The 72,089-nt window shown below is 34.4% G+C and overlaps 4 protein-coding genes across 7 annotated transcripts; 2 read left to right on the top strand and 2 right to left on the bottom strand.

The window, feature by feature from the left end:
• Window positions 1-3,986: 3,986 nt before the first annotated feature.
• LOC131634586 (rhamnogalacturonan I rhamnosyltransferase 1-like) lies at window positions 3,987-8,043 on the top strand. The gene is made up of 8 exons (XM_058905252.1): window positions 3,987-4,925; window positions 5,143-5,210; window positions 5,665-5,753; window positions 5,875-6,040; window positions 6,217-6,506; window positions 6,636-6,840; window positions 6,939-7,096; window positions 7,434-8,043. Exons 1-8 carry the CDS (start codon window positions 4,577-4,579, stop codon window positions 7,678-7,680), a joined length of 1,572 nt encoding a protein of 523 aa, XP_058761235.1. The 5' UTR covers window positions 3,987-4,576; the 3' UTR covers window positions 7,681-8,043.
• A 7,883-nt stretch (window positions 8,044-15,926) lies between these two features.
• LOC131604500 (uncharacterized) lies at window positions 15,927-23,891 on the bottom strand. Its single transcript, XM_058876938.1, has 12 exons — window positions 23,546-23,891; window positions 18,505-19,257; window positions 18,311-18,427; window positions 17,890-18,210; window positions 17,556-17,813; window positions 17,395-17,469; window positions 17,029-17,315; window positions 16,739-16,930; window positions 16,542-16,652; window positions 16,369-16,450; window positions 16,184-16,279; window positions 15,927-16,102 (listed from the first exon to the last, which is right to left on the bottom strand). Exons 2-11 carry the CDS (start codon window positions 18,655-18,657, stop codon window positions 16,250-16,252), a joined length of 1,626 nt encoding a protein of 541 aa, XP_058732921.1. The 5' UTR covers window positions 18,658-19,257; window positions 23,546-23,891; the 3' UTR covers window positions 15,927-16,102; window positions 16,184-16,249.
• An 11,013-nt stretch (window positions 23,892-34,904) lies between these two features.
• On the bottom strand, window positions 34,905-42,393 carry LOC131634560 (transcription factor BIM1). Of its 4 annotated transcripts, none has more exons than XM_058905242.1 (12): window positions 42,129-42,393; window positions 41,395-41,879; window positions 41,221-41,304; window positions 38,296-38,685; window positions 37,874-37,970; window positions 37,668-37,795; window positions 37,159-37,267; window positions 36,576-36,645; window positions 36,397-36,492; window positions 35,814-36,259; window positions 35,553-35,688; window positions 34,905-35,454 (listed from the first exon to the last, which is right to left on the bottom strand). In XM_058905242.1, exons 2-12 carry the CDS (start codon window positions 41,429-41,431, stop codon window positions 35,350-35,352), a joined length of 1,698 nt encoding a protein of 565 aa, XP_058761225.1. In that variant the 5' UTR covers window positions 41,432-41,879; window positions 42,129-42,393; the 3' UTR covers window positions 34,905-35,349. The 4 variants fall into 4 exon arrangements, with proteins under 4 accessions (XP_058761225.1, XP_058761216.1, XP_058761229.1 ...); XM_058905233.1 differs by having other exon boundaries at window positions 37,874-37,976; window positions 42,129-42,392; XM_058905246.1 differs by having other exon boundaries at window positions 35,814-36,256; window positions 42,129-42,392.
• An 18,116-nt stretch (window positions 42,394-60,509) lies between these two features.
• LOC131616720 (uncharacterized) lies at window positions 60,510-63,005 on the top strand. The gene is made up of 5 exons (XM_058888182.1): window positions 60,510-61,420; window positions 61,524-61,743; window positions 61,914-62,095; window positions 62,138-62,506; window positions 62,600-63,005. The coding sequence occupies exons 1-5, from the start codon at window positions 60,510-60,512 to the stop codon at window positions 63,003-63,005; spliced, it is 2,088 nt and encodes a 695-aa protein (XP_058744165.1).
• The last annotated feature ends 9,084 nt before the right edge of the window (window positions 63,006-72,089 follow it).

The following is a 72,089-nucleotide window of genomic DNA, read 5'->3' as shown; positions in this document are numbered from 1 at the left end:
ACGACAAAAGCTTTCCGTCTACTATTTCCATTGTCGGACCTTAAAATAACAATGCCAAATCCAAGTTTACTAGCTTCGCTACGAACCCAATCAAGCAATTGTTCACGACTAGCGAAGCTCCGATTATTTGTAAATTGTTGTCGTACATCTACCGCATCGATGTAGATTTAACGTCGATAACCAGATCGTTATTAACGTTGACAACTTCCGGAACTACTACGTTATCATCGACAATGTTGTCCGGATGCACCATACCTAACATATGCAAAAATTAGCAAAATTGGCCAAAATTGTTTTTTTACTGCCAGAGATGATTTCGGAAGTACATTTCCGAAATTTGTTAGGTAACTTATTTCGGAAATGAACTTCCGAACCATCGCAGTTTCCATCACAGATTTCATCAATCAATGTAGTGAAATAGAGAATGAAATGAGAGATGTTTACCTCAAATTGTAGCTTTCTATGCTCCCTTTAACGTGATCAACGGTTTGAAACTTGATTTTGAGACGAAAAATGGTTTGATTTTGATGGAAGTTTTGGAAAAGGTTTGAGTTTGTTTTGGAAAAAAATGATGAAATAGTGAAGGAGGGAAAATGGTATATGAACACTTTTTTTCGGAAATGAACTTCCGAAATATTACCTGATTGTAAAAAACAACGTTATTTAAAAAATCTAAAAAAAAAATTACTTCGAAGATGCATCTCCGAAGCAGGGGTAAGTTGGGGATTTCGCTGGGGTGACCCCCATAGGGAGGTGGATAAAGATATTTTCATTTTTTATCATTCTCTTTACCAGTTATTTAAATTATTTGATGTGGAATTTTATTATTATTATTTATTCAGTTAAATAATTACAATTTTAAACGTCTCGAGTCATATATAAAATTGAAACTCATTTATTTAAGTTTTGTTTGATAAAATTAATGGTTGAGTGACAAATTATCTTATAGTTTATAATATATTGATGATGTTGATAACTTATAGCTTATCGTTTATAGTTGATGATTGATGACTGATAGCTGATAATTTAATTAAAGTGTTTGATAGAATTAGCGGTTTAACTAGATAATAAATATAAAATAACATAAAAAGATAGTGATGAATTATAAACTAGTAAAATAAATTATAAATTAGTGAGGAAAAGACTGTTATCAAACATGTTTTTAATTATCTTAGGAGGTAATAAACCATAAACTATAAATTGTAAACTAAACATATGGAATGTCAAACAGAACCTTAATATTTTATAAATAACAAATATTGATCATTACTATGAATTTATTATTGTTTTAAAAATTTTATTTATTAATTTTTTGTCTTTTGATTTGTTTCTACTTTTAACAATTTTAAAAATTTATATGTTTATGATTTGGTAAGATAATTTTACAATTTAATGAGTTTAAGGTTATGACACTTAATATTACATATAAACATAATTTAATTTCAATATGAAATAAATTCGTATCATTGTCAAGTTTACAAATCAAATTTTTACATTTAAAAAAAAATTATTTTAAACGCTAGAATTTAAATTTTTTATTAAAAATGTTAAAATAAAAAATTATTACTTATATAGGATTTGTGAGGTAGCTCAATTGCTGCATATTACTTGAATTAAATAAATATAAATTGTTATTCAATCTTTAATTGAAAATATTTATCTATATTTTTATATTAATATAAATTATTAATATTTATAAATTAATATTTTTAAAAAAATATTATTTAATAAATACCTTTTTTACGTAACAACATAAAAGATAATTTTTGTCATTGCAAATTTGCAATAACTTAATTATTTATGTTTAATAAAAGAATTTGGTGGTCTCTTTTGTATAGCATCAATTATAATGAATTTGACTTTTTAAAAAGATTTTTAGTTTTAGAGTTAATAATCATTTTGGTTTTTCACAAATATTACACAATTTACATTAATCCTTATAAAAAAATTCAATTTAATTTCTTACAAAATTTAATCGAACTATATTAGTTCTTATGTTAATATTTGTGTAAACTGGTTTTTATTAAATATTTTTATACCTTGACTGAATTATCACGTTAGCTTTTATTTTTTATTTTTCATTTTTTAAATTCTACATTAATTTTTAATTATAATTTCATTTTTAAATAATTATGATGTAATAATATCCAAAAAGCCAAAATTATTTCTTATAAGGAATCGAATCCAACACTTTTAAAAAATATCTTAAGTCTTTACCACTAAGCCAATATGCATTCATGACAAATAATTTCCAAAATTTTTAATAGTATTAAATAATTCTGAATTTAAAACAAAAATTACAAAATTTATACAAATAGGGTCTCGAACCTAGACAAATCAATTTCTATTGTTAATATTCTTAATGATAAATACTTAACTTAATAATTTACAACAAACATTTACTTATTTTAAATAAGACACAAATAAATATTTACTAATTTTAAATAATACACCAATTTACAAATAAAATTTATAAAATGTAAAACCTCAATATTTTTAATCGATTAGAAATAAATTAAATTATATGTAATTAAAATTAAATAACACACAAATAAATATTTACTTATTTCAAACTAATTCAAATTAAATAATAATTAATTAATTTAATTGTAATTCAACTAATTATTAAAATATTTCATCAATTTAAATTAAATAATCAAATAATTTTTAAAATTATATAGTAAATTCAAACTAAATAGTGATCAATTAGTTTAATAATAATTCAATTAATATTATTTTATTTATTTAAATTTGATTAATTATATTTAAGATTTATATTTTATTAATTTTATTTTTAAATTTTTGTGTTATTTAAAATCAGTAAATATTTATTTGTTTGTTATTTGAAATAAGTAAATGTTTGTTCTGAATTATTAACTCAAGTATTTATTATTAAGAATATTAACAATAGAAATTCGTTTGTCTAGTTGTAAAGTGACTATCATTTAATTTGAACAGACTTGTGTTTGAGATCCCATTGGTACAAATTTTAACTCTTTTATTTTAAATTCAGAATTATTTTAATATTACTAAAATTCATAGAATTTATTTGTTATGAATGTCAATTGTACTAGTGGTAAAGACTTAAGATATTAGTTATAGGTTTTTGGGTTCAATTCTATATAAAAAACAATTTTTGCTTTTTTATATTATTAATCTAGAATTATTTAAAAATGAAATTATAATTAAAAATAAATTTAGTATTTAAAAAGTGAAAAATAAAAAATATAGGCCAACGTGATAGGTCAGTCATGGTTTAAAAATATGAAAAAACCAGTTTGAAAAAATATTAATAAGAAAATTAATATGGTCCGGTTAAATTTTTGTAAGGGATTAAAACGAGTTTTTTTAAGAGACTAATTTAGATTGTGTAATTTTTGTGAGTGACTAAAATGAGTCTCACTCAAAGTTTTAAATTTTTATGTATAATTATTGTTAGTTCTTATTTCATTATCGAAATTTAATTCAGTTTTATATAGCCAATTTTTTAATTAGTTAAATTTAATATATTAAATCGAAATATATATTATTATCTTATCTTCTTTATATTTGACAAGCTCATAAAAAGAAGGTAACAATAACAAGGAAAATGGTTGTTAGAAAATCAAAGTTATTATTTTTCAAATAAAACCTTCATTTTTATTCCTTATACATGCATTTAGGACCACTTGTTGATAACTTGATATTAATAATACTTAATTAGACTTCTTATCCAACTATTCATTACATTTACAAAAATAGTCTCCATTTCTTAAAATTAAATATCTTAGTTGAAAGTAAAAGGGGATAAAATGTACTTCCATAACCACCATTATAAGATGGATACTCTAATTAAAATACATACTCAATATTTCAACATTCTTTAATTATCATATCATATCAATTAATTTATCTCTATCTATCATAAAGTGTATTGTACTATACAGCTGGTTTATCCATCCTATATAGGACATTAGGACCATCATCCAAAAAATATACTTTAGGACAAGTTAAGGGGAAGTGATCCCAAAGTCCATTCTAAAGTTAACCATGGTTAAGTTAACTTAACCCTGGTTGAGTTAACACCGGTGTAGGTGTAGTAGCACTAGCATGTGTCAACTCCGAATGTCTTTCTCTTTGTTCGCATTTTATTCTCACAACTTATAATTACAATTCTTCTTCCACCGTCATATTTACTCGCCGGCCACCGTCCTCCGCCGATCATCCTCGCCGGAGTAATCTCAATTCTCCATTCTCGTTTTCCCCTCAATTTCCATTACATTTTTGTCACGAATTCAAAAAAAAAAATATTGCAGTTATTTTCGTTGTTGTTGCGGTTTCAGTTCTGGAAATCGTTGTGCTGAGAAAACCAAGGGTGTTGTTTCTTCTTGAATTCAATTTTACTGTGTGTTTTGTGGCTGCATTGGTGGTGAATAGTGTGAGTAGTTAATAGGTTTGATCCGGTGTCGTTTTGAGAATTCGGATCTTGAAGTTTTCTGTTGGAGGAGAATTAGGGTTTATTGATTTCATTGATTGAATCTGGAATTAGGGTTTATTGTTTATTTTTTCTGTATGAAGAAATTGGAGTAAGAACAAGATGTGTAAGCCAGAGAGTAATAGCAACAAGTGGCAAGATTTGAGTTGGTTGGGTTTGAATTTGAAGGTTCAAAAGGAGAGAGTTGGTTCTGGTTCAGGTTCTGGTTCGGGTTCTGGTTCGGGTTTAGGTTCTGGTTCGGGAAGGAGTAGAATGAAACTATGGATGATCCGTGCAACTTCATCGGTGATATTATGGACTTGCATCGTTCAATTAACAGCTATAGGTGATTTGTGGGGTCCTAGAGTTCTTAAAGGATGGCCTTCGTGTTTCACTCATGAATCTGCTTCGAATTCCAGAGCTATGGATATTCAGTTTCCTTCTTCACGTCCACCACTTTTACCTCCCAAGAGTTAGTTTTTTGACATTCCTAATTACGTCATTAACTGGCTGCTAATTTGTTTTGTTGTTTATTTATGATAATGATTTCAAAGTGTTTAATGTACTTATTGAGATTTATTGATAATTTCATCTTCATTTATTTTGTTTATTTTTTGTTTTTGTTGCGTGTTTGCTGTTATCTATTACTTTGTTTAATTATTAATTTTTGAAATGTTAATTGTGATCAGGAGTTTATAAAAACAATGGATACTTGATGGTTTCATGCAATGGAGGACTGAACCAAATGAGAGCAGCGGTGAGTTGTTTATACAATGTTCTTTTTATTATGACTGAATTATGAATTTAGTCTTTAAATTTTAGGGACTTAAATGATGCTGACAAATGTGGAATTGCGGGTTTGAACCTGCAGCCCTGCATGTTAAATGTCTCTACAGCCTGTCACCAACCGAGCTGTGCTTAGGCTACTTAGGCCAGTCAATTTAGTTCCTTGAAAAATTATCTCAAAGTGGCCAATGTGATCAAGCATTTTCAATTGAGTGACCATGTTAGAATTTTGTTAGTCCCATATGTTAAAATATCTGGCCATCCCACATACTAAAATATCTGGCCCTACAACTACAAATTGAGGGAGTAAATAGCTGAATCATATACTTTTTAGTTTGTGCTTTTGTTCTTGTTCTAGCAATGGTGCAACGAAGTTATCCTGTAATGTTTCGGTTTGCTTTTCTGATTATTTAATTTAACTGCAGATTTGTGATATGGTTGCCATTGCTAGACATTTAAATGTCACACTTATAGTCCCTGAGCTTGATAAAACATCCTTTTGGGCTGATCCTAGGTGAGTCTTTGATTCTATTGCCATATGTTTTGGTGATGACAACCATATTAATGCTGCTTTGGTTAGAGGATTTCTGCCCCTCATCACAGCTCACTGATTATTTATTGTTTTTATGTTGCAGTGAGTTCCAAGACATATTTGACGTGGATCACTTTATTACATCCTTGAGAGATGAGGTTCGGATATTGAAGGAGTTGCCAACTAGACTCAAACTGAAAGTGGAACACGGTTTTCTTTATAGTATGCCACCCATTAGTTGGTCTGACATATCTTACTATAAGAACCAGGTCAGTTTTTTAGTATCCACGGGTCAATTATTTCAGGAGCTTATGCTTTATCTTAAAGGACAATCGACTAGCTTGCCATTATATCTTTCACACTACGTGCCTTGATTATGTTGTTGTCATTCTCTCCTTTGCTAATTTAAAGCAAATGGCATTTTTCATTTTTTTTGTGTGTGTAGATTCTACCCTTGATACAAAAGTACAAAGTTGTCCATTTAAATAGAACGGATGCTCGGCTAGCCAATAATGGTCAACCTCTAGAGATTCAGAAGCTGCGTTGCAGAGTTAATTTTAGTGCTCTGAAATTTACTCCTCAGATAGAGGAGTTGGGGAGAAAGGTGATCAGTCTTCTAAGAAAAAATGGTCCATTTCTGGTACTTCATCTGAGGTATGAGATGGACATGTTAGCATTTTCTGGCTGTACTCAAGGTTGTAACAGTGAGGAGGTGGAAGAGTTAACAAGAATGAGGTGATAATTAACCTGCATTATTTACCTGTTCAAAAAGTTTAATATATTTTTTTTCAATAACTGTGGACATCAAAAAGAGACAACTGGATATAAATCTCTCTCAAATTTCAATTTTCTGTGCATTGACAGATATGCTTATCCTTGGTGGAAAGAGAAAATAATCAATTCTGATTTGAAAAGAAGAGATGGTTTATGTCCTCTAACACCTGAGGAGACTGCCCTTACACTAAGGGCTCTTGACATTGATCGGAACATTCAAATCTACATTGCAGCCGGTGAAATATATGGTGGAGAAAGGAGAACGACAAGCCTTTCAAAGGAGTACCCAAAATTGGTAATCTTTATTGCTAAACTATAGGCAGCATGGTAATTGTTGTATGTTATTGATTTATGTCCTTACTGTTTGCCTTTCGCGTTTTGTTGTTAATACAGGTCAGGAAGGAAACACTGTTGGAGCCATCCGACCTTCGTTTCTTTCAAAATCATTCATCTCAGATGGCAGCATTGGATTATCTTGTCTCACTAGAGAGTGATATTTTTGTTCCCACATATGATGGAAATATGGCCAAAGTAGTTGCGGGCCATCGCAGGTATATTTCAGCTAGTAACATATGTGATTCACGTGCTTAAGCTGCTTTCCATTTAACCCTTTCAGATAGACAAAATTAAAATTTACGTTCGACCGGAGAACCAGTATCTTAGCAAACTTGTTTCTTATATATTTTTTTTGGAACATTCATGCCTTTAGTGTTCTGTTGAAAAGCTAAAAAAACCTTTTCTTCTTACTGAAACTATAATTGTATCCACATGATCACATCTTCTGAGAAACCAAAATGCAGTTTTTGTATAGAGAATAACGACCCTACTGTTAGTTATCATTTGTTCTTTCTCAAGTGAACTGACATTTTCTCTTCATTGCTTATACAGATATCTTGGGTTCAAGAAGACAATTTTATTGAACCGAAAGCTCTTAGTTGATTTAATTGATCAGTACAACAATGGATTACTGAACTGGGACCAATTTTCTTCAGCCGTGAAGGAATCTCACGCTAATCGCATGGGCAACCCTAGTAAAAGGTTGGTAATCCATGATAAGCCCAAAGAAGAGGATTATTTCTATTCCAACCCGGAGGAATGTTTAGAACCATCAAATGATCTGTTGAGTCGCACGTGACATTGTGTCTGAAAAAATAATTGAATTTTACATGTACCATCTCCTGGTACACTTGGTTTTCTACCACAGATATGTTGTGGTAGTTCTCTACCCAGATTTAGCAAACACAACAACTTTTTTGTATGAAAAAAAGAGGCAGACAAAAGAAAAGAAGGTGGGGTGGGAGGGATAGCCTTCACAGAAGTTCAAGTCAAGCAAATCAGCCAGGGGATACTTTATATTTTATATGTATAATATAATAAATATAAGCAATAATCCATTAAATTCATGTATAGTAGCAACCCTGACATTGCAGGGTGAGTGAGTTTAAACAGCAGTGTACATGGAGGAATTCATATTCATATACAAATTTGGATTACTGGATCTTGCTCTTTGTGGAAGCTTAAGTCATTGGTATTTATATTCTTTTTTTATACATAAAGATATGTACATTTCTCTCTATTTTTACAAGTCCAGTTTTTTCATTTTTGAATAAAGTTTTCACAAAAATCATTTTTGAAAATACAAAGAAAAAATATAGATGATTTGTTTAATATTAACAAATCATTGTATTGGTTCTGGGTCATTTTATACCAACCAGTCTATTCTTTGGAAGTGAATAGGTTAAACACCTCTTTGATTTTGAAACGTCTAATCGAATCATTAAGCCAAGGTTGATATTCACGGGTTATTGTCACATGTTAATGTCTAGGTTGTAAGCTTGTGTAGCAGTAGCTAGGTTGTTGGTAAAGTAGGCTTCTGATCTTTGATGCCTATGTTTCCAAACAGAGACAGGTAGCAGTAAGTAAAAAGGATCCAAAAAAAGCAACCAGACAAATGTGGTCCGTCTGATTATTTGGTCTGTTCAATTAATGATGAATTATTTGAGTTATATAGTTGTTGAGTGAATACGATTTTCGGTCTCCTTTGACGTCTTGCCTTGCCATGATTGTGATTGTTTTGGACATCAATGTATGAATTAGGTTCAGGGGTTTTGTATGATACTATACAACATGTTACTGCATTCTATGAGATGGTTTTGTATGATACTATACAACATGTTACTGCATTCTATGAGATTTGGTATTATTTGTAGTGGATAAGATTTTCTCAAGTTTTTGTTCCTTTGCCTATTCTCCAATGTACTAAAAAATTGGACCATGTACTTTCAAATTACACCGATCAATTTAATTTTATTTCTTACTCCCGTTTTGACTTTACGCTTATCATCTGTTAAGTTTTAGCTCCTCTTAATAATATTTTTTTATTCAGATTGAAGTTGCATAATCAAATTTATATTTGACAGTCACCAATTTATTTCTCTTTGAAAATTTGGTATCCGATTTTGCGCTCAATTAATTTAAAGGGTCCAATTTCACTGTTCCATTTAAAATTAGAGATTGTTAACATTTAACAAGATTCAAATATTAGACTTCAAAGAGAAACACATTCTTAAGTTCTTAAATAATAGCTTCTTCTATTTAGAAATTATTTTTCGATGTAGGACTTAAAAAAAGACTTAATTTGTAAAAACTTTATTTTTGTTTTTAAATGAAAAAGTTTATAAACCCATACAATACATTTCAAAACTTTATTTAATGGATTATATGAAATGATATTGGGCTTTAAGGCCCAACTTAATATTTTAATAATAAATTTATAAATATAATTTCATAAAAAATATTAATAAAAATAATTTTAAAAAACGTAAAAAAAATAAAAAAGGTAAAATAAATAAAAAAAATAAAAAAGATTAAAAAATGACATGAATTTAAAAAAAATTAAAAATATCATGCCAAGTGTGAAGATTTCATGGTCTGGTCAGCATGAGGGGGTGCAATTTGAATATGGGTTTCTCATAGGGGAATTACAATTTTTTTTAAAGAAGAGAAAATCAAATCTCACTTGTTTGACAGGGGTATCATATATTAAACCTATAATATATTACGTCAATTTATTACTTATTGATAATTATTTCTTAATGTTACTATTTAGATTATTAGCTTAATTTATTGTTTTATTTATTTTCGTTGTTGCAAATAAAATTATGTTTAAATTAGTTGAATTTTTGTTTTAAAACTCACATTGTCAACAACGCTCCACATAGGGGCATTATCACACATAACTGGTGTATTGTATTGTTATTATATTTAAATTTTTTGGCAATTGTTTATCCCATCATAAGTGGAAAAACATTCTATAAAAATATGAAAATGTCTCTCAGATTTCGAATGAGCATTTTCGAATGCATTTTGGGTCTCACCGAAACACGCCCCCACTAGCGTCTTACCCATATTTTTTTCAACATTTATTTTAGAGATGTATCTCCAGAACCACTCCTAATACACCTCATGCATTCTTCATTGAAACGCCCTTTTTTGACACAACTTGATCTGAAGATGCATCTCCGTATAGAATCCCGAGATGCATTTTTATATTCACATAATAATTTTTGACTTTGTTTTATCGATGCACTAATTAAATTGACGATGTATTATAACTATACTATCATTTTCAATTTTGTATGAATTAAATCATACACTTTCATAATAATATGAAAATGACATACATAAATTAATAAATTTAAAGTACATAATGAAGTCAAAATAAAATAGAACAAAATAGTGCTCCTAATACGAATACTATATACTACTGCTTATGCAAACTTGGGCCCCTAGTTCCTACGCTATCTCATGTAGTGTAGTGGCTCCCACATCATGGCATCTAAAATGTCCCTTACCTCAGAGCCATCCGAAAAGAATCATAAATCTATACTTGCCTATCCAATCTTCTTGATACTCCGACATCTAGGCAACACATTAACATGGTCTGCTCTAACCTGACTCTCCTATAGTATTTCCTCATGAGCTGTCATCGGTGAATCTCTTGGAGCATCTATTGTCTTATAAAGATGTGACACTCTAAAATACCACCGAATATAGCCGTGTACAACATTCCCGTCGCTAGGAGCTATGGTACTTCGTGCCTCATCCGATACCAGATGATTAAGGTAATCATCATACATCGTACCCATATCTCTATGTTTCATATAGGGAGGAGTGAACTTGGAAGGGTCCTTGGAGACAAACTGCATGTAGCCGAACTGCCGCATGATGCGCTGAGGCAGATAAGGTTACATCAGACGTGACCTGCAAGCTAAACATTTAGGGTATAAGGCAATATCATTTAGGTTACATCAGATAAGATCACACCCACATAAAAAACACTCTTAACCACAAAAATGGATGTCCCAGCTAAGTAAAATATGTATGCTCTCAATGTGTATGCTCTATATTCTGCAACCCGCTCTCATCACCAGTAGCCTGCTCTACATAATGTAGTTGTTGTGTATACAACCTCTTCAAGAATCAGAATCTAGCATAAGCCCCTTAGGTGACTTCCATCTCATGCAGCACAACCCCTGGATCAACTCCCATATAGTCTACCCTCATCTCCAATGCATCATCTCTGTTAATTCTGCCGAGGTCTAATAGTCTCCCCCTGATCGAAAGATGCAGCATACATGAAAACTTGTCCAATGTGATAGACATATCACCATGTAAAAGATGAAAAGATAAAGTCTCATAGTGCCATACAAACACAGACAACATACCATGGTTAACCATAACATAACCAATCTTACACAAGTCTCTCAGTCGAGATAGTTGTAACATATTATGAAAGCATTACTCACCAGGCTGCGACAAATCAGTAATCTTTCGACCATGATTGATGCATTTTAAAGCATCACAATCCTGCAAAATATTTCATTGTCAGAAACTTTAAATATTATAACAAACATATTTTTTAAAGAATGAATACAATTGAATTCTACCTCTATGTCCCAGACATGTATGGAAGCATGGTCTGGGTATAGAGGCAACAACGATAAGTCAGACATACCTCCTCCAAACCCCTAGGGTGCCTAAGTGATATTTGTCTCATACGAAAAGATCAAGGCAGAGATGCATGAGCCTCAGAAGTTGACGCATTCGCATCAACCGACCTAGAAGCAATAGGTGTTTGTGAGGCTTGAGATCTTTCCCTCAGAACCGATGCATGATGCGCAACTCTGTAGTGCCTCAATTTATTTTGCTTATAAGCCACAATGCTTATAAGTAAACCACACAAACATTAAATAGATGAAACACAATGAGGTTAAGTAAAAACAATGCAGACTGGTAAATTTCGTATATGCATCTCCGGGTTCTGAAAATCAAAATGTTGTAAAATTTCGGAGATGCATCTCCGAGAGATTCTGCAACTCAAATGAATAACAATGGCGGAAATGCAGTCCATTCCAACATCCAAAATAATAAGTTGATCATTTGAGTCTCGTATCTTGTACTCAATGTTCATTTTTGGTGACAAATTTTTTCATCGCTAAATTAGTTTATGCCATGTGGCATTGCCACCTAAATTTAATGATTGACTTTGACTAACAGAATGGCCGAAAAGGACTAACGTGATACGTTTTGAAAAGTTGAGGGACTCAAATGATCTTTTTTAAAGTTAAGGGACCAAAATGAACCCCAAGTACAATATACGCGATGAAAAAAATATTTTGTCATTATTTAAACTACCTATCAAACATATTTCTTATTTAAATAACATATCTAAACTAGGTATTATATAACCTAATGCTCAATTTCTATAAATGTATAGAATTAAAAAAAGTGTAGAAAAATAATTTTTTTTACCAAATGTGAGTTTACTTTGATGTTGAATTAGGTCTTTGATTGGTTGAATGTTAATGGCAGAAGCTTTGAAGTGTGTTGATTGAGTTTGAGAGAATGTGAGTAGAGAGAGTTTGAGACTCGAGAGATTTTGAAACTTTTGAGAGTTTTGTTTTGAGAGAGTATTTTGAGAAGTGAAGAAGGACACACGTCTAACACATTTTTTGTTAAAACAACGTTCAGAGATGCATCTCTGTAAGTTACACAGAGATGTATTTTCGTAATTTTGTGGGCATTATCTTAGAGTTTGATTCGGGAACAAAAGTATTTGCGGTGCGTCCGAATATGTATTTTTAAAATTTATGAATAATTTTGGTTTTTTACAAGAATGAAAAATGTGTTTAGGAAGTATTAAGCAACTCCCATTTATTTTTAGAAGCCGAGGATAGAGGATAAACATATTGAGCTCTTGTTCTAACATTAAAATTAAAATGTGGCGGATATAAATTTCATCCAAAATCATTCTTTTTTTAAAATTATAAAATTTAATTGATTTACATGGTGTAAAACAGTTCATACGGTCAGTTAATTATAATCCTCAAATTTTTATATTCTTAATGACATTTACAATATTAACTTGTGATGCACATTATGTAAAAAAAATTATACCAACAATACATATCAATATGTCATATCAGTTAATCTCTAAATTATATATCGGTCATTAGCAAATAAAGATTTGTATTAAATATAGAACACAAAGTTAAAAGCAACAATTGTTGGAAGCTTTCAATTATTTATTTTTTGTTGCTAAAAGCTATAAATGAAACACATTTCGGGAAGAGATCAACTTCTAGCAAAAGTAACCTACTATACACTCGAGCAAGATTATTATTGGGAAATTGAATGTGAAGTACATCCCAAGAAAATTCTCACGAACTTTTCTGGTTCTAGGTTTTTTATGTATGATTTGAATGATCCCAGAACTCCATCAAACATAGAGTGTCCACTTGTATATATTACTCTCTTTAATCTTATTTATAATTTTTTTAAATATATTAAAATAATTAATATATTTAAACAATTTAAAAAATAATCTTTTTTATTTATAAATAGGACAACAGAGATGGAGTATTACTATTACATACTAGTACTATTTAAACACCTAAATATTAAGTAGTGTCACTACTCACTAGTTATCCAAATATATTCCTAGTTGAAAATCACTCGAGAAGAAAAAATTTAGAAGTTGTGTTGATCATTGTCTTTTTTTATCCTAAGCATTGTTCCTCCACCTTAATAAAAAAAAAAAAAATCAAAACTACTTAGAATATGATGTAAAATCAAAACTACTTAGAATATGATGTAGAGAGGTTGACTACACCTATCGAAAAAGAAACCCCTATATATATTTTGTTCGACACACACTTTGTTCGACAGTTTTTATACACTTTGTTCGACACACACTTTGTTCGACAATTTTTATACACTTGATATATATTTTGCATTAAAAGAGAAACTCCTATATAGATATTATTCATAATTATTGTTGTTATTATAATCTCATTGTAAACTACGTGAGGCTTATTCTACTGAACTTGTAAGATATAAAGGTTGCAAGTTGAATTTGTGTTAAAATCTTTGTGTAAAAGTTGCAAGATGAACTAGTGTTAAAAGCTTGGTTGTTAGTGAAAATATCACGGTGCTCTCCCCGGGACTGGACGTAGACCACATGGTTTGGGCCAAAACAAAATAAACTCTTGTGTATGTTTTCCTTTATCTCTTATCTCTTTTATTTTTATTTAATTATCTTCATTCTTGATCCCCAACTTCCTTCAAGTAAAACAATTTTGAAAAACGTTTATTTCTTAACGTTTTTGAAAAAAAAATCATATCTATAATTCGCCCATTATAGTGTTTGAAATCACTTGTTCAACTGAAAACTCGTAAGCAGTCCAATAAAAGATAGACTTCCTAGTTGAAATGAGATGTTTACCGCCCTCACTCATAACATAGTCAAACATACCATAACAACCAAGTACAATTAATAAAAGATTAAAGCCTAGAGAGTTTCCCTCTGGCGGCCTAGTCCTCTGAAGAGTCGACATTGGAGGAAAGAATGTCGAGGAAGGCATGTTGGCACCAAACTGAAAAGGGACTTATAGGATTTGAACCAACACCAATATGGGAGAATACTAAACATATACCTTTCAAAATGAAATCATCCCGAGAATGTGGAACGAAGCCAAGCTCAAACGATACTACAACTAAATTCCCTTCCTACTTTATTTCATTTGTATAAACATCTACAATGTAACATTCTTCATGATATAATTAATAAACTATATTTTTACTACTACAACTACTTGTTATTGGTTTAAATGATTAGGTAAATTTTACATCATCCATGTTGACATTAAACCTCAGACATGAAGGAAGTGGCAGAATAAAGGGAAAAGCGAAAGACGGTAAATCTCAAACGCATAGGTAATTTAAAAAACACTGACAACTAATGAAACCTTGAACATGTAGGTTGTGCATTAGTAAAGACACAAAATCAAACATTGAAATTGCAGGAGATGAATATACAAGGATGCTAAATCAAACATCATATGAGTATATGGTGCACTATTTAAACAAGTTAACCCCCTTATTTGTCAATTACCCAATACATAGGGGATAGAAAGACATTATCTCCATCGTTGGTCTCAACTAAGTTTTCACTTGGAGAATGGATGGAAAAGCATACCCTTGGTAGAGCTTACTCTCGAGACACACCTAATATTATCCCAACACAAATCCCTCAAACAGATCCAAAGAGGCTAGGACATCAACCCTTAACAAGGGACTGAATTGAGAAGATATAAGTGAAACTGTCATACATACTTCAAATATTCAAATCCACCTAACACATTTTGAAGAAAATAAACAATACTCTACGCAGATAAAAAGTCAAGGAGAATCATATAACACTACAACACGGAAGGCCTACGAAAGCGCTTATTTTGGGCTTTAAAAGCGCTTAAAAGCGCTGTGAAAGCCAGCGCTGGCGTAGGTAACAAAAGCGCTTCTGAAAGAGCTCTGGTAGACCCCCCTATAAGAGCGCTTTTCTAGAAAAAGCGCTCTGGTAGCCCTCCCTATAAGAGCGCTTTTCTGGAAAAAGCGCTCTGGTAGCTCAGCCTATAAGAGCGCTTTTTCCAGAAAAGCGCTCTGGTATCCCCCCTATGAGAGCGCTTTTTCTGGAAAAAGCGCTCTGATAGCCCCCCCTATAAGAGCGCTTTTGGAAAAGCGCTTTCGTAGGTTGCGTTTTTTTTATATTTTTTATGTTTTTTTTTATCTTTGGCAGCGCTTTTACTAAAAAGCGCTTTCGTAGGTGGACCTTTAAGAGCGCTTTTTAAAAGGGCTGTCGTTGCTAAATGAGGTATTTTAATGTGCTGCCTGTAATTTAAGCCTCCCAGTCGACCTGTAATATTTTCGACCTGTAATATGTTTTCAACCTGTAATATTTTCGACCTGTAATATATTTTCGACGATATATTTTCAACCATAGGTAGGACAATATATATATACTAATATAATACCATTATAATATCCAAAATTATATATATACATCATTACAAACTAAATCAGTAACATCAACAATATTATACTTCAAATCGATACAAATCCTACATGAAAAGTTGCTGAATATAAAATTGACACAAATCCTCTTTGATTTCTTCCAACTTAAGTCTCGGGTACGAAGCAGCACGGAATTCGTCCAAGTACTACAAAACAAAAACATAATATGAATGATTTAGTTAAATGTAATAAATTATATGAAATTATCTTAAGTTATAAATTCATACCGTGAGCGGAATCTCTAATTGATTCGCCTGAAGGATTTCTTTCATAAACCTCAAAACATAGTATCTTCAATCTGAACTGTTTCGCTGTTGCGGACACTACATAGAAAAACAAATAAGATTTTATAGTTGTCTTGTTTTATCAAGTAGCATAAATATTATAAGCAAAATTGTGAAAAATAATGTACCTGCACTTTGATCCAAGTAATGTTGTTTGATTTAGTCCGGGATACCTGTGCGTCTCGTTGACTTCGGAACACTTGTATTGATCTAACAAATATATAAAAGCATATGTTTAGATCAATCTCACAAATAATTAAATATATAAATATACACGAATATTTAGAACGATCCCACTTACAAATCAATCATTTCCTTCATAGCCGGATAATTGGTCCAGTCACCATTTACCGAATTCAGATAATACACCACTTCTCTTATAGGGTTGATAGCAAGCAACAACCAATGTGCTCTATAAATTAAAACAATAGGTTATATGAAAATTTTGCTATACACAAAAGAAACAGAGATTAGATGAACCAAGAATGAGAAACTAACCCTACTGGTCGGGTATTATACGCCCAAAGATGCAGACTTTCTGTATTGCCGGTGGACATGAATCTATCGACTAAGCGCTGTCTAACTGATTCCGGTTCCGAAGCAATTGCCATTCCGCTGCAATGGGCGGAAGACACGAAACGGAATCTGTTTGACAATGGAGTCCCGCGCAACACTCTGTCATACAACAACCTTAAATAAAAACATAATAAACATTAGATTATTTTCATTGAAATGTGTAAATAAATTGTGGGACTAATTAAATAATATATCGGATGAGTGAATATTACCGGATATATGAGTGCATATTACCGACGCCTAGTTGTTCATGCGTAAAAATCTCTTCCAAGTCATCAATTCCAATATTTGACATGAATTCAATACCGAAGACACCTTCATCCATATTGATTTCACGTAAAGCACCATCCTTCAAATCAGACATATCAACAATTGTTCCGAGCGTCGTCCGGTATCGAGGCACAAAAGCACCGCCTTTTTTTGCCGCTGGCTTCGGAGGACCAGTGGGTGGTACGCTACGAACTGGCTGCGTCACTTGTTGTGACCCCCGAGCAGATGCCTAAAAATCATATAAGTTAGGTAAAATATAAAATCATGCAGTTTTAGATTCAGATTATATATTAACACTTTAAATGTACCTCTTTTAGTGATGCAACAGACTCCTCCTCCTGTAAAATCCCTTTACCCTTAATTGCGGGTTTTGTAGGAGCAGTCTAAAATTAAAATGTAAAAAATAATTAATAAACGATGCAGAATTGACATTCGAAAACTAAATGATTCATAATCGTTTTCAATATACCTCATCACTAATGGTAATGAGCTCCGAGGGCCATGCAACAAATGATCCTATTGCATCTCGCAGCAATGTTGTCTCTGAGACCATGTCAGGTACCGGTAGCATCGCATCATGATCTAATACAACATCCACCGATACTTTCAGGTGTCCATCCGGGAGCGGTCTATGGTGAAGTAAATCTCCCAAAGTGTTGTGCACTTTTCCCTTGCCAACTAGGCGATAATTCGGTGACGATAAGTATAGTTGGCAAGATGAAATGCCCTAAACCAATAGTAAATATAAAGTCATTATCATTAATAAAATAGAACAATTTGTAAGGAAAAAAATTTATAATTACCTCGGGAAATTTCCTTTGACAGTTGATACTAGCCTTATCACTAGTTTCTTTCACCGATGAAGTGTTGCACTTTTCTCTCATATACATATCTTTATCTCTTTGCAATTCAGAGACTTGTGCTTGCAATTCCTGCAATTTTTGCAACACTTCTTCATTGGTAGGATTTGATCTTCTCCTAGGATGCTTGTAAAAAGAGGTTGGAGTCACACCATGACCTTTACCCCTCACCCGACCGGGATACTCAGGAGCATCTAGTGCTCTACTAAGTACGCTCCTATCATCCTGGTCCTCACCGGTGGATACCGATTGCGACAAGGTCTCCTGTAATTCATTTACATTTCAATAATTATTAGTGGAGATAAAAAATCATTTATATATTAAAAAACATTTGAGTTAATTAAAGACACAGTGTTATACTTACACATTCAGCATAAACTCTTTGAACATCGGGATCGACAGCTTGATTCTTGCCCACACGAGCTTCCTTCCACAACACATGTACTGGAAGTGAGGTTTCCTCACTTTTCGTCTCCTCTAACTATGCATTGACACAAATAAAATCGTCAAATAAAACACATTTAGACAATTAATTAAAACGCATTTCTATTTACTTACAATTTTTTCCTTTAAGCGTGCATATCCCAAACGCCCTTTTTTGTATGGATACGCGGCTTTTGATGCTCTCGCACTATTTGTGGCACTCCTTTTCCGAAAAGATTCATCTCTTTGCTCTACAAACTTAGCCCAATCATTATCATTAATGAACATCTCATACTTTTTTGGACGTCCCGGGGCCTCTTCAAGAAAGTTTCCTTCTTTATCCTTAAGATAGCTGTTTGTTAGATAAGCTTTCCACCCTCTATATCTTTTTCCGGCCAAACTAAGAATGAAGCGTTTACGCTCGTCTGGTATGGTAAAAGACCTCTGCAAACAAACATACGCATAGAGTGTGTTAGTATAAGTAATTTAATCAAATTATCGTCAAGATAATAACAACAACCATATATGATACTTTAAGCTCGTCCCAAATCATGTCTTTTTTCTCGTCCAACTCTTTGCTTTTCAGATTCCATTTAGCTACGGAGACTGGAATATGCAAACGAACAAGTGTACCAATATAGCTTGTCAACTTTGCAGAATTAGGACCAATTGGTTGGTTATCAGAATTCCATTCCAAATTATATATCAATCCTTGGTCTCTATGTCGAATGATTCCCTTCATAAGGGACACACCTCGTGCAACTTCTTTTGATGATGTATCCGGAGCATCTATATCTTGTGAGTTTTCTCGTGGCTTATCTTGTGGGTTTTCTTGTGGGTTCTCTTGTGGGTTCTCTTGTGGGTTTTCTTGATTACTAGCCATTGAACCTGTATCAAACAAACTAAAGCACATTAGTACACTATTAATAAGCTAACAATCTATACATGTCAAATGGAAGTCAAACCATGCATGTACAAGTAAATCGGAATCAAAATCGGTGAAATCAGAATAAGCGTCAAAAAAAGAAAGTTGTCGGAATTGAACGAAATTTACATGGCTATGGTAAAACGTCCTCACAGACTCAAAAATGAAGTCGGTTTTCCGAAATTCAGACCCTAAGCCTGACTTTTGATCACGGGCAGAACCAAAACCGATAAAAAAACAGTCCCGAAATGTAAAGATAAGTGAATGAGCAGCTCCGGAATTGTCAAAATAGTATAGTTACATGTAAAGAAGTCGATAAACGGATACATGGTTCAAAAGTTATGTACAAAACGAAAATATGCACCAAAATTGAATAAGTATTGTAACAATCGGAATACAAATTGAAAAAACTATACAAATTGAATATATAACAATCGGTACAAATTGAATAACGCACATTAGTCGGAATATGTATACTATTACCTTTTTCACTAACGTCTCTTTCTTTTCTTGGTAGGATTGTGTGCTACGCGTCTCTTAACAACGCGGACGGTTGGATTGATCCAAATAGCCTCATTATGATCATTTCTAGTACAAGATTCGTTCTCATCTTGATCGTTTCTTGTACAAGATTCAATGCCAACACCAATATCACCTTGATCTCCAATGTTTTCATCAACTATTTTGTTTGATAGAAGCACTATAGACCATTTCGTACTTGTCGGATCATTGACATAGAACACTTGTTTAGCTTGAGAGGCTAGAATGAAAGGCTCATCTTTGTACCCCACCCTGTTGAGATCCACTTGCAAAAATCCTAACTTATCCATTCGTATGCCACTATTATTTTGAACCCACTTGCAACCAAATACAGGAATTTGAAACTTTGCGTAATCAAACACCAAAATGCGCTCGATAACCCCAAAATATGACAAATTTGCAAATTTCGGATTTAAGTCATTCGCACTTAATATGTGCATTGCTTCAGCTACCAAGGTAACACCACTATTTTGCATAGTACTTTTATCATCCTGTTCTTTGGTATAAAATGTGTATCCATTAATTGCGTATGCGCTATAAGAAAACACAATTATACTTGGACCATAGGCTAAACATCTCAACCTTTCTGTTACTGAAGCAGGATCTGAACGATACTTTGAATAAATATGTTCCCTAAGTCACGGTATGAAACTTCGATTGTGCTCTCGTACTATCCAGTTCTCATTTCTATTCGGATTTAAATCTCGGAGAACAACCTTGTGCATTTCAACATACGGCTCAACCTCAATCTCATTGTGCAGAACATACAAGTGCGCTTGATCCCGTTCGACCATTGATATTGTCACAAGTTTATTTCCAATTAGCCTTTTTCCTTCTTTTTTTCCGACAATATGAGATTTAGGGAGTCCAATTGATTGAACATTTGACAGATATTCAGTACAAAACTCAACCGCTTCTTCAACAACGTATCGTTCGGCAATACAACCCTCCGGTCGACTTCTGTTTTTCACGTACCCTTTTAATATTTTCATATAACGTTCAGCAGGGTACATCCATCTCATATAAGCTGGTCCGCACAATTGTGTCTCTTTCACAAGATGAACGACTAGATGAACCATTATGTCAAAAAACGAGGGAGGAAAATACATTTCAAGATCACATAAAGTAACAACTATCTCTTTTTGCAATGTTGGTAAGATCGCGGGATCGACCACCTTACTGCAAATTGACCTGAAGAAGAAACACAACTTAATTATTGCGCTTCTTACTTTTTCTGGAAGAATAGAACGTATACCTATTGGTAAAAAATGTTCCATTATAACATGACAATCATGCGTCTTCAAACTCTTTAACTTGATGTCTTTCATGGACACAAGGCTTCTAATATCTGAAGAGTATCCTTCTGAAACTTTAACTTCACTGAGGAACTTACACAATGTTTTCTTCTCCTTTCTAGATAGAGTGTAAACAGCAGGTGGCAGATATGTTCGTCTTTCTTTCGTCACGGGTCCTAATTCAGTTCTCATTCCCATGTTTACCATGTCCTTCCTTATGTTAAGGTCATCCTTAGACTTTCCTTGTATACTGAGTAACGTACCTATGACGCTGTCAAATACATTTTTTTCAATATGCATAACATCCAGGAAATGTCTTACGTACAACGACTTCCAATATAGAAGTTCAAAGAAAATTGACTTCTTCTTCCACCCACCCTTGACAAGTGAATGTGCAAAAGGCTTGCCAAACTGAGTGCTCACATCTTTCACCTTTTCAAAAATTTGATCACCTGACAAAAAAGGCGGGGTTGTACGATGTTCGGCCTTTCCATTGAATGCTTTTCTCCACCCACGGTAGTGATGATTATAATTTAAGAATCTACGATGGCCGAGAAAGACATTCTTCTGACAAAGCTCCAATCGTGTCGTATCGGTTTCATCTTCACAAACAGGACACGCTTTTTGACCTTTATTGCTGTACCCGGATAGATTTCCGTATGCTGGAAAATCATTAATTGTTCCAAACAACACCGCCCTCAAGTTGAAACTTTCTTTCCTATACCCATCGTAAACCTCCACACCGTTCTCCCACAAAAACTTTAAATCTTCGATTAAGGGTGCCAAGTATACGTCTATGTCATTCCCTGGTTGTTTAGGCCCAGAAATTAGCATAGATAACATCATGTACTTACGCTTCATACATAGCCACGGAGGTAGGTTATAAATCATAAGAATCACAGGCCATGTGCTATGTGAGATACTTTGAATACCATGCGGGTTCATTCCATCAGTAGACAATGACAAGCGAAGGTTTCTTGCTTCTTTTCCAAATTCAGGATATTCACTATTAACTTTCATCCACTGTGGTGAGTCTGCCGGATGTCGCAACTTTCCATCAATAATTCTTTCATCTGCATGCCAAGTCAAGTGTCTTGAATCGGTCTCACTACGATACATGCGTCTAAATCTCGGAATTATAGGAAAATACCATAAGACTTTTGCCGGAGACAACTTTTTCTTATATCGAGGGGCACCGCATTTAGGACACTCATTCAACGCTGCATACTCGTTTCGAAACAAAACGCAATCGTTTGGACATGCATGTATCTTATCATAGCTCATGCCAATAGAGGACAACATCTTTTTGGCTTCATACGTTCGATTGGGAAGAACATTATCCTCTGGTAGCATATCTTTCATAAGGGCTAATAACTCTGTGAAACTTTTATCCGACCATCCGTTGTCCGCCTTTAAGTTGTACAACTTTAACACCGCAGACAATCTTGTAAATTTTGAACAACCATCATACAACGGTTTCTCTGCATCGCTTACCAACCTCTCGAACATTTTGGGACAATCCTCAAGATCTTCTTCAAGCGCCTCTGCAATTTCTTCGACTCGATCGTAATCGTATGTGTCTGTGCAATCGTCGTTTGAATAATACTTCGTATTACACCTCGGCTCAACATTCCTGTTACTTTTTTCACCATGCAAACTCCAAACTGTATAACTTCTATCAATTTCAAACCGTAGTAAATGCGATGCCATCTGTTTCCCGTCAACCTTATCCCCATAACAGCAACCCAAACAAGGACACGTCATTCGAATCGGGTCTTCGGAGTGCGCAACCGCAAACTTAACGAATTCCCTAACCCCTTTCTCGTATTCTTTCGACAATCGGTTTGAATTCATCCATGTCTTATCCATGTCTTAATTAAGCTAAACAAAAACGGTCAAACTTTCACTCTTCACAAGTAACCCCTATAGCGAATTCAATTCACAAAGTTAGTAAGTTCATCACTAATTGATTAACGAAATTGACATCAAGAATATTCCACATGTCGGAATAATGAGTATTACTTAATATAATCTAAAAGTTACAAAGTTAGTAAGTTCATCACTTAAAAATCAGAGAATATTCCACATGTCAGAATAATGAGTATTACACTACACCAATGAGAATGACACAAAGGGACATGGCAGTTCAATTGTTAGTGTTTTGTTCTGTTTTTAGTCTGGAATCAGAGAAAATAATCCACAGGCTGGTAGGGAAAAATTATGTTACAAAACTATTAGAACATTAACACAGTTTAGAATCTATTACTCATGTCTTAATTAACCTAAACAAAAACAACTAATTCTTAAGGCACAGAACGGTATAATGCGTTTCTGTCAAAACGCAAAGGATACACAGAATGAATCCGAAGCAATAAAACGCAACATATTACTTTGGCGAGAGAGAACAATTAATTACCTGTATAGTAGTAAGCAACTTCTAGACCCACACAATGTAAGATTCTTGAAAATGATCAAACTTTCACTCTTCACAAGTAACCCCTATCTAGCAAAGATATTCCTGAAAAATATAAAATAAAAAACTTAATTAAAGAGTATAAAATGACACGCCAAATTGGGCAAACAGGGAATAGGTTATATGCAATTTTATCCCAAGGAAATCGAACAAGTAAAATAAGTTGTGTTTGATGAAAATTGAGAATGTATTCAATAGTTTAACATTAAAAGAAAAGAGGCCGAAATACAACTATTAGTAATATCATATGTTAACTTAACCTGTCAAGAAAAATCTATTAAGGATAAATGAGAAGTGTAGATGGACAACCAAAAATAAGAATGCATAAGACATTAAACATGCAATACTGAACAACTAAGTCTGTTTGTCCGCAAAAATATTCTACATTGTAGAATATTGAATGTGTAGTTAATTATTTAAAAGCAATATTTCTTTCATAGACTTCTTATTGATAACACAATCAATACTTTAGTCCCTCAATTATGGTTAGTAAACAATGTAATTCAGGCCAATTATTACCTGAGACCAATATCAATAGGAAATCTATCACCACTACTAATGATTTTTTTTCCTGATCAAAGCTTAATCATCACTGTCCTCTCCATATTTGTTATAGAATAACAAAAATACTAATACGGAAAATTGTTGAAATTAATTTTCTTAGTTTCGGATGATGAGATAATAGAGTTGAATATTGTTCTCTTGTCTCCAATTTTCTTCCTATCATTTTGTGTCTCAGTCTGGCTGGTACTTCAAACAATTCCTAGATCCACAAACCTATTTCTAGTCTCATGCAACTATGAAACTAATCCATGACCTGTTTGATTTAGATCTTAAACCAGCTAAAGCAATTGATCAATCACAAACAGATTTGGTGGATTAACCCATGCATTGCATCCTACCTTAAGCTCAAACAAATGATGAACTGACAATTTATATAATATTGAATGTACAAAGGGTTTGGCAATTCGGGAACTGGTGGAAGAATGCTCAAGTACTGGCCACTAACCACTAATGAAATCTAATCTGTTGTCATACTAATAGATTAACTAAAAAGTGAAAGATTTAATTCATTGGTGGGGAAGTTGATGAAGCCAATCCAGCGGCAGTGGGGAAGTTGTTATAATTATAGTATGATAATTAATTCATTGGTGGTAAAGCTCTAACCCTACAGGCGGATATCTATCAGGAACCGGCCATGATGAATCAAAGTTTCATTAAATCAGAATCAGAATCAAAGTTACACAGTGATACAATCGTAAATGAAGAAAACATTAAAATGGAAGAACCTATAAATCGTACCTCCTTCGTCTTCTCTTCTTCAGCGATTCTTCTTCGTCTTCGTATTTTGGGCGTGGGTTGTGGAGGGTATTTTTATGGAGGTTAAGTGTTGCGGTTTTGAGGAAGAGGTACGGTTTTGAGGATGAGTTCTTCGTATACGTCTTCGTCTTCTTCAGCTATGGAGTTTTGGAGTTTTGGAGTTTGCAGTTTCTGGGCAGCGATATTGGCAGAGAAAGAAGATTAGGGATTATGAAACGCATAATAATTTTGATTTTAAAAATTTTAATTATGAAACAGCTATGAAAGCGCTTTTAAAAAGCGCTCTGGTAGCCCTGCCTTTACCAGCGCTTTTTAGGGTAAAAGCGCTCTTGTACCCCACCCCCTACAGCAGCGCTTTTGAAAGCGCTTTCATAAGCCCCCTATAAGAGCGCTTTTGAGAAGCGCTTTCGTACCCCCCCTTTAAGAGCGCTTTCGTACCCCCCCCCTTTAAGAGCGCTTTTTGAAAGCGCTTTCGTAACCCCCCCTTTAAGAGCGCTTTTTTTGCGTGTTTTTTTATTTTGTTTTTAGCGAAATCTATAGCAGCGCTTTTGCCTAAAAGCGCTTTCGTAGTTGTGCTGGCAAAACTCAAATTTGGCGTAGTGTAAGGTGTAGATGTTATTGATTGGCTGTATTTTTTGGTAAAACAAATAGTGTCTTTATCATGTCAAACCTGGTGTCATGACATGCATTGTTTTGAAGTTTTTCTTGTGCAGGCTTTTACCTGATGTCAAGACCGATGTCATGACATCCGAAGCTGCTGTGTTTTATTATGTTCTCGTTATGGTTGTTTGATCTGTTAAGACTTTGCGCGCCTCTTTTGGAAACTTTGGATATTGTTTTGTTTCAGAACAACGTTATGCGAGGGTTATTCATAGGATCTTTGCTTTATGGAAATGGTTTTAATTAGGTTTAAATCTAATATTGGATCCAAGGCCCAGCTGCTGCAAGGTTATTTATAACAATTGAAGAAGCTGCTGGATGTATGTTTTTTAGGGTTTGCCGTCCAGAAGTTTGTTGTGTTGTTTTTCGTTTGTGCACTAGCTTTCTTGTAAGCCAAACAATCATCATGATGATTGTCTTGGTCTAGGCGTTTTTGTTTTGAGTTGTAAGAAGTACTCAAAGCTTTTAAGCAAGAGTACTATTGTACTTGATCAAAGCTTTTAAGCAAGATCAAGTTGTGTTTTTGAAGAGTGTCTTCTTTTGTCATTCGTCTGTTAGTTCTTTATCACTGCTGTGATTGAGGGGGAGTGAGTAGGATCTCTGGTCTAAGTTGTTTAGATTGAAGTTGCATTGGGTAGATATTAAGTGAAAGGCGTAATATTGAGTTGTATTACCTTGAATTGATATTACTTATAGTGGACTTCCTCCCTGGCTTGGTATGCCCCCAGATGTAGGTGTGTTTGCACCGAACTGGGTTAACAATTTTCCTGTGTTGTTTTCTGTTTACACTTTGTTCATTTGTTTAAAAACATTCAGATAGTGATGTCGTGACATCCTGTAAGACATCGCGTGTCTGAGTCCAGAATTTCAATTGGCATCAGAGCAGGCACCCTGCCTGTTTTTACTGGGTGAGATCTAGGGAAAGTATTTTCTGGTTCGATGGACAAAGAAGGTGGTGGATTTATAATGAGACCACCCATTCTGGATGGCTCTAATTATGATTATTGGAAACCTCTCATGGTGGCTTTTCTGAAATCCGTAAACAGCAAAGCATGGAGAGCTGTGAACAAAGGATGGGAACATCCTGTTATTACTGATAAAGATGGCAACAAAACTCTTAAACCAGAGGAAGATTGGGACAAAGATGAAGAGGCATTGGCGCTTGGCAACTCTAAAGCCCTAAATGCTTTATTCAATGGAATTGACAAAAATATATTCAGACTGGTTCACCAGTGTGAACTAGCCAAAGATGTCTGGGATATCCTAAAAACTACTCATGAGGGCACCTCCAAAGTGAAGATGTCAAGACTTCAACTGCTAACTACAAAATTTGAAAATCTAAGGATGAGGGATGATGAAAGTATTAAGGATTTTCATATGAATTTACTCGATATTGCTAATACCTCAGGAGCTTTGGGAGAAAAAATGTCTGATGAAAAGTTGGTGAGGAAAATCCTTAGATCCCTACCTAAGAGATTTGATATGAAAGTTACAGCTATAGAAGAAGCACAGGACATCAGCAAAATGAAGGTAGAGGAGTTAATTGGATCCCTTCAAACCTTTGAGATGGGAATCAATGAAAATTCTGAAAAGAAGAACAAAAGCATAACTTTTGTGTCCAACTCTCAAGAAGAAGTTAAGGAAAGTAGAGAAGAGAATGTATCTGAATCTATAGCTATGCTTGGTAAACAATTCAACAAAATTATGAGAAGGATGCATCAGAAGTCAAGACCTAATGTCAAGAACATCTCATCTGACATCAATAGATCTTATGACTCTGGCAGAGGAGTTAAACCAGATGAAAAGTACAACCACAACAAAGGGATCCAATGTCATGGATGTGAAGGGTATGGACATATTAGAGCTGAATGCCCTACTTATCTCAAGAAACAAAAGAAAGGATTGTCAGTCTCCTGGTCTGATGAAGATTCTGAGAGTGATTTTGAAGAAGAATCAGCCAAACATGTCACAGCCCTTACTGGAGTTTGCAATTCTGATGAAGATGCTAGTGAAGATGAGCTAACCTTTGAAGAACTAGCAATTTCCTACAGAAAGCTGTGTATCAGAAGTGCTGAAGTATGTCAACAAGGTGAAAAGCAGAAGAAATACATAGCCCAGTTGGAAGCTAATAACAAAGAGCTTAATGAAACTATATCTGAACTGAATGGTGAAATTATCCTGCTGCAATCCAAACTTGATCAGATGTCAAAATCAGTAAAAATGTTGAACAATGGCACGGATATGTTGGAGGAGATCCTGCAGGTTGGAAAAAGTTCAAGAGACATGTCTGGTATAGGATTTGTTGGTGCAAAGAAATATGTCCAAGATAGTAGCAGAACTAAACCTGAAGCTGAGATGTTGAAGCCGATGTCAAAACATGTGACTCAACATCACGAGAAAGGTAAAATGAAGAGAAAGTTTCAAAGATGGAGATGTCATTACTGTGGAAGATTTGGACACATTAAGCCTTTTTGCTTCAGACTTTATGGATATCCAGATCAAACTCCTTCTTACAAACCTAAGCAGATCATGCCCATCCAGAAGCAACAATGGAAACCTAAAAGTATGGCTTTAATAGCCCATACATCTCTTAGAGTTTCAGCCAAAGAAGACTGGTATTTTGATAGTGGATGTTCCAGACACATGACTGGAATCAAAAATCTGCTTGTTGATATCAAAAGTCATTCTACTAGTTATGTAACCTTTGGTGATGGAGCTAAAGGAGAAATCAAAGGAGTTGGAAAATTAGATTGTTCAGGAGTGCCAAATTTAGAAGGTGTTTTGTTGGTCAAAGGCCTGACTGCCAATCTCATAAGCATCAGTCAACTCTGTGACCAAGGATACCAAGTCAACTTCACCAAAGCTGAGTGTGTGGTTATTAATGAAGAAAAGGAAGTTGTAATGAGGGGTGTCAGATCCAAAGATAACTGCTACTTGTGGGTGTCTCATGAATCCAGCTATTCTACTGTTTGTTCTAAAGAAGAAGAAGCAAAGCTGTGGCACCAAAAACTTGGTCACCTTCATCTAAGAGGTATGAAAAGAATTATTTCTCTGGAAGCTGTAAGAGGAATTCCTAAGCTACAAATTGATGAAGGAAAAATATGTGGTGAATGTCAGGTAGGAAAACAAACCAGGATGTCACATCCAAAGGTTAAACATCTGACTACTTCCAGAGTTCTTGAACTTCTACATATGGACTTGATGGGACCAATGCAAATAGAAAGTCTTGGAGGAAAGAAATATGCTTATGTGGTTGTGGATGACTACTCCAGGTACACTTGGGTAAACTTCATCAGAGAAAAGTCAGATGTGTTTGATGTTTTCAAGGACCTATGTCAAAGAATTCAAAGAGAAAAAGAAAATGGTGTTGTGAGAATTAGAAGTGATCATGGAAAGGAATTTGAGAATCAAAAGTTTGCTGAATTCTGCTCCTCTGAAGGAATACATCATGAATTCTCTTCCCCTATTACTCCACAGCAAAATGGGGTTGTTGAAAGAAAGAATAGAACTATTCAAGAATCAGCAAGAGCCATGATCCATGCTAAGAATCTTCCTATCTACTTTTGGGCTGAAGCCATGAATACTGCTTGTTATGTCCATAATAGAGTTACCTTAAGAAAAGGAACCTCTACCACCCTATATGAGATCTGGAAGGGAAGAAAACCCACTGTCAAATACTTCCATGTGTTTGGTAGTAAGTGTTACATTCTTGCTGATAGAGATCACAGGAGGAAGATGGATCCCAAGAGTGATGAAGGAATCTTTCTGGGCTACTCTACAAACAGTAGAGCCTATAGAGTATTCAACTCAAGAACCAAAATAATAATGGAATCCATAAATGTTGTGGTTGATGATGTTCACAATCAAGCAGATATCACAGAAGATGTCGGAACATTATGGGATTTTACAGCAGAAGGTTCTACAAGAGAAGATGATTGCAGTCCCACTATCACAGAAGCTGAGACTGAACCCCCTAACAAGAGTCCTTCTATAAGAATTCAGAAAGATCATCCTAAAGAACTTATTATAGGAGATCTCAACAGTGGAGTTATTACAAGGTCAAGAGAAGTTGTCTCAAACTCTTGTTTTGTGTCAAAAATTGAACCTAAAAATGTCAAGGAAGCATTAATAGATGAGTTCTGGATTAATGCCATGCAGGAAGAACTAGGCCAGTTTGAAAGAAATGAAGTATGGGAGCTGGTACAAAGACCTAAAGGTACTAATGTCATTGGAACTAAATGGGTTTACAAGAACAAGTCAGATGAACTGGGAACTGTTATCAGAAACAAAGCAAGGCTAGTTGCTCAAGGATACACCCAAGTTGAAGGAATTGACTTTGATGAAACCTTTGCTCCTGTTGCCAGACTTGAGTCAATTAGGCTATTGTTAGGGATTGCATGTATTCTGAAATTCAAACTATACCAGATGGATGTGAAGAGTGCTTTCTTGAATGGATATTTGAATGAGGAAGTCTATGTAGAACAACCTAAAGGTTTTGCAGATCCAAACCACCCTGATCATGTATACAAATTAAGAAAAGCTCTTTACGGTCTGAAACAAGCTCCTAGAGCTTGGTATGAGAGACTAACTGAGTTTCTTACTAGCAATGGATACAGGAAAGGAGGGATAGATAAAACTCTTTTTGTTAAAGATGAAGGAGGGAAGATTCTGATAGCTCAAATCTATGTGGATGATATTGTATTTGGTGGGATGTCAGACAAGATGACTAGACATTTTGTTGATCAGATGCAATCTGAATTTGAAATGAGTCTAGTTGGAGAATTAACCTATTTTCTTGGGCTGCAAGTCAAACAGATGGAAGACTCAATCTTTCTCTCTCAGAGCAAGTATGCTAGAAACATTGTCAAAAAGTTTGGAATGGAAAATGCTTCTCACAAAAGGACACCAGCACCTACCCATTTGAAGCTGTCCAAAGATGAAAAGGGAACCAGTGTTGATCAAAGTCTATACAGAAGCATGATAGGAAGTCTGTTGTATCTCACAGCCAGTAGACCTGATATTGCCTTTGCTGTTGGGGTATGTGCTAGGTATCAAGCAGAACCCAAAACCAGCCATATCAATCAAGTCAAGAGGATCCTGAAATATGTGAATGGTACTTGTGAATATGGAATGCTCTACTCTCATGGGTGTGAACCCATTCTCACTGGATATTGTGATGCAGACTGGGCAGGAAGTGCTGATGACAGAAAAAGTACTTCAGGAGGATGTTTCTTCTTGGGTAATAATCTTATTTCATGGTTCAGCAAGAAACAAAATTGTGTGTCCCTGTCCACTACAGAGGCAGAATACATTGCAGCAGGAAGTAGTTGCTCTCAGCTTGTTTGGATGAAACAGATGTTAACAGAATACAATGTCACACAAGATGTCATGACATTATATTGTGACAATTTAAGTGCCATTAACATTTCAAAGAATCCCATTCAGCATAGCAGGACCAAGCACATTGATATTAGACATCATTACATTAGAGATCTTGTTGAAGATAAAACAATTGTCTTGGAACATGTTGCTACAAACCTTCAACTAGCTGATATTTTCACAAAAGCCTTGGATGCAAATCAATTTGAAAATCTAAGAAGCAAACTGGGCATTTGTCTTTGTGAAGGATTATAGCAATTAATTGAGTGTGAGACCAGCACTATTGCTCTCTTGAATGTCAAGTATACTTTGCTGATGGTGGTGATGATCATACTGTTGGTAGTGATGGCTGAGGAGGGTAAGGATGCTGATGCCCGGACTAGTAGCTCCAGTGATGTGGAGATGAGTAAGGAGGATACTGAAGATACTGCTAGTTCTGAAGTGTAAATCTTCATCTGTTGTTTGGCTCCTTTTGTGGCTAGAAAGGGGGAGAAGTGATAGATGATGACTTGGTTGTTGCTGGTGATAGATGATGACTTGGTTGTTGCTAGTTGTTGCTGTTAATGTTTCTCTGGATCCTCTTGTCCTGACAAGGGATATTCTGTTACTTTTGGTTCCTTGGATGTACTATGATTAATCAAGCAGGATGTTGTTGGCTGACAGAATTTATTTCTCTGGATCCTTGTTTCTATTGGCTGCTGTGCGTACTCTAATCTCTGATGGTATCATCTATTATTGTTTTAGCCAAAAATTCGCCAAAGGGGGAGTTTGTAGATGTTATTGATTGGCTGTATTTTTTGGTAAAACAAATAGTGTCTTTATCATGTCAAACCTGGTGTCATGACATGCATTGTTTTGAAGTTTTTCTTGTGCAGGCTTTTACCTGATGTCAAGACCGATGTCATGACATCCGAAGCTGCTGTGTTTTATTATGTTCTCGTTATGGTTGTTTGATCTGTTAAGACTTTGCGCGCCTCTTTTGGAAACTTTGGATATTGTTTTATTTCAGAACAACGTTATGCGAGGGTTATTCATAGGATCTTTGCTTTATGGAAATGGTTTTAATTAGGTTTAAATCTAATATTGGATCCAAGGCCCAGCTGCTGCAAGGTTATTTATAACAATTGAAGAAGCTGCTGGATGTATGTTTTTTAGGGTTTGCCGTCCAGAAGTTTGTTGTGTTGTTTTTCGTTTGTGCACTAGCTTTCTTGTAAGCCAAACAATCATCATGATGATTGTCTTGGTCTAGGCGTTTTTGTTTTGAGTTGTAAGAAGTACTCAAAGCTTTTAAGCAAGAGTACTATTGTACTTGATCAAAGCTTTTAAGCAAGATCAAGTTGTGTTTTTGAAGAGTGTCTTCTTTTGTCATTCGTCTGTTAGTTCTTCATCACTGCTGTGATTGAGGGGGAGTGAGTAGGATCTCTGGTCTAAGTTGTTTAGATTGAAGTTGCATTGGGTAGATATTAAGTGAAAGGCGTAATATTGAGTTGTATTACCTTGAATTGATATTACTTATAGTGGACTTCCTCCCTGGCTTGGTATGCCCCAGATGTAGGTGTGTTTGCACCGAACTGGGTTAACAATTTTCCTGTGTTGTTTTCTGTTTACACTTTGTTCATTTGTTTAAAAACATTCAGATAGTGATGTCGTGACATCCTGTAAGACATCGCGTGTCTGAGTCCAGAATTTCATAAGGAAAAAGAAATTCAAAGTTAATTTCAAAATGATGCCACAAAGACCATTACAGAATGGACTTCCTACCAGCCTCGAGCTCTTTGAGAATATTTTCCTTGTTTGTGCTGATAGTGTCTAACTACTTTCCCATAGCATTTTCTTGTGAAGCTCCCCGTAGGACAAGATTTCATCCTTACTAGCTACTATCAAGGAAGTGTTAGTCAAAAGCCTCTAAATATGATAAAGGCCTTCCATGATCATCTTCCAGGTCGCAGTCCTGCTCTGCTTAGCCAAGTGTTTAGAGTCACACACAAGTAAATTATGCTAAAAATCCATGCTAGCCTAGAGTCCCTTGTTCACAAAGATAGAAGGAAGCTAGAAAAAGGTGAAAGGTAATGAAGAGCGAGGATGGTCATTTCCCCCTCTTAAATAGTCTCTGATATGGATGGCAACAGGTAGGATCGGGTGCGGTTTCGCACTATCCAAACCCGCACCCGAAATTACCACCCCGAGCCCAAACTCAAAGGCTATTCGAGTGACAAAATAACACCCACGTCCACACCATAAAAAAGGCTTGTTTAAACCTCATTTACTCTTGAAACTTAGGGACTTGAACAAAGTGGCCCTAACACCACCCCTTATCAAATTTGTCCATGCACTTCAATCATAGAGGGGGAGTGTCGGGCTCAGTAGATCGATCTACCTCCCGTTCTAGGATAAATTTTATTTTAAGGAGTCACTATCACATTGATATAAGAATAAAATAATGATTATATAGTTTTCTATACATTGGTTTCTCTCTCAATACTAAAATATATATTATAAGTGAATGAAAATTACAAAAACAAACGAAGAAGAAAAGATACGTTTTTTTTTTTTGTAAAATTTTGTAGATTGTCAATGTCTTTTTAAATGAGCACAAGACCCCTTTATCTAGCAGAGCAGTCATAAAGATTCAAAAAAGGAAATGTAAGGGGAAATTTTCAAATGATTTAGAAATTGAACTTCAAACTTATTCAAAGGAAATGTGACATCCGTCTGGAAAAAAATAATCATACATGGATAGTTTGCGCATCTCAAACCAACTACAAATGCATTGATCATTTTTTCGGGAGTGTAACCTTCCAGTCTGATGAAGGTCCCACATCCCGATATTTCAGTTTCATTGCATCTTCATCTGAGTAGAAGGATCGAATATCTAGAACCTCATCACCTACCCTAGGATAATCCTTATTATTATGATGCGTTTCTAGAGTTGGTAGTGACATATTATTTCCCATGTCACCTTTGTTGTTCAAAGATAAAAAGGATACCATAAGTCAAACATCTAGACTGTTCTTCAAACCGCCATCACCTTGTAACGCTCTGCGATGCACGATCATTTGTGAGATTTTTTACGAGACTGGTGGTGTTAATCATTTGGATTTCTCCAAAAGTACATTCAACCTTAATTTGTCTCATGTCTATACTAGAGAGGACAAACTCCTTATTATCAAGATTAACCGCCACTGATCTAGTACTAGAATCAGATACGGTAACTTCTACAACACTAAGGTTTATAAGAAGAATACCTAAATATGGATTTTCTTAGTTTGCCATAATCAAACTGGATTGAAAACACAAAAAGGAAAAGAAAAAAAAAAGAAAACACCTTGTGTTTTAACGTAGGTGTCTAGAAAAATTGAATCAAAATTGTAGCATAAGTTCAAGCAAAACGATCCAAGTTCCAAAAATTTCAGCAACTGGGAAGTCACTCACAAACACAGTTTTCTATCTGATAACACTCAAAAAATAAAGAAGTCGAGAAGTGAAATTAAGTCTCAAGTTCTTGCTCTATAGGCACGAAGAGCACCATGTTGAAAAATCATGATTTGTTGGAAGATTATAGATCACATTAAACAACTCACATGTATTCGAATTTGTAACTGCACTTGAGTGCACTCAAGTAGGTGTAGGCGAGTTGCCTCCCTATCCTACACATGTGTGTAGGTGGAGGTCTCCCCCGTAGTAATGTTCTATGTACATGAAGTGCAAAGTGTGCATTTACTACTTAAATTTCACATTACCTGATTAGAAACTACGTCTACATGAAGCTCCTTTGTCTTTACTACTTGTGATGATTCCGTGACATTATACCTTTTGGATTTGGAGAGTTTAAAAGAATTTATCCATGCAAAGCGTTTGGAGGAATATATAAAACTATGAAAATTATATTCGACACTATAAATATGAAATATAATAGAGGCAATCCAATAAAAGGCTAAGTAAATAAATCATGAAAGGTATCTGATACGAACAATTTTTATTAGCCATCACAAGGAAGGTGAGGCCATAAATAGTGAACTATATGGAAGGGGCTAGCTCAAACATAATACACAAGACCACCAAAATCAATGTTAAGAAATATGCAGCAAATAAAAGACCAAAGTTTACTAACTTTACAACAAGGAAAGCCTTGAATCAAAAACAAGTTGTATTAGTGTGGAAGCCTCTATAATTATATATTTAGAAACTAAAATGATGCATATTATTTTGTTGGGGGAGTCTAAAGATCCCAACAAACAAAGACACTACATGTACAGTCAATCTTGCCCATGCTAGATAATAATAATCCAGCACAGGACATAAATACCCCTTCCAAAAATTAATTTAAAAAAGTTACCTTAAATAATTGATAAAATTATTATAAGGAAAGAATGAATGTAACAGTTGAATTAACTTCGGCATGTCTTTAGCTTCTTTAGTGCTTGATCAGACTTCTCAGGGCCGGCGACTCTAGAACGTACCTTCCTTTGATTTTTTGAAGGATCTTCATCATCCTAGTAGGGAAAAATGATTGAAAGATTAGATAATACTATTATAGGCTACACAATGTGGATGTAGCTTTAGTGTAAGAGGGAAATTAAAGCCAATATACCTTAGAAACACACATGGATAATGGTCCGTTTGGTGTGATATTTGCTTGCTTGCCAAGTTCAATTTGCACTGAAATGCTAGCTTGTGACAAATCCACTCCCGAAGTCTGCAATGCGTGTGTAAGTGTATCCAACAACCTGTCCAAGTATAGCACATTAAAATCGTTATATGAAAATCAAAACACTACTGGGAATCAAATTTTAAAATAAATTGTCTTCTAATTATCCACTAACTACTAAATGAGTATAAGATAACCACTCACCCTTGTGAGTACACGCTTGATATACTAATGGCACCTCCTTCAATAGTCAGCTCTTTCTCTTTCAGCTTTTCATTGGTAGAAGTCATAGTCTGAGATTCTACTGAAGGCTGATAAATGACGTTCTCTGCATCAGATGTTAATCTATGTCTGAGTTGAGACACTGCTCCACCTGAACCACCGATTTGGGTTGAAGGGAAGATATTTGGTTGGGAAGTAGGAATTTGAAAAGTCTTGTTCAGTATTCCAGACTGATGCTCTATTGTCTTGAAGGCAGCTGTTGTGCTCAAGCCAGATTCGACATTAGGGGTAGAGGCATGAATTGTTGGAGAGATGGGTATGTTTTTCTCCTGAATCTTTGAAGCAAACTGCAATGCTGGAGATGGATTAGACCCACTATTTGTGCCGCGAGGTTGAAAACTTTCCGCTGGCCTATCATTATTTCTCTGCTTTGAATTGAAAAATGTAAATCAGTTTTTTAGGCAAAGAGTTTACCAACATTATGGTTATTACTCCTAATCTTATATCAAATTAATTTATTATTTTAAATCATTCACAGCTAAAGATAGGCAAGTGTTGTATTTACCCATGGCATCAATTTTTCTGGCTCGTTATTCCAACCTTGGAATGAATCTTCATACTTATGTACTTTCTCTTGTAAAAAGTGAATATACTCAATAACCTACAAATAATTCAGATTGAACTTTAATGAGCAATAAAACATCTAAATAAAAAACAAAATTTATCGAATTCATATGAATTTACCTCTAACAGAAAAGATGCTTTGTCCCTCTTTTGATCACTGTGTGGAATAAGCTGTCGTAGCATCTGAAATCTACATGATTAAATTGTTCAATCAGATAATTATGAGCAATATATAAGATCTGATTCATGAACTATTTAAATTGGCCCACCCATATAAATAAAACCGGGCAATGATAAAAGTATACAATGGCTTGTAACTGCTTATACAGAGCACTCACCAAGTCAGACAATCCCAGCACCAGTAAAAGGGTGTCTGACAGTGATATTTGATAACAGACCAATCATAAATATAATACAGCCCACTTAATTGGTAACATTGATAGTTTTTACTTTTCCTAAAAGCCATATTTTTGGGTACAACTTTGTTATGACTAAAACAGAATGAAACTATCACTTACAGGACCTACCAGTTTACACTAATCCCAATAGTACGGAATTGTTAATTTAAAACTGTTTACGTGAGTAAGCATGCAGTTCAATACTAAGAAGAAAAAAAATCTTTTCACACCTCCTCTATCTCCAATTTCAATTATCTTTTGTAACATCCAGAAATTTTTTTATCAGCCTTGTAAGTAAGACTTGCCTGTCATTAATTTTGCTTCTTCTCCTCTGCTCAGTTGCAGAATGTTTTGATCTCGGCGTGTTTGGCTTTTGATCAGTACTCTTCCCATCCACTCTCACCCTTAGTTCTCCTGTAAATTATCACTAATGTTAATCTGTGTAAATAACCGGTTATGGCACAGTAGCAATAGAAATTTCATCCTTACTCTCTCTTTATATTTAAAATTACCAAAGCAGCCTATTAAAACCACTCACAAAAGGGAAACCTTAACTATGAAGTATGAATTTAATTAATACTATAAAAAGAAAATTATAACCACTAAAATAGAAGGCAAAAAATTAAAATTTGTTTCACTAATTTAGTAACCAAAGTAAAAATGAATTTCACATTTTCATCACTCCCTAAAATTTGTTTGCAAATTTAACGTTTTATTGTCCGTCATTGACTGAGCCAACTCAAAAATATTATGATATAAAAGAGAGGAAGGTGCATGCTGCTTTTTTTCTCAACGAGGAGATATTACAACTTACCTCTTTGAGTATCCAAGGTTTCTCTCTTGAGAAAAAATGTTCCTTCATTTTCTAGCTCTTCATCCTGGGCACAATCCTGTGCAGATTTCATCATTTCCATAAAACTCTGGTTCTTCTGTCCAGTTGTCCTGTTGCATCAAGTCCAAAAGTCAGCATAGACGTCAAAGTATTATTATTAGTAGAAGATAAAGAGTAATAGGACTAACTGAGATGAAGAGCGAGAGTTGAAGCTGCCATGATGATTATTAGAAAAGGATTGAGACATCCGCTCCGTTGTCCATGTCCCCAGCTTAGCAGCAGAATCTGCCACTGAATAATGCACTGTTCAATGTTGTTACCATCGCAAATATACTAGGCATTCCATATTTTATTATTATTATTACCAGTAGTACTCATTTTATCCTTAATTACCTCCTATAAATAATTAACAAAGAACATGGCTTGCTGGTGAAGCACACTGCCAGAGTCTATCAAGTGATGCAGAATGTGGGAGTGGGTGGGAGAAAACAATTGTAATATGTAGTATTGTTTATCAAATTAAATTGCTTTTATTAATAATTAATAATTCTTCTTGCATAACCAAAATAAAAAGCAAGACAAAAAAGAAAGATAGATATTTCATGGTTACCTCCTATAATGGGTTTCTCTCCAACATTATTCTCCTTTTCTGTCTTTCCCTTTTTAATCTCAGACTCTTCCCATAATGTGAAACCGCTTGAAGTATGTGAACTACAGTTGGAGTCATCGTTTCTATCCGCACTAGTTGCTTGATGCACAGTGAAAAGTGATGATTCAGGCTTTGGAACCCTTTGAGTATTATTGACGTAGGAATTAATGTGGCTAATAGTGTAAGTCCCAATTCCTCCAGGTAAGAGGTGCTCAACTGAAGCTGGTGTAGGTAAAGGCGGTTGCTTCTGAACGGCCGATGAGATTTCATCTGTGGCTTCTTCTTTGGCACTGGATTTTGTTTCTACCTGCTCTAGTGGCCGCAAGAAATCATGGGTCTTGAGGTAACTTGCTGTTCATATGAGAGAAGGCAATATTATAAAAAAAAAAACTAGATGCTGAAAATATAGCTTGCAAACGATTCCTACGCCAATATCTATCTATCTATCATCACATTGTATGATTATCTAACATATTGTCTATAAGATAATAATTCAACAGTAAGAATTTGACTTTATAATTTTGAAAGATGAAGTTCAGATCTTCTCCAAAAAAACATAAAACTGATATTTATGTCATTTAATTAATAATTTTTTCATTTCCTAATTTTTTGTTTATAAAGATATCAACTTAATTTATTATTTTTGGAAGTACACATATCAGCATGGACTTCTGATTTCCCTATATTAAAAATTTCTCAATTTTCAATCATTTTTATATTAAATTAATTCCTCAAAACATGTTTTAGTTCAACTTTCATGAATTATTAATTAGTTTTAGGAACGGTTAATTTATCTCATTATATTGCCATGAATTTTTTACTTTTAGGAACTTTCATGAATTGTATGGGGTCAACCCCATTTATGTTGTTGTCTCAGCATATTGGTTAAAGCATCCTAACCCGGTAATCAGAGTCTTGGATAAGGACCCGGTTAACTTTTGGGGAGAGGGAAGCGAGATTTTAAGTGTTGGATAAAGGACATAGAGAGCTCATACTTGAGGGAGGGATGTTGTGATTTGTCAACTGTGAATTAAAGTCTTGCATTGGAAGAAATGTTTAAGTTGGACATTTAATTACTACAAAGAACTTAGATTTTGTTTGGGGGTTTAAAATGGAAGAAAGAGAAGAGTTTTAAGAGGAAATGATTAAAGAAAAAATAGATAAATTTTAATTATTTTTGAATAAGAGTTTTTTATGTATAATGATGAATGAATAATTATTATTTATATAATTTTAATATTTAGATTATTATCAAAATATGGATTGAATTTGAAGAGTTTATCTAACCCATCTCTAATAGTATAATTTTTTAATAATTCCTTTCAAAATATTGAAATTTGTGTTATAAAAAAAATTAATGCTTCAATTTCAAAAGCGATTTTTTATTGAATCCTACCATTCTTTCAACTTCATGCTTTCTATTTTTCATAATTCTCCCATCCTATCCAAAATCTCGATAAAAAACTTAAGAATTTAAGTAAAATATAGTGTCAAATTCATTTGTAGTTGCCTGTATTATTATGAGTCGATCCAGTAGAATTAGTGAAGGCTCTCCCTAAAACCTAAATATAACTAACTCTTCATCTGTTTCAAGGAATAGTATATCAGAGAATAAACTGCAGTACTCTTTTAGTAAAATGTGTTAATTCAACCTTGTTGTAAAGACTTTCCCTCAAATTGCAAGAAAATCTAATTAGATTTTTTTTAACACTCACTCTAATGTTTCTAATTTTATTTGGTAAAAGAAGTAGCTCTTACGAAAATGAAAAGATACATATAAATTTCAACATAGTAAAGTAAATATTGATAATAAGAGAATATTTTTAATTCATCAAATAAGATTTACACTATGTGAGATAAAATAATTTCCTTATTACGTGGTACGTAAGAGAACAGCAAATTGATGAATGAGTGAATGCAGATTCAGACTTCCCTGAAACAGCAAGCCACCATAGACAAAAACATTTGGCTTTGAGAAAACCTTTGGTAAAACAAATAAAGTTTTTTTAAATACACTAACTAATTGAAAAATCATCTACTCCCTCCATCATATATTATAAGCTAAATTCACCTTATTAGATTCATAAAATAATTAATATATTTGATCTATACATAGATCAAATACATCAATTATCTAATAAACATAAAAAGGTGAAATTTGTTTAAAATATAGGACATAGGGAGTATAATTTTTCAACAATAACGAAAATTAATTAGATATATCTTTTTAATTTTGGTTATGTACTATTTAAATTCTTTTCAATAATATAATTTTTCAACAATTAATTAGATATATTTTTCAACAATAAAAATAAAAATAATTCTGGTTATGTACTATTTAAATTTTTTGTTAAAATATTACTATTCAATACATTTTTTTTACTTTTGGTTTTTATGTGTATAGTATGTCACAATTGAATACAGCACACGCACGGGAATGCCAATCTCTCTTTATCAAGGCCTGATGTGAAATGTCAAATCAACTACAGTCCAATTCCAAATTTGGGCCCCAAACCATCCTCACGCCCTATCCTTTATCGGACGGTGTTAAATACATTGTGATTGACACGTTGGAATACATCATGGGGATTTATTTTCTTATGGAGGGAAATACTCCATAAACATAAGAAAAATAAAGCTTCCTGGCCCAGATCCCGTGATTAAATAGAGGTCACGTGCACGAGCAACCATGATGTATAACTGCTTTTAGTTATAGTTGAATTATTTAGCAAAAATTGACCGTGATGTAGAATTTATACTGTGCCATATTTACAGCATGATCCCCACGTCAGAGAAAAACATGGCAAAAACAGAGGAAAGTAAAATCTCTCACAGCGAATCATTTTGCATAATAATTACCAAAAATTAAAATACAAAATTGAGTACCTTGAGCAGAAGACCTTGGATCTTGTTCGGCAGTTGAATTACTGTATAGCGACAGAAAATCATGCGTCGGTTTCCTCCCTGCTTCTGTTTCGCATAGAAAAAATAAAATCAGAAAATCTCATCCAAACAAATTAAGAAATAATTTTTTTTCAAAAATAAAATAAAATTAACTACCTTCGGCTCCACATGGACGAGATTGAGGAAGCTCCATCAAAACCTGGATCTCACGCTTCTTCTCTTGTACTCAATTCAACGGAATTTCGAAATTCGGTCTTCCCTAAGTTCAAATCTCATAGAACACAATTCTGTTACGCTTTGTAAAACTGAATTATACTTGAATTCTGAAACCAAAATAGCGATGGAGAATTTTCTGCTTCGATCAGTATGTATAAAATTTTCAGATCCAAATTCAATAGAAACCACAATTCTCTTGTTAATCTTTATATCTTCAATAGGTTGAAGATCGGAGACACATTCGTTCAGTTATCTGTATTTTCAAGCACGAAGTTCTTAATCGCCAATCACGAGCTTACAGGATCGAGTTTTCGTCTAAATCATCCACGAATTGTCGTCTAAACCAATCAAATCAAAATTTTCATGAATCACGAAGATCACTGCACAAAACAATTTGGCTCCAAAATCATCAACCACAAAGCGTCCTGTCAACGATTTTACAAAGTCGGAAATCAGACATTACGCATACGAATCATAACACAATTCACCTTCCAAAATCGAACACGTTTTCAGTTCTAATTATACTAAAAAAAATAAAATCAAACAAGCATAATTCGTCTTGAAAGAACACCAAACTCTAGAAAATTTAGCATAGTTAAAGATCCAACCACGAGAAGCGAGTGCGTGCGAAATTTCACTGAGAAAGCATAAAATTGAAGGAATCAGTGAATTACCGCAATGATAACTGAGGAATTGAAGTGTTGAGCGAGGAAAGTGAGAATTGAGAAACCTCACTAGAAGAAGATATCTTGCTTTTTCCTTGAACTACTTTCTCTATGGATTCCTTTGTTACTCTGAAAACGAGCACTGCAGCGAAAGATGAGGTCTCAGGTTGGACCCTTTTTTCTCTTTCTGCTGTATATGTGAAGTTTGAGAACTGATAATTGAGATGAAAGATGTTTTTATATACTTTCTCTCTGCTCTGTGCTTTCGCCATCCATTTTTATCTGCTTTCTATTGTTTTTCTTTCCGTCAAATTCTAAACTCCGTTTACAAACGACGTTGCGGCGTGTTACGGAGTTAAGTCAGTAACAAACGGTTTATTCTGTGCAAACGTCGCCGTTTCTTTAAACACACGGTAAGTAGAAAAGGGATAAGTAATAATTCCTCAAAAAAATAGAAAAGTAATTATTTATATTTGGTTTTTTGTTAGTACTAACTCTTTTTCTAATGCTTCGGCAATCCCTAAGTAGATGTACATTTTTAATTTTTATTTACGCAATCCGTGATCCTTTATTACGGAATTAATTGTGTCCTGGATTTTCTTTAATCCATAAGATACGTAAATCTAGTACAGTAATACTTCGGCAGAAACATTTATCCTAATCCTTTATTTATCAGGGTGAATGTTAAACAGAGGAAGGATTTTAATTTGGTGCAACAATTTGTATCACTTAGTTTCAATTTCAAAATTTTTGTTCAACATTTAAAAATAAAGAACTTCATGTTAGAAATTAAAAAATTCGGATCAACCAAATATATTATTAGTTTTGTTTGGAATTTTTTTTTTTACTAAACATTTGATTAATTCAAAAAGTCACATAATAGATATAATGACAATCGCTTGGATTCAGCCCTAAAAAATAACAAAAAGGAAAATATAAAAAGATGACTAACTCAGCATCATCAGGTTTTCTATATTTCCCACTATACCACAATCTATAAACTATCATGTTAATAATATTATACACTAGTTTCGTATTATCCACCGTAATACCGTAGCACTTTTCATTACGGTATTTCTAGACTCCATAAATTATTTCCACCAGTGCCAACTTCAAGATAGATGCTCTCCAACTTTTATCTTTAGTGGATATGAACAGCCACTCTAGCTCCTCGCCCCATTAATGTGGGATCCTCTTGATTTGGATCCAATTAAGAACCTTCGACCAAGCATTTTTTAAGTTAGGGCATCCATCGAACAAATGATCAATTGCTTCCTCATGAGAACAAAAGCAACAACAATCATTATTAATCATACCAAATTTTTTCAAGCGATGTTTTGTGGCTAATGTACCATGACAAGCAATCCAAAGTGTCATCAAAGCTCTGGGTCTGGCAGGATTGCAACGGAAGAGATTCCGCCATCTAATTTTTTGTACAGTCAAACAGAGTTTCTTATATACTTCTTTCATACCAAATTGTCGTCTACCGAGTATATCAATCCAAAGGGGTTGAATCTCTCTAAGAATCTCTTTCTGCTTAAGGATTGATTTTATGATTCAAGAGTAATGATTTTTTATACACACATTTATCAGAAGGTTTTCAACCCCTTTCCAAACAAAACTCTCATTCAATACTAATTTTGACTTCTCCAAATTAGTTGATTTTGTGTTATAAATAAAAACAAACCCTCCAAAATTCTCTCACCTAAATGTCTCTATTTGTTCAACTCAATTCTTTTTTTTTCAAAACTCCATTCTCATCAAAACTCTCAAATAAACTCCTATGATTTGTTTACGTGTTTATTTTTATAAAGATTTTAGAAGGGAAGATTTTGAAGGATTGCGTATATGTTTTAAAATGTGTTTAATGTTCTTAAAAAGTTTCAAAAGAAATATAATACATTAGCATATACAATCATATTATTTTTTAAAGAAATTTAAAATATCAAACACGTCAAAATATAAATGTAACCCTTCAAAAACTAACTCGCAAAGAAACCTTTAAAATTAAAACAAATAAAAGAGAAATATGAAAATAATTGAATGCATGTTACGGAGAAATAACACATACACATATCATCTGAGAAACAATAAACACTTTCAAAGAAGAAACATCAAGTTTAAGGTGGCAGCACTACATATACATTTGACGCATAATAAGATGAAGAAATTTGAATTATGTAAACCATATCATTTTGGATGGTTGTCGTAATGACACTTTAAATTGTCTATTAAATCTTTTTATAGAAGTTTTGCGGTTATGGATGTTACATAGTGGTATCAGAGCAAGTTGGTCCTTTCGGCCATGTTTTTATAATGTTGTATATGCTCTAGTATGTGACATGTGTGTGAAACACTATAGGTGCTCGTTTATATTTCTAGCCGCTTTCCAGCAAGAGCGGGATTGAAATAAGTGGGGGAAAAGTTTCTACTTCTCTGAGATGTTTCATGTGTGGAGTGTTGGTTCGACATTCCGTTGATTGCAATAATGCAGGTATTGTTGTGGTTGTGTTGTTTTGCCAACTCGAAGAGAATGTGGATTCGTGATTCATTCATGCTTATCAGGTTAAGATGTATCTAAGGGAGAATGATCAGATGCTCGTGATGTTCGCTTACTTGAGAATGGAGAGCAATGTTAGGGCAAGTGATATGTTTGTGGTGTGTGAGTTTCTTTATATTTTTCCTGAAGATATTTGTGACTTGTCGCACGGAGCGAGAAGTTGAGTTCATCATAGATTTAGTACTTGATACTAGTCCCGTGTTGATGGCACCTTATTGAATGTATATTTTAGAGCTGAGTGAGATGAAGAAAGAATCGAAAGAGATTTAGGTACAAAACAACACTTCACCTTCGTAGAACACCCACAAACAAATGGGCAACCCAAGGCCGCGAATAGATTTATCTTACGCGTCCATAAATGACGATTAGGCAAAGCCAAAGGGAGATGGGTCGAGGAGTTACACAGCGTGCTCAGGGCCTACAAGACGACATTGCACTCGACCACAGGGGAAGCTCCATTCTAACTAACCTACAGGACCGAGGCAATAATCCTAATCGAGATCAAAGAACCCACTAGGTGAATTGAAGTTCCCCTCGAAGAGGAAATGAATGAAGAAGCACTAAGAGAGGAACTTAGAAATTCTATCAGGAGAGAGCCTCCGAGAAGCCTCGTTGAAACAAAGAATAGTGATAGAACATGACTCCAAAGTCATAAAACGAGAGTTCAAACTTATCAGCCTATTCTTGCAAAGAAACCACAAAGATTCGTGTGAGGGAATACTCGCTGCGAACTAGGAAGGCCCTTATCGTGTCCGGGCAAAGACAAAAAACGGGGCCTATTACCTTGAAAATCTAAATGGATAAGAACTTGCTCGACCATGGAATGCCAAAAAACTGAAACAATATTACAATTAGGCTTGACAGTCGCCGTACCCCATTCGAACGACGACAGGGTACATCCCGACCATGGAGGCGTGCTCGGGTACAAACACATCATCCCAAATTTAAGCAAAGGAAATTTTCCACTCTTTTACGAGCAGATTCTTGTTCGATGAGGAAACCTCGACCGAACTCCGCCGTCGCAATACCAGTTCGGAAGAACACCCAACTCGCGATGGGAAGTTCACACTGTGGAATCTAAGATTTCCACCGAGGCCTTAGAATCTGCTATCATTCCGAAACCAACTCCGGTCACCCGATGAGTTCTCCATACTGTCAGGCACTATCATCGTCGAAACAAGATCCCCTAATACTTAGCAAAAATAAATCACAAACAAACATCTCACAAGCAGCTCAAATGAACGAGAACCCATAACACATGTTTGAGGATAATAAATACCAGGAACATGTAACAAACAAACATGCAAAACATAAAAGACGACCACAAGGTCCGAAGATGTCATCCAATGATACAAAATAAGGCACGCAGGCCCAAGTGCATATCAACAAAATAAAAAAATATACTTAGTATCTTCACCCTCTTCTTCCTCATAGGCATAGATGGCAGGAGCCATTATCTGTCCACCTTGGACAGGAACCTTGTCCCCTTGGTAACAAGATGGACCCCAGGATTCACAATATTTAGTTGGGCAACCGCATTATCGAAGCTCATCTCAATTGTTGCCAAGAAATATTTCTCCCCAATTTGAGCAACCAACTCAGCTCGAGTCTTTAGGGCTCTTACCTCTTCAGCCTCGGCCTCAACGGGCGCAGCAGCAGCCTCTAGGGCGGCGATCCTGTCGTCAGAATTTTTCTTCTCGACCTTCAGAGCCTTCACCTCTGCAATTAACTTATCAATTTTCTCGTCCTTCAACCGCACCTCGCTAAGGATCTCAGCATGGATCTGATATTTGTTCTTAAAACCAGTGAAATCGATCTCCATGTTGGTCGCCTTCGCCTTGAGCTTCTCATATGATGACTTGAGTTTATCAAAATCTCGACCATGGAAGGTCCTTGCCTAGTTAGGACTATGGCCATTTCCAGCACCCTCATAAAACCAGTGGCATCCTAAGTCAATTCCTTTATCATACCTTTTACGCCGAGATTCTCGATGACCAACGACTCTGCCCGAGGCACAGACAAAGAAGTTCCCCCCTTAAAGAGCCATCGCTTAAGAAATCAAGTTAATAACTCGAATTGGACATGGGGGGCTTCCTTCATAAGATCTACGTCCACCTCCCCATCGTCCTTTGTGCATTGATTTTTCTTTCTCGGACTTTCCTACTGAGGAGTAAATTTGTTATCGATAACAAATTTCCTTTTCAGTTTATTAACCTTTGCTCGACATGTACCCAAAAGCATTTTAGCATCCTCGAAGGTACTACATTCGATGAGGCCTTTGATGTTGATAAACTGGGCCTCGTAGATGGCTTAGCCCTGCTTGTCAAGGACAACTTCCCCGATCCTAGTTACCCACTGAGAAAAGGTAAAACTGTTGATAAACTTCACCAATTTATCATATCTACGTTGGTCCTCGGGGTCCAACTCGCCAGGCTTGGTGATGTATAAATCTGTACTCCGGTCATAATGCTCCTTACTTCAGCGAAGGTGGAATCTCGCGACCATCTTCGTATTTTCACTCACGTCCTTGTTGAGGCACACACGCACATCTTCCCCAATCACAACCCTCGGCTAGAACAAAGAATAAATAGCCTCCTGACTCATAGTTTTAATTAAGTAATACCTATCTTTGAAGGAGTGAATTGAGTCGGTGAAAGCTTTAAACAATTTCTTCGGTTGCTTCAGGTACACCCAACTTTGTTACAGCCTAAAGGTTGTCGCTGAAGGTGTAAGCATGAGAAGAAGAAGGGGATGATAGCACCAATCTCAAGGTACTAACACACGATGTCTTGAGTTCTTCTCATCTTCCATTGACGAACGGTCAAACAGAGAGGAATATCCTGTCTTTGGAGGATTTGATGAGAGCTTGTATTTTGGAGTAGGGAGGTAACTAGGATAGTTACTTATAATTGATTAAGTTCACCTACAATAACAATTTTTATTCTAGTATTGAAATGACACCTTTTAAGGCTTTGTGCGATAGAAGGTGTATGACACCTTTGTGATGGTATGATTATGGTGAGAGTGATGTGCTTGGACCAGAGATCGAAATAACATCACGAACAGTTCGTAAAGCAGAACGAGAAGCACTACAAGTTTTGGAAGATCCAAAAGAAGAAAGAGAATAGATGGAAGTTCCGCCACAACAAATATTGGGGGATTATTGTAGAAGAACTGATGTTGGGAAGATATCCTTAGGATTTCAATCGGTTAATCCTGTAACTTTTGGTATTAAGAATTATGTACTTTCAGGTTCGAAGAATAACTCGTTTGATGGGATAGCAATCAAATATCCTTGGGATCATCTTGCTAAATTCGACAATAATTGCTCATGTGCAAACCACCGAATGATGTAACTGACGATCATGTAAAATTACGCTTGTTTGTTTTTTCTTTGATAGGTAGAGCTATGGATTTGTTGGAATGCATACCAAATGGTACTATTAAGACATGGAAAGAACTGGAAGACAAGTTTTTAGAGTGGTATTACTCAAATTCTAAATTTGTGGTTAGAAAATTGAAAATATCTAATTTTGATCAGGACGAATCTAAAACATTATCTAATGCATGAGAGAGATTCAAATTATTACTCTGTAAGAGTCAGAATCATAATATGAATTCCATGGAGCAGATAAAACATTTCATTAGCAAACTGAAAACATCGACAATAATGCTTTTATATGCCTCAGGGGGAGGTACATTAAGAGCAAAGAATGAAGATGAGGTAAATACATTGATTGAGAATATGTGCCAAAATGAGTATCGTTCCAATGATCGAGCGGTGAAACAAAAGGTTGTTCTCATAGTTGATTCAGACACAACTCCATTACCTCAAATGGAGGTACTTTCTAAATAGTTAGTTGTGTCCCAACTAGCACAAGAAAATGTGAGTCAAATTCAGACATTATATGATTTAGGTGGAGAGGGACATGCAAATGTAAATTGTACACCAGAGGTCGAGAGTGCTAAAGCTCAATATGCAAACTTTTAGAAGAATAATCCATAGTCCAACACCTATACTCCTGGTTGGAAGGATCATCCTAATTTCGAGTGGAGCAATAATAAAACCTTGTATACTTGTCAAGGAGTTCAACAGGTTCCTCAAGCACCTTAAAGGAAACCATCACCTTTAGATAAAACCTTGTCCAACTTCATGAAGGCAACTCAATAAATGTTTGAATAAGTTAGGAAGACTTAAGAAGATATGTTTAAGACTTGTAAGGAAATGGCACAAAATTAAATCACCATGAACAAGAATACCAAAGCTTCTATAAAGAACATAGAGATGCAAATGGGCCAATGTTGAATGCAGTATAGGGCAAGCAACAAAAAAGATTTGGAAATATTGATCCGGGAATTATCGTCCTCAGAGATGGAGAGATGCCATTCAACAATTTCTATGGTTTCGAGCTTGGGTTTGAATGAGAAAAAAGTAAACAAAGATATAGACAAGAAAAGAATAAACACATTCTTAGAAGAGAAATAACTTATCAGGAATGTAAATATATTCACTCTTCACAAACATACACTTACCAACCCGTTATACTCAACCTACGATACTCATCTATGTCATCACGTATCTCTCACATAAGCGTCCATCTCTGGAGCACAAACGAGATCATCTCACAACTAAGGTTATCTCTAACGCAAAGTCACGAGAACATCCGTGTTCTCGCGTCGGCGATCTCTCGCACGCCGCTCAAACACGAAAGCATTAAGTACAGATACCCACAGCGAATGCTAGCTCTAAATCTATCTCTAGAGTTCAGAAACAACAGATTATCATCCTAGATAAGGATTCAAGAAGTTTATCTCTAAAGCAACCCAAATCCCCAGCATAGAGCAAAAATCCAGAACAACATCAACACAGATTCGTAAAGCAAGTTAAATATAACATTATAATCGGTAAATATACATAAGATTCAAGTAAATATACAAACAAACCCAACCAAAGAGAATACACAAAGAAGAAGAGAAATGAACCAAAGATCTCCCGGTTTGTCAGCTCCGTTCGACGCTCAATCCACCCCCGATCATCCTTATGCAACCTCCGAAGTTGTTTTCTAAGCCAATTCTACTCTAAGAATGAAGTTGATGGTGTTGGGACTCAAAAATACCCAAACCATGACCTAAAAATGTGATTTTGGCCCCTTTTAACGAGCTGCTGTCTTAGCAGGTCCGCTTAGCAGACCCCCTCCGCTCAGCGGACTCAAAATTGCTTCCAGACGCTGATTTGCTCCGCTGGAGCTCCGCTCAGCGGACCCCCTCCGCTTAGCGGAGTATGCTAAAAATCAGATTTTGTTTTCGCCATAACTCGAGAACCGTAACTCCGAATTGCGCCCGGTTCGAAGCGTTGGAAAGATTATTCAATGCTCTATCCAATAATGAATGAATGGAAACCAAAATGATGATTTTGGTCATCCTTATTTTGAGTCTTTGGAAGTCCGCTTGACGGTGGCTAAGCGGGCTTTCACCAAAATTGGGAAATCGAAGCCGTGCCTTTGACACTTTATTCCTCAAGGCTCCAATAAGCATGAATACCTATAAAAGCAAAGGAAAAACTATCAAATGTTATAAAAGTATATGGAAATACAACTATTCACAAAGTATACGTATTTATACACAAAACGGAGAATTACTCAAACGGTGTTAACAAAAGTATCGATAAGTGCCACTATTTACATACACAAAATAAGTACATTTTGGCACTTATCAGCCAATTATCTCGACAAATGGAAGCACAAGCTAGTTTAAAAGTGGGGGATTTGCAGGTAACACTATGGATAAACCAAAAAACAAAACGTACAAAACCATTGAGTTGAAAAACAAAGTGATACCTTTAAACACAAAAGTGATTGAGGAAAAGAAAGAATTGAGGGAAGTTAAAGAAAGTGGTGAAAAATAAATGGTAATTGAAAAAGAGGTTGAGAAACATTCTGAGGGGGAAAAAGTGGGGTGACTAGTGATGATGAAGTTAAAGGATACACCATTAACCAATTTATAGATAATAACTCACCCTTCAGGAGAACAAAAAACAAAATATTGAATGTACCAAATCCTAAGGTACCAAATTACACCAAACCACCTTACACAATTCTAAAGAAGACACCTAAGAAAAACAAAGAAATGAGTCTGTTTAAAAAGTCATGAATATGTTGAACAAAATACAAGTAAACATTTCATTTTGTGAAGCTCTCTAACAGATTCCTGTTTATGTTAAATTCATGAAATATAGCTTATCGAAAAAGCGTAAGTTGAAACATGATGCAAATATCGCTTTGGCGGAAGAGTATAACACAATCATTCGACAAAAGCTTCCACCCTACCTCATTGGTCCAGGTAGGTTTACTATTCCTTACTCCTTTGGTTCACTAACAATTGACAATGCTTTATGTGATTTAGGAGTTAGCATTAATCTGATGTCGTTGTCCATGGCGAGAAAGTTAAATTGTGGCAAACCAAAGCCAACTCAAATGACCTTGACACTAGTTGATCATTTTATCACCTACTCATATGGATATCTTGAAGATGTTCTTGTTAGGGTTTACAGGTTATTGTTCCCAGCTGACTTCATAATTCTGGACATGCTTGAAGATTCTAAGACCCTATTACTGTTGGGAAGACCATTCCTAGCAACATGTAAAGCCCGAGTTGATGTAGCAATTGGGAGAGTTAATTTTGAGATTTAACGACGAAAAAGTTGTCTTCAACGTGTTTGAAGCAATGAAAACACCAAAAAGAGAATTCTCAGTGTTACCGAATAGAAGGAAGGAAAGAAAAACTGAAAAGGTCCCATGAGAAGAAGCTGGTAAGGAATAAATTTCAAGTTGGACAAAAGGTTTTGCTATACAAACCCCGCCTGAAGTGGTTCCTAGGTAAGTTGAAAATTAAATGGTCTTGTCCTTTTATTGTCAACAAAGTATTTTTAGATGGTACAGTAGAAATAAAAGATCTAGGGGATTCACACACCTTTACTATGAAAGACAAAAGGCTAAAAATCTATTCAGGAGGTGAAATAGCATCGAAGAAGGTATATCTGATGCTCGCAAAGCCTTAGACGAAAAAGTCAAGCTAATGACCTTAAATAAGCATTTAATGGAAGGCCCATCACATTTAATTTTATCGCGATTTTAATTTTTTGAAGTTAATTTTATCATTGATTTTATTTTATTTACTAGTTTTTTAATTTTGTAGTATGTTGTTTGAAAAGAAATTTGGATGCAAAAGGTAAAAATAGGTGAATGAGAATCAGAATGCAAAAGTGAAGGAGAAAATAAAATTTGACTACTAGATTTCACGTGATCGCCATAACTAGGGCAGACCCTGTGCATGTGCGGAAAGTGATACAACACAAGGCCCCAAATTTTATAAGTTTAAATTTTTTTCATAAATATTAATTGAAATAAATAAAATGTTATAATTAAAATTTAATAAATCGAAAAAAATGTTATGATAAAAACTCAATGCATACAAAATTTAGATAGATCAAAACTCAAAATAATTATAATTAAATATAGGCTTAATTGCAACTTTAGTCCCCCTATTTTGTTTTTTTCTTGAATTTGATCCCTCTATTTTAAAAGTCACTATTTTAGTCCCCTTTTAAAGTTTTTTGTGCAATTTTCGTCTCCCTATTTTGCTTTTTTATGCAAAATTAGTCCTTATTTTTGTCTATTTTTCAACAGAAAGTTCAGAAGGGAATCAAAATCGTGGTTTTAAAAATGGGGGTACCAAAATCGAAAAAAGACAAAATAAAGGGACCAAAGTTACAATTAAACCTTAAATATATTATAATTATAATTAAATATATTATTGATTAATAAATAATTATATTTTTATGTGTCTTTTTTAATTATTTTAATTATATTTATATTTTAAATTTGAACTTATTTTTAAAATTAAAACGGATCCTCTGTATTGATTGGGTCGTGCGATAACTTTATATCGCAATCGCGATAAATGTTAACGCGGTTTGGATGGAGACGATGAGAGTTACCATTGAGATTGAGGCTTACTATTGGACACCGTATGAGTAGAGCTGTCAAAATGGGCTACCCGGTCCGTTTAGGGTCGGCCCGAACGGGCTCTAGGCTTTTAAGGTTGGGCCAAAAAGGCCTGGTATAATATGGGCTCGAGAATTACTACCCGAGCCCGACCCTAGATGGGCTTCGGGCTACCCGGGCCCTAAATAGGCTTTTTTAATTTTAAAAAATTAAAATAAAATTTCATAATATTTATTATAATTAAATTAAAAATTATATTATTTTAAACATAATATATTTTTCAGCACTATATTATCTCTTATAAATATTATAATGTGTTTCTAAATACAATATATGTCTTAATTGTATAAAATAATACTTGAATATTTAATTTAAGAGAAAACAAATAAAATACGATGAAAGAATGTTGATTATATTATTGTATAATATTTAAAAGAGATAGATTGAATAAAATAGAAATAAAATTTAGTGAAATGAGAAAAGACATTTTGCTATTTTGGAGTAAGACGATATGAATATTAATATATGTTTTTTAAAATGTCTAGTTATGCGGACCTGATGGACTACCCACGGCTCATATGGGCTAGCCCTAATGGGTAGCGGGCTTTTTAGGGCTGGGCTAAAAAGGCCCTGAAAAATATGGGCTCTAATTTTAAGGCTCAAACCCTAAAAATTTTTGGGCCAGGCGGGCTGGCCCATATGGGCTAGCCCATTTTGAGAGCTATGAGTATGAATTATCATAAGTTCATTCAGATTTTATATAAGGAGTATATTCTTACCGCTGAAATATACCTGCGAACAGTTATACTTATTTTCTTACAACAAAACTTATATTATATACAACACCTTTCGTACCAAAAACTATTGTACTAGTAAGTGATAAATGCAAGAAGAAACAGTCACGTGGGGATCAGATCGAGCTTTGACATGGGAACAGTGAGCAGTTGACGTCTTTAAAATGAAAATTAAAAATATACAAATATCCATATGATGATTAGTTCACAGATCCCAAGTTAATCACATTTAAATCTAAACTAAACACTTTTGTTGTTTTGTTTTCTATCCACAAGAATGAAGCCAGATAGGAAGAACAGCATTTGTTGGTTGTGAAGGAGGAAATGTCACGTGCTTCACCTCCTCTCTTCATGTTTTACTCAATATTCCCAAGCATGGAAATTGATCTTTTTAGCTGTGCCGTCAAATACGGGATTCGTTTTTCTTTTTTTTTTTCTTTTTAGGGTTTTGAATTATCTAAACAATGTTTTGTTTGTTTTTGTTCTTTACCCTATCTACATGCTTTGCCCTATGCTTCCATGTGCAAGCTCATAAAGATTCTCCAACACTCATTCATACACCCACACCCACCACTCACATACATGCATAATACTTGTACATCCACTAATTACGGTTTTAATTAATAAACACAATTATATAATATTTCGTATTAATCCACGTATTTCATTTTTCTCATATAGTAATCTCAATTTAATATATAAAATTGTCACATTCTTGGTTTAATATTGAGAGACGCATGTGAGAGTTTCTCTTTCCGCCGGCCTGTACTAGCTTCGCCTTACCTTCTTTTGTTTTGTTAAATCGTGTTTTATAATTATTTCTCTCACTTTTAATTAAATAAAGGAATATTAATTTATTGATTATTTAATGAAACGATTCTTTGGCTCTCCGGTAATCATGGCGAGCATTTACGTTGTGATGCAAAGATACAATAGTACAGCTTGGAGTGACGATATCTTTATCTTTCTTCTTTTACTTTTTGGATAAATATTGAAGTTGCAATGGTTTGTACCTTTAAACTAAGCTCAACTAAGGTCCCCCATAGGCACGAGGAATGGTTAATGAAATGAGAATTAGGGTAATGTTTGAATGACTTTTTGTTTTAGTTTTTTAAATTTATATTATAAATTAATTAATTTAACTAAACTGTTTTGAAAAAAATGATAATTTTATTTTCTGAAAATTATTTTATAGATTAAAAAACTCGTTTAATTGATTTATTTTTTAAATTTATTTTATACTTGGAAGCAAATATTTCATGAAAATATTTATTTTATATTTTAAAGTTGTACAATATTATAAATATGTCATTAATAAATTCGTATTAATTTTTTATAATTTTTTATCTTCCCAATTCTGAAAAGTGAAAAACAAAAATCTAAAATCTATTTTTAATTTTTAATTTTTAAAACTTATGTATAGAATATAGTTTTTTAAAAATTATTTTTATATAATTGAGTAACTAAATCAATTTTATTATTTTAAAACTGTAAAAATAAATAAAAGTAGTTTTAAAAAACTAAATCAAACACGCTCTTATTATTTTCGTCTCCATCATATAGTATTAATGATTCAAAAAATATTTTGTACATGGATCCAAATTGTAATTGATTCGTGATTTTGGATTTCTAATGCAGTGGTACGAATCTCCGATACCACAGCGCAACAATGAACCAATAATATTAACATTCCAACATCCATATTAGTTACATAGTTCAGAATGAGTAAAGTGTAAACTCAACATCTATATTAGTTACATAGTTCAAAATGAGTAAAGTGTAAACTCAGAATGATTTATATAAAAAATATGTCACCGATGGAAAGTTTTATTTGGACTTTGCATCATTTGTACTCGAATTTTGAATCTTACATGTATTAGGTCTCTAACTAACTCAAAACATTAAGTATTAGAAGATTCAAGTGATGATGATAAATGTCTCCACGATATCCATTATTTTTTACGATAAAGGAGTGCATACACATTGATGATAAAATATAATATTTAGAGTTAATAAACATTCATCCTTTTTTTTTCGTATCACATAGGAGACAATCTTCCTCATTGACTCTCTTCTCATGCGGTTATCCTTTGAATGCAACAACTCCCACCGTTGTTTAGTAATAGTGGATAGTGAAGTTAGTTCGAGTGATCTAATAAATCGAACTATATTGTCGCTTTTAGACATGCCCGACCCTATACATGACTAACAGACTCTACAACATAGGCTCTAAATTTTGAAGGTCCCCAAATCTTAAAAAGTATATTTTTTTTAATGTTAATATTAATAAACATAAAAAATATTATAAAAAAATTCAATAAATAAAAAAATACTTTGATAAAAATCAAATACATTAGAAAAATAAAATTGCTCAAAGTCAAAATAATTATAATTAATTTTTTATTAATTCATAGTTATAATTTTGATGTGTTATTTTTAATTAGGTTTAATTGCAATTTTAGTCCCCCTATTATCTATTTTTTTGGGTTTTGGTCCCTCTATTTTAAAATCTGGAATTTTAATCCCTATATTTTAGTTTTTTGAGGATTTTGCTCCCCCTGCAAATTCGAAGGCAATTTTAAATTAAACGACGCTCACATTGATGATGTGTCAGTGTCAGTTCAACATTGAAATGTTCAGAAAAACTAATTTTATTTAAGATTTATGTCGAACATGTCATCAATGTGAGTTCTATTTCATTAAAAAATTGCCTTCGGATTTGCAAGGGGACCAAAATCCTCTAAAAACTAAAATAAAGGGACTAAAATTCCGGATTTTAAAATAGAAGGACCAAAACCCCAAAAAATAGATAATAAAGGGACCAAAATTACAATTAAGCCTTTTAATTATTATAATTGTTATTTTTCTAATTTAAACTTATTTTATAAATTAGTACCGCCCTTTTAATTTAATTGGATCGGCCCTACTTATAAACGCCCACCGGTGCTTCTTAACACTTTGTGTTACTGATTTTGGACGTTCACCCACAAATAGTGTGTTGGATAATGATCCTCTCTAACGCCTAGTAAAATTATTTCAATATAATTACTATCAATTTTGAATAAAATAAAGTTGTGTATATTACACTAATAAAATATAATTTAATAAAAAATGTTTTGAAGAAAGAGAATATTTTATTTAAAAAATAATTAATTATTTTTAGTAATATTTATATTTACTTCTAATATGTACAAGACAAGAGACAAGGATGAAATACTTAAGAGTATTTTAATAAAGTTAAAATTAATAATAGAGAAAATTTAAAATAGATTTTACGAGTAGATTGATTTATCAAGAATTTCCTTTTAACAATTTATTATAAGTATTAAATTTTATTATATTAAAATTATCAAGAATTTCCTCTTAACATTTTATAATAAATATTAAATTTTATTTTAATTTTAATTAATTAAAAAGCATTTTAAATTAATTAATTTCATAAAATGTTTAAAATTTTAAAATTATTCAATAATATACCAAATAACTAACTTTAAATAAGATATAAATATATAAAAAATCTAACTGCATACAAAGTTTTTTTTTGGTTCTAAGAAACGTATAAAAATATTTCAAAAGTATGACTAGCTACGAAGCTCTTTACCTCTAAAATGGCTGGAATATAAAATGGATGATATGATAAACAAATCAATAATAAAATGGAGTATATATTTATATGGATATCAATTCTAATTAATTTCAAATTCTTTAAAATTAATATATAGTATGCAAAAAAAAGTTATACATATAAATTATTTGACTTATTTCATGTTATATAATTATTTATTTTTGTACACTATATTTATTTGACCTATTTCATGCTATCTAATTAATTTAAGGGTTAAATAAGTTTTTGGTCCCTATAAATATTGTAATTTTATTTTTAGTCCCTCTTGGGTTTTGGCAACGGTTTTAGAAGGTTTTGACAACGGTTTTTTTGTAAAAACCGTTGCCTAAAGGCAAGGAGGGACTAAAAATAAAAATTGCAATATTTATAGGGACCAAAAACTTATTTAACCCTTAATTTAATATGATATATTTTGAATTGAGCAAATTAGTTGAAATGAAAGGATATGTATTGTGAGAAAATGATGAGCGGTCACTTTCGCCATCAGTTTTATAGATGGACAGGGATGGGGGCCACGTGAGCCGAACCTCAACTCACGTGAGTAGATAAACAAAAGGACTGTGCAACATTACGTAACCAGTATAGTGTCTTTAATTATTTATCCATAATAAAAAAAGAAGCTTATCCTTAATTACATCACATTTCACTGGACCACACCTTAGGATTAGGGAGACCAAGTCACGGCCCCCTCACATTTCCACTTCGAAACCATTTTTTTTTTTTTTACCGTTGATTAACATTTAAGTAGTATTGCTCTACGGTAAAAAAAAAAGAAGTAGTATTGCTCTAATGCCTTATTTTATTTTGAATTTTTTTAATAAACAATAATGCATTCAACAAAATGGATATACGAGATACTCAAAACTTCACAAATTACACAATCAACAATCTATCTAAAACAAAGAGGAGGGTTAATAACACATTCTTTTTAACATTCTCTCAAGCACTCACTGTTTTATTGATTGAAACATGTATGAGTTCCTCATTTTGAAAATAGGTCTCACATAAAGTAGTAGGACCCACACATGTTTCAACCAATAAGAAAATTAGTGTTTGAGAGAGTGTTCAAAAGAGAGTGTTGCTAGCATTTCTCCTAAAACAAATTAAAGGTAGAATGTTCTAAAATAAAAACTAGGCTTAAATGCACTTTTAGTCCCCCTATTTTGAGTTTCTCAAAGTTTCAACCCCCCATTTTAAAAGCCAGCTTTCAAATCCCTAAACTTTGCATAACTTGGGATTTTTGTAGTCCCCCTCCACATGGCTGTTCATTTAATGACATGGCAATGTATTTTATCTTCCACGTCAGATTCTGTAAATTATGTTATTTCTAAATCATTTTTAAACAATAAAAACAATTAAATCATTTATAAAATTAATTATTTATAAACTCAATTATCAAAACCCTAATTCCTAAATTACTCAATCTTCAGGAACCAAGGTTGGTAAGAGTGCTATTGCGAGAGAAGTGAAGAACAAGCGAAGGTCGTGAAGAACGCTCCAGAAGATGACAAACCCACAAGTGAAATGTTGTTTCAGGTATGTTTTCTTGTCTGTTTGTGGTGAACGCCTTTTGTGTCGTTGTCGTTTGTGGTCCACCTCCATTATTTTTGTGTTTCTTTGTGGACCATTTGTGGTAAACGATGTCAGTGTGTGGACCACCATGTTTCTTTGTTGGATTGCTGTCTTAGGGTTAGTTTAATAATAACGTATTATAATATTGTAAATTTCAGGCCAAGTCAGGATACAAAAGTTAGGTTAAGACTCCACCATAGGGGTAGATTTGTAACTGAACCTGTTAAACTGTATGTTGGTGGTGAGATCACTGAGATGGAATGGAAGTGGGATGTTGACTAAATGTCATACATGGATCTGGTGGAACTGATTAATGTAACACCCCGATATCCGCTGCACGCATCAACCGTGTTGGCCAACCGAGCATGTTACCGACTTAATCAATAATCCCCCTAGGTCCGCTTATCGGCTGCCCAGGAAATATTATTTTTGCCTCCCGCAGGAATCGAACCACGTACCTAGGGGTTAAGTACGTATTCATAGCAATTCCTGCTACCAATTGAGCTACAACTCAAGTGGTAGTGGGAATGGAATGAACATGTACTTGAACCCCAGGGTACAGGGTTCGATTCCCACGAAAGGCAAAAACTCTACTAGTGAGGGGGGTAGAGAAGATCGTGAGGTGACAGTGCCGGGAACGCCGAAGGCTCGGGCTGTTACATAAAAAGGCGCCTTTTAATGTAACACCCTGGATTTCCGCTTACCCCGCGGGGCTTCCGGTCTACCAAGCATGTCACCAGCTTAATCAATAATCCCCCCTAGGTCCGCTTATCGGCTGCCCAGGAAATATTGTTTTTGCCTCCCGCAGGAATCGAACCACGTACCTAGGGGTTAAGTACGTATTCATAGCAATTCCTGCTACCAATTGAGCTACAACTCAAGTGGTAGTGGGAATGGAATGAACATGTACTTGAACCCCAGGGTACAGGGTTCGATTCCCACGAAAGGCAAAAACTCTACTAGTGAGGGGGGTAGAGAAGATCGTGAGGTAACAGTGCCGGGAACGCCGAAGGCTCGGGCTGTTACATAAAAAGGCGCCTTTTAATGTAACACTCTGGATTTCTGCTTACCCCGCGGGGCTTCCGGTCTACCAAGCATGTCATCAGCTTAATCAATAATCCCCCTAGGTCCGCTTATCGGCTGCCCAGGACATGCTCGGTTGGCCGACACGGTTGATGCGTGCAGCAGATATCGGGGTGTTTCATTAAAAGGCGCCTTTTAATGTAACACCCTGGATTTCCGCTTACCCCGCGGGGCTTCCGGCCTACCAAGCATGTCACCAGCTTAATCAATAATTCCCCTAGGTCCGCTTATCGGCTGCCCAGGAAATATTGTTTTTGCCTCCCGCAGGAATCGAACCACGTACCTAGGGGTTAAGTACGTATTCATAGCAATTCCTTCTACCAGTTGAGCTATTAGGGGAGATTATTGATAGCTCAACTGGTAGCAGGAATTGCTATGAATACGTACTTAACCCCTAGGTACGTGGTTCGAATCCTGCGGGAGGCAAAAACAATATTTCCTGGGCAGCCGATAAGCGGACCTAGGGGAGATTATTGATTAAGCTGGTGACATGCTTGGTAGGCCGGAAGCCCCGCGGGGTAAGCGGAAATCCAGGGTGTTACAATTAAAGCTGAAGGTTATGTAGACATAAGTAGTATCTGGTATAGGAACCCCGAGTTTAGCTTTGCTCGTGGTCTTATGCCTTTAAACAATGACAAGGATGTGATACAGTTTGGGCAAGATGTTTAAGGATACGAGGAAGTAGATGTCTATGTTGATCATAAAGTGGCTGACCCACCTGAATTTGTAGATCCAAGTGAAGTAGACAAAGTCATGGATGATGATGTAGAAATTACTAAGGTGAATGTGCCTAATGCTGAACCAGTTGTCAATGAACATGTGGATGAACCTGTTTTGAATGAGTCAGCTGAGGGTGATTTTGGTTTGAATGAACCTGTTATGAATGATGCAACTGAGGATGAACCTGTTGTGAATGATGCAGCTGAGGATGAACCTGGTTGTGAAGATGACTTCAGCCAAGATAGTAACTTTTGTGAGGATAGTGAAGAGTGTGATGAGATGGATTGGACATCAGTGTTACCCCCTGAGACATTAGGTGAAACTTGTAGTGGAGTCAACTTGCCACATGAAGCTTTAGATGAAGAAGATGAGGAACATTTATATACACCCCCTGGTAGTGATAATGAAGAAGATGCAGAAAAGTTTCCAACTTACAAGAGTGGTGAAGGATGTGATTTCAAATTAGGGATGATGTTTACAAACAAGGAGAAAATAAGGGATGCAATCAAAGAGTATGGAATGGAAAACCAGAAGAATGTGTTCATTAGGAAGAATGATGCTAGGAGGATTGTTGTTAAGTGTATGGCTGGTTGTAAGTTTTATCTGAGGTTCAGTAAGAGGAATGGCCAGCAATTTTGGCAAATTGTGAGCTATATCAGTGAGCATACATGCTATAGGACTGCAGACAATAGGAATGCAAAAACACAATGGCTTGCTATAAGGTTTGCACATGTGCTAAGGCATAGTCCACATATGAAGCCAGCTGGACTTGTGGCTGAAGCACTTCAGAGATGGGGATGCAAGATTTCAGCAGACCAAGCATATAGGGCAAAAAGAAGGGCATTAGATCTAATTCAAGGTGCTGACTTTGACCAATTTAGTCACCTAAGAAGTTATGCAGAGGAGTTGTTGAAGTCCAATCCCAATAGCACTATTGTTATAAAGTGTGCAGATAACAATGGAAGTCCTACATTTGAAAGAATATATATATATATATATATATATATGTCTGAATGCATGTAAATCAGGATTTGCAAACAATTGTAGACCTCTCATTGGATTGGATGCTTGTTTCTTGAAGGGGGGATATGGAGGGCAATTGATGTCAGCAATAGGAAGATATGGGAATAACCAAATATATCCAATTGCATATGCAGTGGTTGAAGCTGAAACAAAAGATTCATGGGAATGGTTCTTGCATCTACTGTTAGAAGACTTAGGTAAATTCAATGATAAAGCTTATGGGTTTATTTCTGACCAGCAGAAGGTAAAATTCTTCAACTGTTTTATGAGTTTTTTAATATTAATGTTCTTTAATAATTCTGGGCTTGTTCTAATATTGTGCAACTGTTTGAATAGGGTTTGGTTCCTGCTATCCAAGGAATAAGTGCCCATGTGGAGCAGAGACTTTGTGTGAAACATCTTTATGGAAATTAGAAAAAGAAGCATTCAGGATTGGAGCTAAATCAAGTTATGTGGGCAGCAGCTAGAGCAACATCAATTCCATTATGGGAGAGATCAATGGAGAAATTGAAGCTACTAGATGGAGATGCATGGAAGGACAAGATGGACATTCCTTCTAAATTCTGGACAAGGGCACACTTCAAGACCTATACAAAGTGTGATATGCAGGTTAACAATATGTGTTAGGCTTTTAACAGGGCAATCCTAGAGCACAGAGACAAGCCCATCATAACCTTGTTGGAGGGAATCAAGCACTACATCACAAAAAGAATTACAAAACAAAAGGATCTATTACATGGCTATGAAGGAGATATATGTCCTAGAATCCAATTGATACTTGAGAGGAACAAAAAGGAAGCACAAGAGTGGACACCAACTTGGCATGGTGATGATGATCTCTCCATATTTGGAGTGACCAAGGGACAAGATACATACTGTGTGAATCTTAAGAGTGAAACTTGCAGTTGTAGAAAGTGGGAACTGTCTGGAATTCCATGCTGTCATGTTATCTCTTGTATATGGAACATAAAGAAAAAGCCAGAAACTTATGTCTCCAACTATTACAGGTTTGTTGCAAATTGTTAAAACATTTTATATTTTGTTAGTTGTTGCAAATTGTTAAACATGATCCTGGTTTGATACAGTTTGTGTTTTTTCAGCAAGGTAACTTTTGAGAAGACATATGCTAATATTGTCTTTCCTACAAATGGGCCACAACTCTGGCCTAGTGTTGACCATGTGGTCATTAGTCCTCCTGTCATGAGAAGAGCAATTGGACGGCCAAAAAAGATGAGAAACAAGGCAGCTGATGAGCCAGAGAATCCTCATGTGCTTTCAAGAAAATTTGCAACAGTGACTTGCAAGAAGTGTGGACAAACTGGTCACAACAAGAGAACATGTAAGGGTAAGAGAGCGGCTGATAGGACAATACCAAAAGGAGGTAACAAGTCTAAGAAGGCAAAGACTACAACTTCAACAAAGAAGGCAAAGACTACAAAGAAGGGCAAGGAAACCCAAGTTGAAATTGGACAGGGATCCCAAGCACCACCAGCTACCCAAGACTGATGAAATTAGGAATGATTGCTTTTTTTTGGAATTAGACATATTTCTGGTCTAATATATTTTGGATGTAATGTTATGAAATTAGGAATTGCTAAATGTTTTGGAATATGTAATGTTTCTGGTCTAACATATTTCTGGTTTAATTTTTTGTGTATGGTAATGTTATGAACAAGTATTATGTACTCAAATTTTGCTGGTAATGTTATGAACAAGTATTATGTACTCAAGTTATCCTGTTGTGTTATTGTTTTGAGTTGTGTTACTGGTTTATATTCAAGTTAATGTTATTGTCTTGTGAGCAAATGGAAAACAAGTTAAACAAGTTGTGTTACTGGTTTATAAACAAGATACAGGTTTATAAGTCTTATTACAAGTTAATGTATTATAAGTCATGTATTATTTGATGAACAAATTTGAATTGTGTCATTGGAAAACAAACTGAGCAAATGGAAAACATCTTCATTTAAATAGTTACTGATAATGATCCTTACAACCTGTGCAGCATTTGCACCACCATGAACAAAAACATTTACTAAACAACATGAACATAAACACACCTAGACAAGACTCAATCTAAACAAACACTGAACCTAAGGTAATTCCTCATTTCATTATTATTGCAGCCACTAGTGTCACAAACATAATTATGGTTATAGACCAATTAAACTTCAACTGTTTCTTCAACATTTTCATCTTCATCCTCATTTCTTCTTCTTTTGCGATAGAATCTTTAGACCTATACTTCTCATCATTCAAATTCTTCAGTAACGAAGAGATCACTTCCTTTGACCTAGGGTTCATTTCCTCATCCAACCAGACAAAATTACTGCACTTTTTGAAACCTTGAAGTTGCATCAGTGGAGATGAAAGAAACTTTCAAAACATGAAATCAAGTGTCAGCACTATAAATTAATGAGGTCATACCTTGTACATCCCACATCCGTAGAAGCGACGCCCTGGGTTTGAATCAGTCTATGCCGTCATTAATGGAGCATCGAGGCCGCAATGGCATTCGTTCCTAAACGCACGGTTCCTGAAGCTACCATTAGAAACTGATTTCTAGGACATCTTGCAGAAGTAACAAGTTAGCGACGAAGATACAATATTGAAGATGAAGGTCGCAGCAGCTACAGTTGTTGAAGATGAAGATGCAATATTGAGAAATTTAGGAATTAGGGTTCTGAATAATTGAGTTTATAAAATGCAGAGACCAAATAAATAATGATTTTACAAAATGATTTAATTGTTTTCATTGTTTAAAAATGATTTAGAAATAACATAATTTACAGAATCTGACGTGGAAGATAAAATACATTGCCATGTCATTAAATGAACAGCCATGTGGAGGGAGACTACAAAAATCCCAAGTTATGTAAAGTTTAGGGATTTGAAAGATGACTTTTAAAATGGGGGGGTTGAAACTTTGAGAAACTCAAAATAGGGGGACCAAATGTGCATTTAAGCCTAAAAACTATTAGACAAAAAAGATTTACAGCCAATCACCATCCGTTTCTAAAACAGTAATTTAATAGCTGATCAGATATGTTGTTAGGAAATTCGCAAAGCCCATTAGAGGCAAGAAGAAATCAATATTACTAAAATAGTTGTATTTAAATTAAGGGGTGTAATTAGTATTATTCTCTAGTATTGTTGTCTTGTCTTTTATTTTAAGTGGCTGGTCTATTTAGTTATTTTACCCTAAGATCTATTTGAAAAATATTATGAAAAAAAAGTTATTTATGTTTTTATATTCTTATGCAGTCTAGATCTAGAGTAACTTTAGTTAAGTTTATTATCGGTGCTTTCATTTCTTACTCTCATGGCTCCTTCCAAACCTACCGATCTTTCTTTTAGAGAAACTGAATTGTGACCTGCGTGATGCGCTAAACTTTATTGTAGTAGTTGGATATTATTATTATTATTATTATTAACTTAATACTATATTATTATTATTTATATTTTTTTAAAATCAAATTATGATATATTAATTCAAAAATAGTGTAGATACAAAAGTGATCACAAATGATTCAGCCATTTAAACATGACTAACTATCAAAATTCATAGCATTAGCTGTGCTATATGTGATCCCAGTTTCACTTTACCACATCTCTATATACAATCATGTCTATAATCCCCCCACCTATTGTTGTATTATCTACACTCTTGCAAAAAGTAATAGCATTTCTATATCTCCATATACCATAAACGGTTTTTGCTACTTCCAGCTTCAGTATTGCAGCCTGTATTGTCTCGCCTTGGTAAACTTGCGTTAACCATCTCAGCTCCTCATCTCATTCTTAGGGGTGTGTTGTATACCAATCCAATTAAGTACTTGTTCCCATATGATTCTTGTCTCCCTGCATTCAAACAGTAGGTGATCTATGGATTCATCCTATATGCAGAATCTACATTTGGTGGTATCCACAATGCTATATCGATGCAGCCTATCCTAGTTGCCAATCTCCCATGGAATGCAAGCTAGAGAGTGGTTAGTGCGCTAAGCCTTGCAACATTACCACAAAATAGTCTATACCAAGGCATCTGCACCATATAATTGCACTACAAGAAAACAACATATTCGCAGGGTGAGTTTGCCAGGTGTTAGTCATCTCGCAAATTAATGCACTTGCAGGGTGTATTTCACCTTGCAAATAAATAAATGTTTTTCTCTCTCACAATAGACTGTGGGAAGTATGAAATTTTTTAAAGGAAAGTTGCTAGGTGAAAAACACCTCGCAACTATGTTTTAAAAAGATTGGGGGGAAATTATGTTTGACATTTATTGATGGCACAATTTGAAATTTTTTAAAAGAAAGTTGCTAGGTGAAAAACACCCCGCAAAAGTTGCCAGGTGAAAAACACCCCGCAACTATCTTTTAAAAAAATTGGCGGAAAATTATGTCTGGTATTTACTGATGGCACAGTGAAGCAAGTGTACATTTGACTGACACAAACATTGCGAGGTGAAAATCACCTAGCAAGTCTCAACGCCTCTAAAAGTTGTGGGGTATTTTTCACCTGACAAATTTTCTTTAAATGCCACCACTTCAGTTTCCTTTCTAACATTTCAGATTCAACAAATTTCACTCTTTCATTATCTCTTTCTCCCAGCTACGGTTCCACACTTCAAAACCCTCAAAATCTCTCAAAGCTTTCATTTTTAACACAAATCAACACTTTCAAGACTCAAACTACTTGTTGGTTTCAAAGTTCTTTTTAGTTTTTTCATCATATCCATTATTTAAGTTACACATATGAATTAAATTGTTTATTATTTTATATTGGATTGTATGAACTAGTTTAAAGTATGCATTTTTTTAGTGAAGATTGTAACATGTAAATAGTTATGGTTAGATTTGTGTATAATATTTTAGAATTTTTTTGATGAAATTTATATGATTTTGTGTATAAATATTTTAAAATGTTATAATATATGTGTGTTAGAATATATGCAGAATAGGTAAAATTGTTAGAAATCTGTATGTGAAAATTTTAAAATTAGATACATATTTTTTTCTTCGTTTTTTAATACATAAATAAATAAATAATATAGTAGATTTTAATTTATTATTTTTTTAAAACAAAAATATATTATTATAAACATATATATATATATATATATATATATATATATATATATATATATATATATATATATATATATATATATATATATATATATAGAGAGAGAGAGAGAGAGAGAGAGAATAATATATTATATTATTATAAATATTAAAAACTTTGCCAGGTGAAACTCACTCAGCAACTTTCTGTCAATTTAAAATTTGCCAGGTGAAATTCACCTCGCAACCTTCTGTCTATTCTGCTTTGAACATCCTGCTCTGCTTTGCTCTGACACACGTGCTCTATTCTGCTCAACTCTGGAACAAATGTTGTGAGGTGAAATTCACCTGAAAAAATTGCGAAGTGATAGTCACTTGGCTAATTTGTGAAGTGCTCTTCCCCTTACAACAAGTTGCGACTAACGTTTTTGCGATGTATTTGATCAACCCGCAATTATTGCGTTGTAGGGTGATTTTTTCTTTTGCGAGGTGAAATTCACCTGGCTAATTGCACTTTTTTTGTAGTGTTGGTCTTCACCTATATGTAGAGCCATCGCATGTTAAATTTTTTACTTAGTACCATTTGGTCTCATGTGTCATACCCCAAAATTTGCCCATACATTTTCTTCTATTCAAATTCAAATCAATACATAAAGCCCCTAGACACATTCTCCTATACAAGGCTCATAAATTAGGGTTTGGCTTATTCAAAGGAAAATTAGTGAATCAATGGCTACAAGGCATCTCATGTGGCTCAATATATCTCACATCATCTCCATGACAAGTATCAAGTCTCAAAGGATTGGTCACTCAATTGTTCAGAAAGTCAACAGTCGACTGGTTTGACCTAAAAGTTAACTATGGTCAAAGTAAAGACAAAACTCCTGATTTTTTGTCAAGATCCTCATATTGAAGTATCATTCACAATTTGATCAAGAATTGATCATGGTTCATCAAGGAAAGATCAAAAATCAACAATTTAAAAAGTTTCTAAATTAGGGTTTGTATAGGAGAAAGTCAACTGAACTTTGACCAGCCATAACTCCTACATGGAACATTAGAAATTTTCCATCCAAAGCTCATTTTGAAGGAAATTTGATTCTCTACAAATTTGTCTCTCACATGCCAAGTCTAGAAATGCTTCATTTGAGAGATATGGACTAAAACATTATAGGTCCTTTTCAAAAGTCAACAAAAAGTTACTTTTTTTCAAAAGGACACACAAGGAGCATGGAAAATAATTTTGATATGAGACCAAAGACACTGGTTAGACGACTCTCTAAGGTTTCTAAAAAGTCCTAGAATACTTCCATACCTCAAAAATTGAAAGAGATAGGTCTTGTCAAAGTTGGGTGATTTTGGAGGACCAAATGTGAAATACAAGGGGTTTAAAATGGATTCCTCACAAGTGGGCCTATATTTTGTGATCCAAACTTGATCCATAAGATATGTATGCTGTCCAAAACCACAAGCCACGAATTTTAATGTATTATTTGATTTTTAGGATTTTTTATTTCATTTTTTAATGATTTAATTAAGGTGAAAATCAAATATTTTGGTAAAGGATATATGTTGATTGTTCTCAATCAATATTTATGACCAAATACAATAATATTTTCGTGCATAATTAAGTGAGGGAAGATTGATACAAAATAAGCTAAATTTAGTAACTTGAAAATCAAGAAATCAATCAAATTTGGAAGATTGGAAAAGGTGATTTTAATGATCAATGGGCCTCCAATTCATGACCTAATGGAAGCCTATAAGTAGGTGAAGCTATGCACATGAATGAGGGTTACAAAACCTGGGCAGAAGAGAGCTTGCAAGAAGTCAAAAAGTCACCCAAGAATCGAGATTCGGTTTCAAAGAATTGGAGATTTTGAAAGCGATCTAAAGGTCACAAAAGCTTCCTCAAGTAATTTGGAACGTGTCTGGATCCTTACTCTGCTTCAGCACCCCCAGAACTACCTCGTATTTGCCAAGGTATGTGCTTCTGAAAATCCCTTCGATTTGCATCATACGAGCATTCATACTTGAAATCAATTGCATATTATTGTTTATCTTGGTATGTTTATCGTTTCTGGATAATTTGGTGTGTTGTTATGCTGTTTCGAGCGAGATGCCATTGTTAGGGTTCTTGCTCCAATTTGGGGGTTTTGGCTACAGGTGAAATCAGGGTTCAAGATTGCCATGGTTGGATTCGCAAGGTCTGGACGATCCTAACCATGACCTCGCGAAACATTTATATGCCTGTATGCTCTATTCGCTATTTTCCAGGTGTGTTTCGCTACGAAGAAAATCGTAGCAAAATCGTAGCAAAACCGAAGCAAGATTTGCAGGTTTTTGGAGAAGACGACTGCGTGTCGTCTGGCTATTGGTCCATTCGAATCCGTTTGGCGCGCGCGCGTTTTGTTTCCCTCTGATTCAGCGCATCATGACTCACGCCACTACCATGTGCCTTCGCATCTTGGCCATCCATCTCATCAGGTTTCTGATCCTACGCTTGTGGAGCTGCAGGCACACCATGATCCTCACGCGAGCGTCACATACGATCCCAACTAAGTTTTTCCAATTTTTTTTTATATTTAATTATATAACATGTTTTATTTTATTTTATATATAATATATCAATTTATTTCTTTTTTTTTAATATTAAGTTTATATATATTTTATAAAAAAACTTTTTTATATATATAATATATCTATTTATTCATTTACTTCATATATTTATATAATATATTTATTTATATAATTAATATGTTTTTATTATTTTTTATATTAGTTATATTAATTTTATTTTCACCATTATATATTATATATTTATTTTAATTATACATTTATTATATATTTATTTAACTATATTTATTTTCTTTTTCTTATTTTATTTATATATATTTAATTATGTATATTATTTCAAAAATTCATATATATTTTGTTTTCATTCCAAAAATTCCTAAAAAATACCTGCATGCTCGATTTTATTTTCTCTTCCCGATTTAATTAATTAGGTCGCGAGACCAATAATTAATTAAATCGTTCGTATTTTCTTATTCAATTCGTACCCTAATCAGGGTTTACGAAGATCATTCCATACACTGAGATACTTGCTTTTCTGTGCCTTTTCAGGGTTGACTTTTCAGATCCCTTCTGACTACGCGCCTTCAAAATCCGAAGCTAAGTATTCAACTTAATTTCAAAGTCTATTTTGTTTCCTTTTATTTTTAGGGTTTACCCTTTAAACTATTTTTCGAACTCTGCATACATTTACATCTATTTTCTGCTTTTGCCTTTGCCCTTTTTCAGGGTTAACCCCGAGGTTTCCTCCGACTGTCAACCATATCAGATCAAATTCGAAGCTAAGTACCTATTTATTTATCTATTTAGTTTAAATGTCTTTATCTTTTATTTTTTGCGGTTAGTAAGGTTTGCCTCCGAACTGATAATGCACTCACCCTATTTTGCTTTCTATTTTTTCCACTTTCTTTCAGGGTTTGCCAATTGCCAAAGCTTCGAGTATCGGTAACCCTAAACCCTGGTCTTGATTATTACTTGTGTTAGATCTATAATATTATTATCCCGCTGGTTTCAATTTCCCTTTCCCCCGCTGGTTTCATTTTCCCTTCCCCATAATTGTTAATATTAATTGTTGTGGTTAGTAACCCTAGGGAGTGCAACTTGTTAATTCAATTAGAATCACCTAACTATAAGATAATTTTCTGAATATAATCACGTGATTGTTGCACCCACGCACGCTTTTGGGGTAACCTCTCTGTTGCCTGTTGCCTGTTGCCTTGTTGCCTGTTGCCTTGTGTTTTTGCAGAATAGCCATGTCCCTCGAACACGAGGATACCTCAGCCATGTTGCCTCGATACATATAAAGGTCATAAGTCCCTGAATGATGCTGCCTTCGATACACTAATATGACCTCGACCCTCGGAAGTTGCCTACGAAAAGGCTGAGGTATCCTCTGGCTGCCTACGAAAAGGCTATTCTGGTCCTTCCCTTAGACTACCTGCCTCCCTATGGCATGGGACAATCTTATGGCGAACGACATTGCGACGACCCTTCAACCTCCAAATGAAAGGCTTCCTGCCCTCTTATGGCAAGGATAGACCCTTTCACCCTGAAAGGCTAAAAGAACTTCTTTTTCAAACTATAAGGTAATTGCCCTTAATTGCTTTGCCTTGCTCTAAAACCTTTTTTTCATATTCTTTCTCATAAATCTTCAAAATGGCTACGCTCATTTACAACTAAAGTCCATATTCTTTTCTTCTACATTTCTGAAATCAAAGAGCAAAGCAATTAAGAGCCCATGGATAACCATGGATGCAAAGGGTGCCTTACACCTTCCCTTTGCATAATTACCCCCGAACTCAGTTTTTTATTTAAAAGGTTTTTCCTGTTCTTTTAGCCTTTCTAATTAATTTGGATAAAATAAAAGTCGGTGGCGACTCTTGTTTACCGCGACATTTCGATATAAAGTCAGTTCACCGTATTACACCATGCAGTCTGCAACTGCAGTGTCATCACCCTTTGGCTAAGTAACTCAAATTCTTTCCATTAAACACTAGAAGCTTTGTATTCGAGCTATTTCCGCCGTTCATCTTTATTTTTGTGCACTAAACTAACTCAAATCTCACCAAACACTCATGTTTTCCGATCCCGTAAAATCAAGAAATGCAGTTATGTTACCATTCCAATGGTGAATTCAACGCGAATTCAAGAAAAACGAAATCACTCACACATACCTCACGTACACTCGTGTTTCCCTTTGAATCAAACCAGACTCTGATACGAATTGTTGGAGCACAAGGTTGAAGATGAGGATGGAGAGAGAGAGAGAGAGAGAGAGAGAGAGAGAGAGAGAGAGAGAGAGAGAGAGAGAAACATAACAAACTCTCAATAGTAAAAAATTCAATTATGAAATATTATACCAAGGTATTTAAATACACTAATGAAACATGCCACATAGGCAAAGCGTAAGAAGTTAAAACAAAATTGAACGGTCATGTAGACATATTGAACTTTTACTAAAACTCAAAAACTAACAGCAACTTCTAACTAATGTTTCTGACTAACAGCCTAAAAAACTTTTGACTAAAACACAGTTTTTTAACAAAATTTCTAACATGAATTACTTCTAACAAAATTGATATGTTCAATAAAACATAATTTGAAATAATTTGTGTAAAAAAATTTATAACTTGTAATTCAAAGGCCCGACATGCTCGAAAAGTGGTATACTAAATTACCGAGGCAATAACAAACCTATGAACGTTATCATTAAATAGAGAGGTGATTATATTTATATTTTTTTTCAGGTTTTTACCTCTGAAACTCAGGTCCTCTTTATTAATCCTTATCTTAACTGATTCAAACCAATTGATCTATCCTCCCTTCCCTTTTTTTCTTAATATTTTCCATCATTTGGCTTTAGCTTTGGATCGGAACAAAACATTAGCGACAAAGAAATTAACAAGAGAGTATTAAGAAATAAGAATTGTCACATTGTACTTGGAAAGG

Source organism: Vicia villosa, linkage group LG1, assembly GCF_029867415.1.
Source record: "Vicia villosa cultivar HV-30 ecotype Madison, WI linkage group LG1, Vvil1.0, whole genome shotgun sequence".
NCBI classification, from domain to species: Eukaryota; Viridiplantae; Streptophyta; class Magnoliopsida; order Fabales; family Fabaceae; genus Vicia; species Vicia villosa.
This window is presented reverse-complemented; position numbering and strand designations above follow the sequence as displayed.

Excerpts from the sequence above, each read along its gene's own strand:
- LOC131634586 (XM_058905252.1), top strand. The coding sequence starts at position 4,577 with ATGTGTAAGCCAGAGAGTAATAGCAACAAGTGGCAAGATTTGAGTTGG. Across the intron at positions 5,211-5,664 it reads TGAACCAAATGAGAGCAGCG|ATTTGTGATATGGTTGCCAT; the intron begins GTGAGTTGTTTA and ends ATTTAACTGCAG. Across the intron at positions 6,507-6,635 it reads GAAGAGTTAACAAGAATGAG|ATATGCTTATCCTTGGTGGA; the intron begins GTGATAATTAAC and ends GTGCATTGACAG.
- LOC131616720 (XM_058888182.1), top strand. The coding sequence starts at position 60,510 with ATGGATGATGATGTAGAAATTACTAAGGTGAATGTGCCTAATGCTGAA. Across the intron at positions 61,744-61,913 it reads TTATTTCTGACCAGCAGAAG|AAAAAGAAGCATTCAGGATT; the intron begins GTAAAATTCTTC and ends TATGGAAATTAG. Across the intron at positions 62,507-62,599 it reads TATGTCTCCAACTATTACAG|CAAGGTAACTTTTGAGAAGA; the intron begins GTTTGTTGCAAA and ends GTGTTTTTTCAG.
- LOC131634560 (XM_058905233.1), bottom strand. The coding sequence starts at position 41,431 with ATGGAGCTTCCTCAATCTCGTCCATGTGGAGCCGAAG. Across the intron at positions 37,796-37,873 it reads AACTCTCGCTCTTCATCTCA|GACAACTGGACAGAAGAACC; the intron begins GTTAGTCCTATT and ends TTGATGCAACAG. Across the intron at positions 36,493-36,575 it reads AAGCATCTTTTCTGTTAGAG|GTTATTGAGTATATTCACTT; the intron begins GTAAATTCATAT and ends AATTATTTGTAG.
- LOC131604500 (XM_058876938.1), bottom strand. The coding sequence starts at position 18,657 with ATGTTCATTAATGATAATGATTGGGCTAAGTTTGTAGAGCAAAGAGAT. Across the intron at positions 17,470-17,555 it reads TCATTACCATTAGTGATGAG|ACTGCTCCTACAAAACCCGC; the intron begins GTATATTGAAAA and ends TTTTAATTTTAG. Across the intron at positions 16,653-16,738 it reads TATAATACCCGACCAGTAGG|AGCACATTGGTTGTTGCTTG; the intron begins GTTAGTTTCTCA and ends TTTAATTTATAG.